Below are 69248 nucleotides of genomic sequence, written 5' to 3'. Positions count from 1 at the left end.
GTCTGCCAACCCTCTCCTCCAATCCCTACACTGGCTCCCAATCAGTGTCTGCCAACCCTCTACTAAAATCCCTACACTGGCTCCCAATCAGTGTCCACTAACCCTCTCCTCCAATCCTTACACTGGCTCCCAATCAGTGTCTGCCAGCCCTCTCCTCCAATCCTTACACTGGCTCCTAATCAGTGTCTGCCAACCCTCTCCTCCAATCCCTACACTGGCTCCCAATCAGTGTCTGCCAAACCCTCTACTAAAATCCCTACACTGGCTCCCAATCAGTGTCCACTAACCCTCTCCTCCAATCCTTACACTGGCTCCCAATCCGTGTCTGCCAACCCTCTCCTCCAATCCCTACACTGGCTCCCAATCAGTGTCTGCCAACCCTCTCCTCCAATCCCTACACTGGCTCCCAATCAGTGTCTGCCAACCCTCTCCTCCAATCCCTACACTGGTTCCCAATCAGTGTCTGCCAACTCTCTCCTCCAATCCTTACACTGGCTCCCAATCAGTGTCTGACAACCCTCTCCTCCAATCCTTACACTGGTTCCCAATCAGTGTCTGCCAACCCTCTCCTCTAATCCCTACACTGGTTCCCAATCAGTGTCTCCCAACCCTCTCCTCCAATCCTTACACTGGCTCCCAATCAGTGTCTGCCAACCCTCTCCTCCAATACCTACACTGGTTCCCAATCAGTGTCTGCCAACCCTCTCCTCTAATCCCTACACTGGCTCCCAATCAGTGTCTGCCAACCCTCTCCTCCAATCCTTACACTGGCTCCTGATCAGTGTCCGCCAACCCTCTCCTCCAATCGCTACACTGGCTCCCACTCAGTGACTGCCAACCCTCTCCTCCAATCCTTACACTGGCTCCCAATCAGTGTCTGCCAACCCTCTCCTCCAATCCCTACACTGGCTCCCAATCACTGTCTGACAACCCTCTCCTCCAATCCTTACACCGGCTCCCGATCAGTGTCCGCCACCCCTCTCCTCCAATCCCTACCCTGGCTTACGATCACACAGCAAATGAAATTCAAAATACTAACCACAACATACAAAGCCATTCACAACTCTGCTCCAAGCTACATCGCCAATCTTGTCTTCAAATATCACCCAAACCGTCCTCTCCACTCTTTTCAAGACCCCCTAACCTCTAGCTCTCTTGTCTCCTCCTCCCATGCTCATCTCCAGGATTTCTCTAGAGCCTCTCCCATCCTCTAGAACTTGCTACCTCCACCCGTCCAGTTATCTCTCTACTCTCGCTACCTTCAGGTGATCCCTGAAAACTCATCTCTTCAGGGAAGCCGATCACGTCTCAAACTGATTTCTTACCACTTCCATCAGCTCATTCCCCACAGCTGCAACCTTTTGTACCACCTGTCCCCACCCTATTAGATTGTAAGCTCTTCTGAGTAAGGCCCTCCTAATCCTCGTATTTTATTGTATTATAACTGTATTGTCTCCCTTTTTTATATTATAAAGTGCTGCGTAAACTGTTGGCGCTATGTAAATACTGTATTATAATAATAATAATGAACATAAGAGACTTTTACGGAAACATTTCAGACGTGTCTTCTCAACTTGACTTTTCTTGGTTACGCTTTGCATTGAAGACAAAAGAAAGAAAACGTCAAAAAAATGGTAGTATTGTAATTTCAGACTGTAAATATGTTCTTTGGACACTTTATTGTAACTGGAAATAAAGCTCTTGAATATTGATAACTTTCATTTTCTATCTGATGTGACTGATTTTTAAGCGAAGAAACATTTTTAAAGAAAGAGATATTCTCCGAGAACCGTCTGTGACAGCGCTATACACATTTCTGTACCTTGCTACTGTGTTAGAGGGAGTGAATGTCACACAGGGCTCTCATGGATGCAGGTTGAGGGGCTCCAGAAAGTCTCTTCTGATTAGAGAAAATGGCTTTTTTTTTTAAATCTGAGATTGGTAACTCTGGGATTGAGTTCTGGAGACCAGAGGCTTTGAAGAGTGTTTGCAGGATGAAGCCTTTAACCTTGTCTCCGTGATTCCCTGGAAATCAGCAGGTGTGTAAAGACTTTATAATCACGGGGATGCATACAATTGACCTTTGTATTTCCAAAATGTGTTGCCATTGTTTGCAGGCCCCTTGCGTTGTGCTCCATATATGGGGCACCTGCCCAAGCATTATCCTCTATTAGGACAAAATACTGCAATTGTATTCCACTTTGGTGGGTTGATAAATATCCCAACCAACCCCACATTACAGTACTGTCTATGCTGCTGGTATCCTAAAAACAGATTAAGAGGTTTGACTAGACGCTTTTTGACAGTGGCTCGGTCTGTTGTTGCCAGATGTTGGCACCGTCTGAACCCACATCTATAGCTGCCTGGGCTTGTGAATTTAACAATATTGAATATTTTGAAAGCATGCTTGCCGGAGAAGAGGATGAATCGGAATGTGGACTGCTTGGAATCACTTCCCGGTCCAGGGGCGGACTGACCATTCGGCCACTTGGGCACTGCCCGAGGGCCCCGGGCCAATAGGGTTGCCAGCCTTAGTAAAACCAGGGACAGCATGTCAAAATCTGTGTTTCTTTTACAGCTGACTCTGAAATGTCCCTTACCGACATCCTTTTGGTCTAAAAATCCCGAGATTATAGCTGCCCCACTTTTCCAGTACCTTCTCAGCCAACAGAAACATGTCTGTGTGTACTGTGTGTACATGTATGTGTATACTGTGTGTACATGTATGTGTATACTGTGTGATTGTATACTGTGTGTGTGTGTGTTTGTGTATACTGTGTGTGTGTGTGTGTGTGTGTATACTGTGTGTGTGTGTGTGTTTGTGTATACTGTGTGTGTGTTTGTGTATACTGTGTGTGTGTTTGTGTATACTGTGAGTGTGTGTGTGTGTTTGTGTATACTGTGTGTGTGTGTGTGTTTGTGTATACTGTGAGTGTGTGTGTGTGTGTTTGTGTATACTGTGTGTGTGTGTGTGTGTTTGTGTATACTGTGTGTGTGTGTTTGTGTATACTGTGTGTGTGTGTTTGTGTATACTGTGTGTGTGTGTTTGTGTATACTGTGTGTGTGTGTGTGTGTGTGTGTATACTGTGTGTGTGTGTGTGTTTGTGTATACTGTGTGTGTGTGTTTGTGTATACTGTGTGTGTGTGTTTGTGTATACTGTGTGTGTGTGTTTGTGTGTTTGTGTATACTGTGTGTGTGTGTTTGTGTATACTGTGTGTGTGTGTGTGTGTGTTTGTGTATATTGTGTGTGTGTGTGTCTGTGTGTTTGTGTATACTGTGTGGCCCCATAATCTCCTATTGCCTGGGGGCCCCATAATCTCCTATTGCCCGGGGGCCCCTTGAGTTGTCATTCTGCCCCTGTCCCGGTCTCTTCCAAATTTTACCTCCACGAAGGTGTACAACCACCTCTGGGATCCGGTCATGGGGGTTTGCCACCACACTTCATCTCTTTCCCCTCCCCCCAATCTCCCCTTCTTTATTTACTTTTTTTTCCTCCAACCTCCTCTTTTCTTTGTCTGCATGCTTTCTCAGAGTGCCCCTTTTCAGGTGTTCTTTTTTTCCTCAAGAAGATATGGCATAGGACATAGTAAAATGTTCTTCCAAAGGATATGCTCATTTATACATTTGACTTTTTTTCTTTTTTTTTTTCATTGATGTGATGACCTTATTGTCATTCATCTGGTTAATCTGTATGTCTTTACCCAGTATGTATTTTATTCTGTCCTGAAACAAGAGCTGTTGCTGTTTCTTTCTTCAATACCCATTCTAATAAGCCTTTAATGATGTCAATTTCCTGGGTATACACCATCTATAGATGCGGGTATATACAATATCTCACAAAAGTAAGTACACCCTTCACATTTATGTAAATCTTTTCTTCTATCTTTTCATGTGACAACACTGAAGAAATGACACTTGTCTACAACGTGAGTGTGCAGCTTGCATAGCAGTGTAAATTTGCAGTACCCTCAAAATAACTAAAATTACAGCCATTAATGTCTATGCCTCAGATGACGTCCAATGACGAAACGCCTAAGCAGGACTTGGTACACGTCAAAGGTAATTTCCGGTCACTTCCATTTCTCTGGTTATGGTCAGTGGAGCGCACGCCGCCTGGACCTAGGAACATGTCCATGAGCTTCGTATTGAATTGGGGCAATTGGAGCCTTTTATCTTTTACGCTCATGGAAAGTCATCCCTTTTTATACTTTTTATTTGTGTCAAATAAATCATTTTTTATCAGATTTTTTGATTTTTATCTGGATACTGCATTATATGCACCTAGTTTCGGAGCAGGAGAGCGTATTGGTTCCAGGGACATCAGGATTGGAGACTTTATTTACTACATGCCCTTCACCCCTGCAGGGGTAAGGGCTTCTGGTGGGTGCATATACCTAAGGGGGAGCACGAGAAGTCACCTTATTTGTTGCAGAAAAGTCGAGAAAAAGTTGCATCACTTGAAAACCAGCACAAGTCACTTTATTGGGAATATGGATATTTAATATTAAGAGACTTTTTCTTTTTTCATATATCTTTTTTCACCCATGGACTGAGTATTTATCACATTCATTTATATACATATTTGTGTTTTTTTTATTTGCTTTGCTTGCATACAAGCCCTTTTGTTACACAGCGTTTCACTTATGGGTTGAATGTTCACTATTATTATTTATTTGTCTATATACGTTCTGATTTTGTTTCTATTAGTCATTAGTGGTTCACATATGCATATTTATTTATATATATATATATATATATATATATATATGTATATGTATATAGTGACTCAACTTCATATATATTTTTTTATTGTCCCATATAGATCTCATACTGTCACACACCTTTTTTAAAAATCATCTTGGTTAGATGATGCATATACCAAATTTTATAATTTTTTTTAGAAGTGCCATTTCCCTTTTTGTAATTATTAATGTCTAAACCGCTTGCAACAAAAAATGAGTACACCCCTAAGTGAAAATGTCCAAGTTGGGCCCAAAGTGTCAATATTTTGTGTGGCCGCCATTATTTCCCAGCACTGCCTTCACCCTCTTGGGCATGGAGGTCACCAGAGCTTCACAGGTCGCCACTGGAGTCCTCTTCCCCTCCCCCATGATGACATCACGGAGCTGGTGGAAGTTGGAGACCTTGCGCTCCTCCACCTTCCATTTGAGGATGTCCCACAGATGATCAATAGGGTTTAGGTCTAGAGACATGCTTGGCCAGTCCATCACCTTTACCCTCAGCTTCTTTAGCAAGGCAGTGGTGGTGTTGGAGGCGTGTTTGGGGTGGTTATCATGTTGGAATACTGCCCTGCGGTCCAGTCTCTGAAGGGAGGGGATCATGCTCTGCTTCTGTATGTCACAGTACATGTTGGCATTCATGGTCCCCTCAATGATCTGTAGCTCCCCCAGTGCCGGCAGCACTCATGTAGCCCCAGACCATGACACTCCCACCACCATGCCTGACTGTAGACAAGACACACTTGTCTTTGTCCTCCTCACCTGGTTGCCCCCACACACGCTTGTCACCATCTGACACCAAATATGTTTATCTTGGTCTCATCGGACCACAGGACATGGTTCCAGTAATCCATGTCCTTAGTCTGATTGTCTTCAGCAAACTATTTGCAGGCTTTCTTGTGCATCATCTTTAGAAGAGGCTTTTTCTGGAATGACAGACATGTAGACCAATTTGATGCAGTGTGCGGCGTATGGTCTGAGCACTAACAGGCTGACCCCCCACCCCTACAACCTCTGCAGCAATGCTGGCAGCACTCATACGTCTATTTCCCAAAGACAACCTCTGGATATGACGTTGAGCACGTGACCTCAACTTCTTTAGTAAACCATGGTGAGGCTTGTTCTGAGGGGAACCTGTCCTGTTAAACCACTTTTGTGAGATACCGTATCTGTATATTTTAGATGACCTGCCTCTGTTTCTACAATGTGTCATGTATGTTGTTAATTTGTACTTAAATATGTCAAATTCTTAATAAAAGAAATTAAACATAATTAATGGGTTGGTGGTCATGTAGAGATCCATCTGGGCACATGAGGTCCTCTGCCCAGAGGTCAGGGTGTGGGCCAGTGCAGCAGAGAGCTGAGAGAGAGATGCAGAGTTGTGTAACACAGTTTTTAAAAACCAGACCGGCACCAAAAGTGTGAGGCCAGAGCAGCAGTATGGCAAGAGCAAGCCAGGAGGCTGAAGGAACCACTTGTTTTGCTGTGTAGTTTTGAAAGAGGAATGCTGAACACCCCTGAAAGGGCAACTTCTTCTTTGTGTTGGAAATGAACTGTTACTTTCTTTTTAAATAGGTGGGGCAACAAATCCCTGAAATGTTCATTCCTGGCTGATTTAAACTTGATGGAAAACACCACCCTTCAGTGAAACCCCCACCATATCACATAATATCACAATATATAAAGAATTTGTATAGAGAATACTTGTATATATCACACAGCTCACATAGACGGGGCCTGATGTATCAAGATTCTGCTCTTTATATTGGACACCAAGAGATCCAATAAGATAACGGCAAGTGTTTTTGTCACTTGCAATAAAATTCTAACTATAGGAAAAGGGGAAACGTTTGGCTGTTATGATCAATAGACATGCGCACACTGAAATGTTTTGTTTCAGAATTTCGTTTTCGGTAGAAAAATAAGTTACTCCCTAAAATTAGTTTTTATTTATTTTGTTTTGTTAAAAAATACATTTGTCCGAAAATCCGAAATAATGAAGGTGGAATCTGTCATTGAAGGCTCATGGTGTCTGTCGAATGTTCTAAGAAGATTTGACGGAGCAGCGAAACTGTACGCCGCCGCAATCGTACATTTCCGGTCGAATGTTCCGCCTACAAGCTATAGTAGAATTCTAATGTTGTATGACACTAGTAATAATTATATTTATTAATTATTATTACTAGTCAACCAACATTAGAATTCTACTATAGCCTATGGGAGGAGCATTTCACCATAAATGTCCGCTCACGGCGACTGCTTCGTCGAATCTTTATGTCAAATCTTTTCTCTCAATTTCAAATAATCTTGGACTAATAGAGTTAGGTTAGGCACATTCAACCTTTTTTGCTATTGTCTCTATAATGTGGAATCTTTTCTCTCTATGTTGAATCTTTTCTCTCTATGTCAAATCTTTTCTCTCAATGTCGAATCTTTTCTCTCTATGTAAAATCTTTTCTCTCTATGTTGAATCTTTTCTCTCTATGTCAAATCTTTTCTCTCTATGTCAAATCTTTTCTCTCTATGTTGAATCTTTTCTCTCTATGTTGAATCTTTTCTCTCTATGTCGAATCTTTTCTCTCTATGTAAAATCTTTTCTCTCTATGTCAAATCTTTTCTCTCTATGTCGAATCTTTTCTCTCTATGTCGAATCTTTTCTCTCTATGTCAAATCTGTTCTCTCTATGTCAAATCTGTTCTCTCTATGTCGAATCTTTTCTCTCTATGTTGAATCTTTTCTCTCTATGTCAAATCTTTTCTCTCTATGTCGAATCTTTTCTCTCTATGTAAAATCTTTTCTCTCTATGTAAAATCTTTTCTCTCTATGTTGAATCTTTTCTCTCTATGTTGAATCTTTTCTCTCTATGTAGAATCTTTTCTCTCTATGTCAAATCTTTTCTCTCTATGTTGAATCTTTTCTCTCTATGTCAAATCTTTTCTCTCTATGTTGAATCTTTTCTCTCTATGTAAAATCTTTTCTCTCTATGTCGAGTCTTTTCTCTCTATGTAAAATCTTTTCTCTCTATGTCAAATCTTTTCTCTCTATGTTGAATCTTTTCTCTCTATGTAGAATAATCTTGGACTAATAGAGTTAGGTTAGGCACATTTGACCACAGGTTCGATGGACACAGATCGCTATTGTCTGCTTCATGTCGAATATCCTATCTATATCCAACTGTTGCAAAGAAAAAAATGAAAATAAAGCATTTGTTTCTGTCAGATCTTTCGGGTTTCAGATTCTGTGTGCTCCTTATCGTTTGTTAAAACGATAATGAAAATACCCAAAATTCGGGAGAAAATGCATTCGGGCGAAAACGAATTTCAGTTGTTCAGTTGTTGCAAGAATTTCAGGTGTTAATTGAGGTAAGCTTTTCTGCTACAGTACTACAAACAGGAGGAAAACTGGGATTGCATGGTCCACACTTGCTTCCGTTAAGTTATTGGATCCTTACTGGACTTTACATACATGTTTAAAGGTACAAGTAAAAGAAAAATAACACGTAATCTTGCCTTAGAAAATGGTCAGACCCCTTCTATACTAATACCAACATCCATATCCTTCACAGTCCGAGGTATAGTAGTGAAATCTGCTCCTGGGTAGCCCTGTGATATCCCAATTCATTAATTTGTGTTAAAAGTAAAAAGAAAATAAAACACTTTAAAAAAATATTTATTCTATTCTAAATGTAGGTGTTAAAATATGCAATGATTTTTTTTCTTCTGGGTCCAGCTATGGGTCACTTCATCTACCCAAACCAAATCCAATATAGCCAGAGAGAGGACACATATTCCATCCATCCAGACTCCGGTTCCATGGAATGATGAATAATAAAGTGCCTGTTACTGTGAGACTTTAAGAAGGGTGCCCTTTATTTTAGGGACTGCCCTTATGTCACGTTCTTGGTGAAGAATTACAGGTGGGCTGGTATTAGTGATGATGTTTGGATCTAACATGGGTCCAAGGCAAACTCAAGCCATTCTTGGTCGGCAAACCTGGCAAACCAATAATTTTGCAGCCATAGCAATGAACTAAACTAAACACAACACGCGCCCTGGCCTTTGAACCTACGTAAGGGCCAATAATGGAGGCTTTGTAATGTGGAAGCCCTCTCACTAGTTGAGTTCCCAGCAGCTTTTTGGGAGTGTGTTGGAGTGGTTTAGAGAGAGCTGGCAGTCTGTGTGCAGAGGCGGACTGACAACTCATGGGGCCCTCGGGCAATAGGAAAAGATTATGGGGCCCCAGGCAATAAGAGATTATGGGGACCCCAGGCAATAGAAGATTATGGGGCCACACAGTACACACACACAGACACATACAGTATAGACACACAATATATACACACACAGAATACACATACACACACTGAAAAGGTATTGGAGAGGCGGGACAGCTATAATCTTGGGATTTTTAAAAAAAAAACATAGATTTTTACATACTGTCCCTGATTTTATTGAGGCTGGCAACCCTGATGAGGCCCCTTAGTGGCATGGGGCCCTCGGGCAGTGCCCGAGTGCCCGAATGGTCAGTCCGCCCCTGTCTGTGTGTAAGGGGATTTTGTGGCTATAAAGTGCTATGCTGTGCTAAAGTACTGTGGATTACAGTGTGGTGGGCTACATATTCTCCTGTACCTTTCCACCTATCTGTATTCACAGTTCAGGTATCCAATATTCCTTTAACCACTTCAGCCCCGGAAAGATTTACCCACTTCCTGAAAAGGCTCTTTTTTTTGCAATACGGCACTGCATAGCCTTCACTGACAATTGCGTGGTCGTGCGACGTTGTGCACAAAAAAATGTATTTTTTTCCCCACACATAGAGCCAGGCATGTACTGGCTATCGGGACTACCGGGAGTTTCCCGGTGGGCTGATGGCTCAGTGGGCCACTCTGATGTAAGGGGGCTGGTGATGGGACACTCTGATGTAAGGGGGCTGCTGACGGGACACTCTGACGTAAGGGGGCTGCTCATGGGACACTCTGACGTAAGGGGGCTGCTCATGTGACACTCTGACGTAAGGGGGCTGCTCATGGGACACTCTGACGTAAGGGGGCTGCTCATGGGACACTCTGACATAAGGGGGCTGCTCATGTGACACTCTGACGTAAGGGGGCTGCTCATGGGACACTCTGACGTAAGGGGGCTGCTCATGGGACACTCTGACGTAAGGGGGCTGCTCATGGGACACTCTGACGTAAGGGGGCTGCTCATGGGACACTCTGATGTAAGGGGGCTGCTCATGGGACACTCTGACGTAAGGGGGCTGCTAATGGGACACTCTGACGTAAGGGGCTGGTAATGGGACACTCTGATGTAAGGGGGCTGGTAATGGGACACTCTGACGTAAGGGGGCTGGTAATGGGACACTCTGATGTAAGGGGGCTGGTAATGGGACACTCTGATGTAAGGGGGCTGGTAATGGGACACTCTGATGTAAGGGAGTGCTCATGGGACACTCAAAATGTAAGTGGGCTGGTCTGGATGAAGTCCAGGGCCAAATTTCTGTCCCAGTCCAGCCCTGCATAGAGCTTTCTTTTGGTGGTATTTGATCACCTATGTGTTTTTTATTATTTGCACTATAAACAAAAAAGGTAAGACAATTTTGAAAAAAAAAATATTTTTTACTATATATTTGCTATACTAATTATCTCCAAACAAAAAATCAGTTTAGGCCAGTATGTGTTCTTGTAGATATTTTTGGTAAAAAAAAAAACAAAAAAAAAACCTTTCTGCGACAACAAAAAAAAAATCGAATTATCTATCAAAAGCACAGTATAATTAAAGGCTGAAAAAATCCATAAAATTAAACCAATAAAGGGGAAAAACAAATCATACAATCCCATATACCCAATCCTATACCCACAGTTGATCCAGAGGAAGGCAAAAAACCCCAGCAGAGCCATGATCCAATTTGCTCCAGCAGGGGAAAAAATTCCTTCCTGATCCCCCGAGAGGCAATCGGATTTTCCCTGGATCAACTTTACCTATAAATGTCACCCAGTTATATTCTGTACATTTAAGAAATAATCCAGGACTTTTTAAATACAATCTACTGATCTGGCCAAAACCACCTCTGCAGGGAGTCTATTCCACATTTTCACAGCTCTTACTATGAAGAAACGATGGAGAGCATATCCCCCCTTATGTATTTATACATGGAGATCATATCCCCCCCTTATATATTTATACATGGTGATCATATCCCCCCTTATGTATTTATACATGGAGATCATATCCCCCCTTATGTATTTATACATGGAGATCATATCCCCCCTTATGTATTTATACATGGAGATCATATTCCCCCCTTATGTATTTATACATGGAGATCATATCCCCCCTTATGTATTTATACATGGAGATCATATCCCCCCTTATGTATTTATATATGGAGATCATATCCCCCCCTTATGTATTTATACATGGAGATCATATCCCCCCTTATGTATTTATACATGGAGATCATATCCCCCCTTATGTATTTATATATGGAGATCATATCCCCCCCTTATGTATTTATACATGGAGATCACATCCCCCCTTATGTATTTATACATGGAGATCATATCCCCCCTTATGTATTTATACATGGAGATCATATTCCCCCCTTATGTATTTATACATGGAGATCATATCCCCCCTTATGTATTTATACATGGAGATCATATCCCCCCTTATGTATTTATACATGGAGATCATATCCCCCCCTTATATATTTATACAGGGAGATCATATCCCCCTTATGTATTTATAGATGGAGATAATACCCCCCCTTATATATTTATACAGGGAGATCATATCCATATATCATATTCGGTGCTTTAAGGCTGGTGAAGTTTGTCTCTTGAATGCATATGACATCACAGCGGTAGTCTATATCAGTTTTCCACAAAGCTCATCATTTGAAGAGGCTATTCGGGCCTCACAGAAAGACATCAATCTAAGTGACATGAGAAGAAAACAGGTGCTGGGCTAGTGGTCAAGTCAATGATACAGTGTACAGTATTCCATAGCAGAAAGAGATTTTGGTTCATACGGTAGGTTCAGCATCCTCAAAAAATAAACTATCAGGATGAATAAAAAAGAAAGATTGTAACTACAAACTAAGTTACAGCCAACCAAAAACGTTTGTTATGTCCTCAATACAGGGACCTCCCTGTCAATAAACGGGGAGGGTAAGCCGAGCAACGGGTGCATTCAAGGTGGACCCAGGTAGATATATGAGACACCAGACATGTATATTCCTGAAAAGTAGGCTCAGCATCATCTGACGCATCATAGTGAAACTCTAGGTCTATCCTCAGCCAATAGCATTGGGCCATTCCATGAAGCTCCTGGTTGGTGATGGTGCATCTGCAGTAGTTAGCCCATCATTGGGCAATAGGCCCAACTTTTTGAGTAGATTCATTCCCTTTTCCAGGGAGGATATAGAGCAAGAATCTTCATTCCATTCCACCATCAGTTTAGCCCAAATACCCCATTTGTATGTTATTTTATGATTTTGCAAGATCTTTGTGATAGGGATTAGGTTGTTTGCCACCATGGTTGGTTGGGACAGATCTGCATACAGGGATATCCCAGCGTAAAAGGATCTGTTATGCCGCGTACACACGACCAGACTTTTTGAGGGATTAAGTCTGACAGACTTTCGACGGAGTTCTGAAGGAGTTCCGGCGGAGTTCTGCCGGAGTTCTGACAGAGTTCTGACGGACTTTTCGAATGAGCGGACTTGGCCACACACAATCACACCAAACTCCGACGGATTCGAACGTGATGACGTACGACTGGACTCGAATAAGGAAGTTCATAGCCAGTAGCCAATAGCTGCCCTAGCGTCGGTTTTAGTCCGTCGGAATAGCATACACACGAGCGAATTTTTCGGTAGGAACTGGGTCCGGCAGAGTTCTGGCGGAAAAATTTGAAGCATGTTCCATTTCTAAAGTCTGTCAGACTTTTGCGAATCAAAAGTCCGTTGCAGCCCACACACACGATCGAATGGTCTGCCGGAATCATTCCGTCAGACTTTGGATGTTGAAAAGTCCGGTCGTGTGTACGGGGCTTTAGTGTAGGTTGTTGCCTAGAGAAACACATCAATTGATCCTTGATATGATGGAAGTGGATCCTTGTGATAATATCTCCGGGAACCTTTTTAGGAAAGTGGGCCAGTTTAGGAAGCCTATGATCTTTATCAATGATAACATCATTAGGCATGAGCAAGGGGAGCATATCCATCATAAGCTTTTGAAGGAAAGGAATGAGATCTCCTGAATAAACAGATTCACAGATCCCCCCCTTGAACCATATGTTGTTTCTGTGAGATCTATCCTCTCTGGTCTGCCACTTTAACCTTTAGAGATTTCCTCTTCTAGTTCGAAGTGTGCATCCACTAATTAATTGTGTGAGTGAAATCTCCCATCTTATTTCCTATGTAATCCACTCTGTTGCCTATGTCCTCCGGATCTCTTTGTGTGGGTGGCATGAAAGGTGCCATGTCTTGCTGTAGGGCTAAGAGACAAATGCATGTCGAGTACAGGCTGCTCTGAAGTAGGGAATACATCCAAATACTCTCCCTATTCTGAAGAATCCTCCATATGCTCCCTTCCCTGTCTTATGTCTTCAGCTTTCTCCACCTCCTCTGCCAGCTTCTTTCTCTGCTTTACAGGTCTTTAAGACACGGGATGAGATCTGCAATTACCTTTGTCCTGTAGATCGGAAAGGATTGTACCAGAAACCGTATATGAGTGTGCATGGCTCATTGAGCTGGCGCCATATTGGATCGCCATGCCTGTAACTGGGATGAAATATTCTGTCAGTCTTCTCGGTCTCTCTCTGCCCTTTTACTTGCCCATGATGACCATCAGGTTCTTCTTCCTTTGCGCTCTCTCTGAGGCTATTTTGTGCCTGTGTCCTGCTGTTGTAAATAGCTGTATCACCACCGTTGTTTCAGAGCTCGGTTCTCACAGCACCGTCCGCTCTGGCTGCTGGCTCTGCCCATCCCGTGAGCCAACAAGTTTGTGTCAGCTTGGCCTTCACACCCTGGTTTAATGGCATTGTGATCTCCACAGTACATACCACACTCACATATCTCTTCACTTTTGGCTCTCTCCTGCCATGATACATCTGTAAATAAGGCTCTGAAGTTCTCCGTTGGGGTTTTCATTGGGTGAGCACCATTCCTGTACATACTGTCCTCATCCTGTATTATGGAAGGGGTGTTATCAATATCCCGTATAGTATGGTGATTCCAACATTAAACCCAGCGATATACACAGTGAAAAATCCGGATGTCCTAGATGCTATCTGTAGACTTTTCATTCAAAGAAGGAACCGCTAAACTCGCCGATCTGTAAAGTAGAAAAACATAAAACATTATGAGCCCATTTAAAATAATGTGATGTACCTAATTAGCTTAGATATTACATGACATTTTTGGAAATTTTGGTGCAAAGTTACAAAATTTGCATCAAATGGTGTCAGGTCACCTTGAGGCGAGGTGACAGGTGCACACCGTAGGGATCAGGAGTGCACTGCAAGGTCGTGGACCCTACGGCTGACTGCTGCAGATGGGGGACAGGTCCCACCGGGGTTAGAGCGTAAGATTCCCTGGGGAGCGGAGTCTAAGAGCCAGCAGGTGTTCACCAGCGCCTCTGGTGGTGAGGATGGACTTGGCTGCAACTGGCTCCAGGTCGCGACCCCCAGGGTCCCCCAGCTCACACCCACAGTAGGCAACAGGAGGATAGGGATAGTGAGGGACAAAGCCAAGGTCGGTAACGGAAAACAGTAGCAGAGCACACGGCAGGTAACAGGAAGCTAACACACAAAGGAATACACAATGGTTGATCAGCACTGATGGCTTGCAGTGCACAGGTTAATATAGGGCTCCCTGATAGGGCCTGAGGTGGAGCCATGCTTAGAGGAGAGGTTATAAAAACCACCAGGTGGAAGTGGCTGGCCTCTTAGTCTGAAGACATGAGGGGAGGTAAGCAAACACAGGAAGATCACTGCATAACCATGACAAATGGCCATGATCCTAGTTAACCACTTGCCACCCAGCCTATTGTCAAATGACGACTGGGCCAGACCTTTGTATATGCGGGTGGACGGCATATGACATCCTCTCAGAATGTGCCTCCCACGGGCGGCGGTAGGGCGGAATCAGTCACTGGCTTTGTCCACCGGACACAGCCAAAAACTGGTCAGTGTATTGGCCCACTGCTGGTATCATGTAATCACTGTGATCAATCACAGCACATCGCATGAAAATTGTAAGCAATGGATGGCTTTGATTCAAGCCATTCACTGTGTATAATTGCGTTGCTAACTGTGATTGGTCACAGTGATCACATGGTACAGACAGGGCCAATCAGAATCCATCTGTAACATGTAATTAGCTGTGGCCAATCACAGGTAATCAATACAATACGCACTAAATGAATGAATTTTTTTCAAGAAAAATGGTTGCTTTTACAATCATACAATCATAATGTGTAAAATAAAAGTCCTGATCACTCTTCCAGAGTAGTATGATGTTACTATGGTAACACTGTATTGCTCTGGTCCCATTCTGGTGAAAAAATCGTAAAAAAGGAAAAATTTGATAAAAAAAAAAAGTTTAAATAAAATTATTATTATTTTTATTTCTTTTTTTACATACTGTCACGAGTCAGTGTCCCTGATCACCACCAGATCAGTTATATGATGACTCTGTAGTGCACTTATGCTAGCATAAAAAATAATAATAATAATAAATAAATAAATAATAATAATAATAATAATAATAATAATAATAATAATAAAAAAATAATTTCTTCATTTTCCAAAAAATTGTGACAAAAAAATTACAACTTCAAAAAACTTGTCATGCCTCTTACTATATACCTCAGACTGTATACTTTCCAAAAACAGGTCATTTGGGGGTATTTGTACTTGTCCTGACATTTTCAAAACTTAAGAAATGAGATCGGCCATCAGGACATCAGGAGCAATCAATTTTCAGATATACAGTATATACCATAGATGGTGGACTATATAACTTTCCTACAGACTAAATTTTAAACAGTAATTTGGGTTATTTTCACCAAAGAAATGTAGCAATATACAATTTGGCCTAAATTTATGAAAAAAAAAAAATATTTGCAAAATTGTTTAACAGAAACAAAGAAAAACTATTTTTTTTTCAACATTTTGAGGCCTTTTTTAGTTTATTTTGCAAAAGAATTAAAACCCAGTGTTGAATAAATACCACCAAAATAAATTTCTATTTGTATAAACAAAATGATAAAAATGTCATATAAGAACAATGTAGCATGACCGCGCAATTGTCATTCAAAGTGTGAGAGCGCTGAAAGCTGAAAATTGGCCTGGGCACTAAAAGTGGTGAAAGTGCCCGGTAGGCAACTGGTTAAATTATTTTATATCTGAATCGGTTGTCTCATCTATAATAATTGTAGAGAGAAACTTCTCCTGACCTGATACGGCACATGAGAATTATGGCTGCCATGGCAGTGAGAAGTCCAGAACATGAATATTGGGGGGATCAGGAGTCACCTCATCAGTGGTCCATGGTTAAAGAAGGTCAACTGATTTCATATGGAATGCAGTCATTCTCTACAAAAACACTCGTATTTGGGGAATTGCCAGTTTAAGATCGACTCCCAAAAAAGTGTAAGCCCTTGTACACACGGTCAGACATTCTGCCAACCAAATCCGTTGGATTTTGTCCGACGGATTTTGTCAGACGGATTGTGTTCGAAACTGTTGTATACACACGGTCGGACAAAGTTGTCGGAAAATCCGATGTGATGACGTTATTTCGTTACGACGGGACTACGTTCAGGCTAGTAGCCAATAGCTTTGGTGTAGGAATTTGATCTGAGCATGCGTGGCACTTTGTCCGATCGGAATTCTCTACACATGATTGGAGTATGTTCGATCGGACCAGTTGGTCGGGAAAATATTTCCAACAAGTTGGAAAATTGGGTCCGACGGATATTCCGACGGAATCAGTCCGATGCAGACCACACACAGTCGGATTATCCGACAACACGGTCCGATAGGACACATTCCGACGGATTCTCCGACCGTGTGTACAAGGGCTAAGCCCTTGTACACACGGTCGGACATTCCAACGGAAAATGTCCGATCGGACCGTGTTGTTGGATAATCCGACTGTGTGTGGTATGCATCGGACTGATTCCGTCGGAATATCCGACTGACAAAGTTTTAGAGCTGGGCTGTAAAACTTTCCAACAACATGATCCGATCGGACTTTGTCCAATCGTTTGTAGAGAATTCCGATCGGACAAAGTGCCACGCATGCTCAGATCAAATTCCTAGACCAAAGCTAGTCCTGTCGTAACGAAAATAACATCATCACGTTGCGAACGATCGGATTTTCCGACAACTTTGTCCTACTGTGTGTATGCAACACAAGTTTCGGACAAAATCCGTCGGACAAAATCCGACGGATTTTGTTGTCGGAATGTCCGACCCGTGTGTACAAGGGCTTATAGAAAAAAATAAAAATTCTACTTCCCAATCTTATATTATCACTGGAATTTAATAAATACTGTAAAGGTAACGGGACAACTTGTCTCAAATGCATTTTGTATGTAATTATCAGAGCTCTCACCTGAGAAACACCAGACTAAAAAATATGAACCAAGTAATCCAGGGCTGGGGGACGTTCCTCAAGAAGACATCAATCTTCTTTTAAACCCTGTGCTTAAAAAATAAATAAATAAATAAATAAATAATAATAGTTTATGAAAAAATAAATAATAATATATTTTTTTTTATAGAAAACCAAAGCCACGCTAATTTTTATTACATTGAATACAATTGTTTCAAATCATTTCCCGTGTCATCATTGTACAGTAGAAGTTATTACTACAAAATTACCATCTAGAGGACAGATGTCGGAGTTTGCATGGTCGGGTATGTGACAAAAATACAATCCATCTACAAGCTTATAAAACAAGATCAGAACTTACCCTCCGTAATTCTTTGTGTGGATGAAGTACACTCTACAGACGTCTATTCCTTAGACCGGGGTGTAGATGAAGGCCGATTCTCTCCAATCACAGAGCGTTATTTATCCTTCGTATTCTCAGGTCACGCCCCCCAAGAACTATTAAACTTAAACCAATGATTAGTCATGAGAGAAAAAGCAATCTGGGAAAACATTCATCTGTCGTGGAATAATAGCAACACGAATACAAATCTATTACTGAGGAACATCAATCTGCGCTAATATCACACAACCTGCCGGTAAGGAGGTGGAGAATTCCTTCATAGGGCATCCAATGAGCAGATATTTCAAAAGTTTTGTGAAGCGAAATCTGAATAAATAAATCAACTCCCTTACTGTGCAAACACACAAAAAAAAAATGTGTATATCATAAAGCTGAGTAATGTTTTATTAACAATAAAAATTTAAATAAAGAAAAAATATAACACCAGAAACTCTCAGTAAGAGCTCCTATTCAGTGCTGCCAAACTTCAACGGAGATTTAAAGTTATATAGTCATATAGATATATATATATATAAAACAAAATATGAAGATAACTGTCCTCAGATATTAAGGTGTCTTTTTATAAATGTCTTTAATTTAAACCCAAGAATTGTCTATGCATATCTTATCATTAAGGAAAAGGGGAAATTTGGGACTTTGTATGAGATGTGTGAAACAAATAAATAAATTACATAATCAAAAGAGGTTTAATCATAACAATGTGCATAAGAAAATCATATATTTTATCATATAAAAAAAATAAAAAACAATAATGGGTGCTGTTTGCTATGTAGAAAAAAAAAATATATATATATATACACACATATATACTATTTTTACATTTGTTGTCCTTGAAATAATACTATTAAAAAATATGGCAAGGTAAAAAAAAAGAAAAAATTCAAGAAACCTCTGTTCTTTTCTTTTTTTTTTCTTTTCATATACTGTATATCTCTATATATCTATATACACACACACATATATATATATATATATATATATATATATATATATATATATATAGATATATAGATATATAGATAGATAGATAGATAGATAGATATATAGATAGATATATATATATATATATATATATATATATATATATATATATATATATATATATATATATATATATATATATATGTATATATCTATATATATATATATATATATATATATATATATATATATATATATATATATATATAGATATATATATATAGATATACTATTTTTACATTTGTTGTCCTTGAAATAATACTATTAAAAAATATGGCAAGGTAAAAAAAAAGAAAAAAATTCAAGAAACCTCTGTTCTTTTCTTTTTTTTTTCTTTTCATATACTGTATATCTCTATATATCTATATATACATATATATATATATATATATATAAATAGATAGATAGATAGATAGATAAAATATATATATATATATATATATATATATATATATATATATAGATATAGATAGATATATATATATATATATATATATATATACATATAGATATAGATATATATAGATATAGATATGTATATAAATATATATAGTATATTAAAAGGAAAAAAAGAAAAGAACAAACATGGCTTCTGAGGTTTCCTTCATTTTTTTTTTTTTTACCTTGCCATATTTTTAATAGTATTATTTCAAGGACAACAAATCTAAAAATAGTAACACAACATTAAGAGAAAAAAGCCCAGAAGGAAAAACACACACATACTGTACCGTCGGTGGCGCCGATATTGTGCCAATCTCTCTGCTGTTAGCGGCGACATTGACACACAGGAAGCCCAGTCGCGGGAGTCAGTGCCCAGCTATGTCGCTCCACCCACTCGCCGCCCCTAATACATTCCTATGGATGCGTGGCATCTTGTGGGAGTAGTGAGCGCGAGAAGCACAGCTTGCAGCGCCGATTTCCAGTGCGATCCCATCGCGCTGGAAACACAATATCGGCGACACCTACTGTACAATGCATAATATAATATGATATCATATATTATATTATCATAATATAGGCGGCACAGTGGTGTAGTGGTTAGCACTCTCGCCTAGCAGTAAAAAGGGTCGCTGGCTCGAATCCCAACCATGACACTACCTGCCTGGAGTTTGCATGTTCTCCCTGTGCCTGCATGGGTTTACTCCGGTTTCCTCCCACAATCTAAAGACCTGCTGGAAGGCTAATTGGCTTTTGCCCTAAACTGGCCCCAGTATATGAATGGGGACCTTGGATTGTGGGCTCCTTGAGGGTAGGGACCAATGTAAGTGTGCAATGTACAGGGATAGGGACAATTGTGGATACTGACATTGGATGGACTGGTGTCTTTATTCAACCTTAGTAACTATGAAACTATGAATATACTAGAATAGAATAGAACATAGTGTGTGTGTGTTTCTTTTTGCTTTTTTTCAGCCAATGAGGATAGAAAAGGGGGTGGGTCCAGGATACAGCTCTGTATTTGAATGGACACAGGGAGCTGTGACTCGGCTCCGGTGCCCCCCCCCCCCCCCCCCACAGCAAGCAGCTGCTTGCTGTGGGGGCACTGAACAGGAGGGAGGGGCCAGGATCACAGAAGAGGGACCCGAGAAGAGGAGGATCGAGGACGCTGTGTGCAAAACCATTACATAGACGGTATTACATGGTTATTATTTTTAACTAAAAAAGAGACTTTACTAACACTTTAAAGTGGTTGTAAACCCTTTTGTTTGTCTTTTATCCATAGGTAAGCCTAGAATAAGGCTTAGGCATGCGCTGTGAAGAAATGGATCACCGTGCCGTTTCTTCCCCCAGCGTGCGCCGCCGTGACTGACGGCTCCCGCGCGCGGGAGTGACGTCACTCGACTCCGGCCAGTCACAGAGCCGGCGTCCGCGCCACCCCCAGAAGGAAGATGGGGCAAAGATGGATGCGGCATGCACAGGGGATTGAGCGGGCTTCGTTTGCGGGTAAGTGTCACAAAATGGGCTAGTATGCAATGAATACTAGCCCATTATGCTTTTACTTTGCAGGCCTTTTGGGGAGCGAAAGAGCAAGTAAACCCCATCGGGGGTTTACTTCCTCTTTAAACCCAAAGAGGAAACATTTATTATGTGGCAGCTTACTCATTTCTAGCTGTGATGGCTGCATTTGTTTTGCTTTTTAGGTGTTTTTTTCTCCTGTTTTCATCTTGTAATCCAGCCAGCAAGTCTGGTGTTTTTCAGAAGCACAAGCTCTCAGCGGAATGTATCAGTTTACAGAGATGAGAACAGCGACCCAACGCTGACACTCAAAACCAATGCATTTGGCAGACATGGAGACCTTTCGTAGCTAAATTCCAGAAACCTATTTATAGTGATTTCCTCCATTAATAGTGATGTAAATAAAACGTTCAATCAATGTTTATTTTTAAAGTATATAAATAGAATACAATTTCTGTAAAAATATAAAAACATCAATCAGCACTTTATTCTCACTTTAAGTACATTAATTATCCTCTTACCTCCGCCCATGTGAATGGGAAATGATGACTCTTTCTTTATTACACTTTTATAGAAATAAAACTTTTTTTGTGACTGTTTATCTTCTATAAAGATTATTCTTATGTCCCCAATGATCACATCAGACGATCAATAAAACTCTTTTTTGTATAAATTCTTCACATAAGGAGCCTAGAGCTTGGAAAGAAAAGTAAGGACACCCCCCCCCCCCCCCCCCCCACACACACACATCACAGACCAAACCATCACCACATTTCCATATCACTTCCTTCTAAAACATTTCATCTGATAATCATTTCTAAACATTTCATAATATGTACTGGGAGACGCCGCCATTTATTTCTTAATTATACATTTTACAAACACCCAGATGAAAGCCGAAGAATTGTCAAAAAGTATTTTAGATTTTGTTAGACGCTTGTTTGATTCGCTGCTTGTTCGATTTCTCACCGTACGCACGCACAATCAGCGATTTAGGAAAATACAGTCATATCATTGTTTTTTAATAAATATGTTTTATCATGTTATATATAATGTTTTTTTTTTTTTTTTCTGAAATGAATTGTGGAGAACGTTTTATAATGTTTTTATAGATGTTGTGCATTTATTCAAATGTACTGCATGGTGTGTAAATTAGAACATCTTATATTTGTAAAGGTTGGTGTAATGCAATCATTATTTTATGTAGCAATTATGTGTTCTTAAATGCATGTATAATGTTTTTTTTTTTTTATATACAGTATATATATATATATTTGCTTCAAAATAATTGAATTAAAGTTCATAATTTAATTGTATTTATATGCTGTAGAATTAAATAGTTAAAGACTTACATTGATCTGTTAGTAAATAATGCTTATATTACTTACATTCTTCTTCCTCTTCTTCGGCTTTCTCTTCTTATTATTATTTATCAAAATTATCATCATGCATTATCATTACCATTATCACCACATTCTTTTATTCTAATTCAATTAACAATCTTAATTTAATTAAAAATTGTAAAATATAAATAATACCAGAATTACCATGCATTTCTCTAATTAGGTCTGTAGTTTCTTAAATATTATATATACATTTCTAAGCATACGGACACGCAATTAGCGATTGGGAAATATCATTTTTTTTTTATAAATATATTTTATCATGCTACATATTTTTTATTTTTTTTTCTGAAATGAATTGTGGAGAAAGTTTTATAATGTTTGTGTATGTTTTTGTAGCTGATTTATAGATGTTTTGTAGTAGTTGTGCATCTATTCAAATATACTGCGTGGTGTGTAAAGTAGAAGATCTTCTAATTGTATTGTCCTTCAATGCATGTATAATTATATATAAATAAAAAATAATAAAAAAATAAATAAATATATATACACACACACACACACACACACACACACACACACAGAGATATATATATATATATATATATATATATATATATATATATATATATATATAAATAGTATATATATATATAAATAGTATATCTATCTATCTATCTATCTATCTATCTATCTATCTATCTATCTATCTATCTATCTATATAGATAGATAGATAGATAGATATACTATTTTACATTTGTTTTCCTTGAAAATAATACTATTAAAAAATATGGCAAGGTAATAAAAAAAATAATTAAGTAAACCTCTGTTCTTTTCATATACTGTATATCTCTATATATCTCTATATATATATATATATATATATATATATATATATATATATATATATATATATATATATATATATATATATATATATATATATATATATACATATATATACATATATATACATATATATACATATATATATATATATATATATATATATATATATATATATATATATATATATATATATATATATATATATATAATTTAATTATAATTCATATTTTAATTGTATTTTTATACTGTAGAATTAAATAGTTTAATACTTACATTGATCTGTTAGTAAATAATGCTTATATTACTTACATTCTTCTTCCTCTTCATCTGCTTTCTCTTTTTATTATTATTTATCAAAATTACCATCATGCATTATCATCACCATTATCACCATTTCTTTTTTTATTTTTTATTATTATTCTAATTCAAATAACAATTTTAATTTAATTAAAATTTAAAAAGCATTTTAACTTTTTTTTGGGAAAAATAATACCAGAATTACCAAGCATTTCTAAAATGATGTAGTTTCTTAAATCTAATATATATAAATGGCAAATAAACCCAAAGAGTGCTGAGATTTTTTTTTTTTGTTGAATGCATTTATGTTTATGTATCCAGCCATTTCTAAAATTTGGATTTATATTTTCTTGAATTTTCTATATATTGTGCATCATAGTTGTTGTCAAAGAATGCTGAGCTGTTTCTTTTTGAATGCATTTATGTTTAGTACTTGGTAAGAAATTGCACATATTTGTAATAAAATATAATACTTATAAAATGATAATGTATAGAATACTTCCATTCTTCTTCTTCATCATCTACTTTTTCTTAATATCATTATTTATCAAAATAATCATCAATCTAAATGCCTAAATGTTTTTGTAAATTAACGGAATATGTGATTCGGGGGCCTCTATTGCCTTACCAATGTTGTGAGTTTGTCGGGCCTCTTGCCCAAGCTTTGAAAAATGTAATAAAAGTTTATATTTGAAAAAAATAAATAAATAATCATCATCCATTATCATTACCATTATTACCACATTTGTATTCTAATTCAATAAACTGTTTTATATTAAAAATCAAAAGCATTTGTACTTTTTGGTAAAAATCATACCAGAATTCCCATGCATTATGTAACCAGCCATTTCTAAAATTTGGATTTGTATTTTCTTGAATCTTCTATAGTCTGTACATTGTAAATCACCGATAAACCATACAGTGTCGCCAAAGAATGCTGAGATGTTTCTTTTTGAATGCATTTATGTTTAGTACTTGGTAAGAAATTGCCCATATTTGTAATAAAATATAATACTTAGATAATGTATATATTACTTACATTCTTCTTCTTCTGCTGCTTTTTCTTAATATCATTATTTATCAAAATAATGAGCATCCATTATCTTTATCATCAGAATTATTACCACATTTGTATTCTAATTTAATAAACAGTTTTAATTTAAATAAAAATTAAAAGCATGTCAATTTTTTTTTTTGTAAAAATTATACCAGAATTACCATGCATTATGTAACCAGCCATTTCTAAAATTTGGATTTTCTTGAATTTTCTATAGATTGTGAATTGTAAATCATCAATAAACCATACAGTGTTGCCAAAGAATGCTGAGATGTTTCTTTTTGAATGCATTTATGTTTAGTACTTGGTAAGAAATTGCCCCTATTTGTAATAAAATCGAATACTTATAGAAAGATAAGATATTACCATCAATATATAGAGCACCCGATGTTAAATTGGCGATGTCCATGCCGCTGCCCACTATTGTGGGGTTTGTTTGGGAACAATTCTGTAGATGATATAAAAGGGTAGACGTGTAAAGCCGACACACGCAATTTTTATGTATTTGTCAGCGTGTCAAAACCCAACTTACCGGACTGCACGTCCCCAGTGTTGTATTACACAAGATTATCCGACAGTCTATAGAATATTTGCAGTAATTTCCAACAAACTTGGTCATATTAAGAGAGAAACGTCCTTGCAGGGAGACTCCATTCTCTTCCACATGTAGTGCAGAGTCACTGAGAACAGGGCAGCTGTTGAAAGACAAAAATGACAATTCCAACAGTGAACTAAAATACAGCTATGTGCACCTACTAAAGGATCTGTAATTCTGGTTTTTAATTCTATTCCTGTGATGGCAAAGCCAAATCAGGACCGTCCTAGTAGACCACACCACAGTTAAAGCACAACATAAGTCGGAAAAGGGAGATAGTTCCATCTGAATGTTTAAACCCTCTCCTTTCTCCAAGCAGCATTTTTATTTTTTTCTTTGGCCCCACCTCTATGCCTCTGCCTAGGCCAGAATGTCCTGTCTCTGGTTCTGATGCCACCTGAGATACATAGATCCCTACTCACAGAAGGCTGCAGGAGCAGGCACATAGAGTGGCTGGGGGGGTGCAAGACCATCAATGGCTGCCTTCCTGCTCCTGGAAGAGGCAGCCAGATGAAGAGGACCAAGATGGCGGTGCAGGGCCTGGTATATGTCAGACAAAACAGAAAACTGCAGGTGGGACAATGCTGAATTTCCTGTGTAGGTGAGTATGTGCTTTGAAGAGCATGCAGCATTACAGGTAAGAGGTGAAAAAAGACAGGGGAGGGAAGTTGAGTACTACTTTAAATTTGGTTTTGGACGAACTCTAGCCTGTTGATTGCCTGATTCCTGCCCCTCTCTTCAATAGTCTCAGTACTGCTGTGCAAGGCATTAAGGGATGCTTATACCAAGGAAAGAAACCTGGTTTGAAAGGCCATAGAAAGGTAGAAAGATGTTACTTCAGAATTTATAGTTGGAGTGTTGGAGAAAAGAACTCTTACTAGCCACTGATGACGTTGTATCTCGCAGTATATGTATCAGACGTGGTGGTCAGAAGGCAGCTCTTCATAAGCAGCACGGCTGTAGAAGGAGTCTCGTTTTTCACACTTATCCCAATGTACAAAGGCACACTTGTATTTCTCCAGCCTCCGGGGTCCTCATAGAGAATGGTGTAATTAGAATTTTGGAAGATGCCCATTCTGACCGCGTATGATGAAGATCCTCCGAGAGTTAGATTACTCTCACTGCAAAACAGTATCATAGCATTAGACACTTCTGTTACCTTGATGGTAATGATAACAGGACCATGACGTTCTGTAGATTTCAGAAAGTTGGTTAGGTAATGTTCAGTAACATCACCATACACTGTGTGTAAAATGTTGCCCTTGCTAACCCTTAGGTAGGTCATTTTTCTAGAAAGACATACATACCCTTTATTGCAAGGCCACTTCAAGAGCTCCATTGTGTTAGGTTCCCCCCTCAAACCTACCACATATAACTAGGCTCCCCCTAGCCACCCATGTAAAGGGCACTTCACCACTGACCATCTGTATGAGAAATTCCCTCTCCACCCTGACCACCAGTGTAAGTCAACATTTTCCTACTGAGCGCTAATGTATTGGGACACCTCTCAACTTATCACCAATGTAAGCGGGCACTCTTTAACTAATCACATAGGCGTGTGCGCAAGGGTGAGCCAGGTGTCCCCCTGCTACTTGACTGCAGAGAAAGGAAATGGGGAATCTTTGTTCCTAGTCTTTTTCATTGTCTCAAAAGTGAGACAAAACCACTGATATTTCACCAAAGCCCCCCAATGGGGCTCCTAAAAAAAATAGTAAAAAACTAAAATAAAAAATGATTGTCAAAAAATACTAAAATGTAAAAAATAATTATTAAAAAATATATTTAAAAAATAAGCTACTGACACCAATTGTTCACTGCTCTACCGTCACTGTCCATTGCCCTACTGCTATATATATATATATTATACACATACACACACGCACGACTGATTGGTGACTGATCACCAATATAAAAAGGGACTTCTCCACTGACGGCCCACATAAGGGGACCCTTCTCCACTGATCACCAATTTAAGGGAGCCCTTCTTCCGATGATCACCAATGTAAGGGGTCGTTCTTCTACTGACCACTAATGTAAGGGGGGAATTATCTACTGATCACTAGACATGTGCATTCGTCCGAATGCATTTTCGTCCGAATTTAAGGTATTTTTGTTTTCGTTTTGACAAAGATAATGAAAGTGCAGAATCTGAAAAACGAAAGATCTGACATAAATAAATGCTTTATTTTCATTTTTGTTGTTACAACAGTTCGATATAGAATAGGAGATTCAACGTGACTCTGACAATAACAATCTGTGTCTATTGAACCTGTGGTCGAATGTGCCTAACCTTACCTCTATTAGTCCAAGATTATATAGAGAAAAGATTCGACATAGAGAGAAAAGATTCGACAGAGAGAAAAGATTCGACAGAGAGAAAATATTCGACAGAGAGAAAATATTCGACATAGAGAGAAAAGATTCGACAGAGAGAGAAAAGATTCCACAGAGAGAAAAGATTCGACAGAGAGAAAATATTCGACAGAGAGAAAATATTCGACATAGAGAGAAAAGATTCGACAGAGAGAGAAAAGATTCGACAGAGAGAGAAAAGATTCGACATAGAGAGAAAAGATTCGACATAGAGAGAAAAGATTCGACAGAGAGAGAAAAGATTCAACAGAGAGAAAATATTCGACATAGAGAGAAAATATTCGACAGAGAGAGAAAAGATTCAACAGAGAGAAAATATTTGACATAGAGAGAAAAGATTCGACAGAGAGAAAATATTTGACATAGAGAGAAAAGATTCAACAGAGAGAAAAGATTTGACATAGAGACAAAAGATTCGACAGAGAGAGAAAATATTCGACATAGAGAGAAAAGATTCGACAGAGAGAGAAAAGATTCAACAGAGAGAGAAAAGATTCAACAGAGAGAAAAGATTCGGCATAGAGAGAAAAGATTCGACAGAGAGAGAAAAGATTCAACAGAGAGAAAAGATTCAACAGAGAGAAAAGATTCGACATAGAGAGAAAATATTCGACATAGAGAGAAAAGATTCGACAGAGAGAGAAAAGATTCAACAGAGAGAAAATATTTGACATAGAGAGAAAAGATTCAACAGAGAGAAAATATTCGACATAGAGAGAAAATATTCGACAGAGAGAGAAAAGATTCAACAGAGAGAAAAGATTCAACAGAGAGAAAAGATTCAACAGAGAGAAAAGATTCGACATAGAGAGAAAAGATTCGACAGAGAGAGAAAAGACTCTGGAATTGGGTGGGGGATGTAAAATAAAAATAATGATGATGATGAATGTCATTGGCTGATTGTAACCAAAGAGGAGGAGCAGTAAAATAGCTAAAACTAAGTACACTCCTACAGTCAACTTACTTTCACTTATGATTGCTAGCAGAGAGACACAGACGCTGAATCATTTCAGAAGACTTATCTGGTCTATTTGAATTGTCATTTGTCAGAGAACCCAAATTATTATTAAGCATAAGCACAGCAGCAGAACAATAGTGAAGCAAGCTACAGTTCAACTTAGCTTTTTTTCTAATAATCTGCTGCTATTGTGTTAGTGTGAGAACCTTATAGTGATACTAGTGTTGCTGCTCGTGTTGTTGTGATAGCCTCAGAGGCTGCCTGTGTTGTGGGGGGGATTTATTATTATAGAATCTTGTTACCTGTCTGATCAGTGATCGCTATCACCAGTCCACCAGTTTCTGTTTGAACGAGTATATAATATATATACAGAAACACTTGTAGATGGCCCAGGAAAGTCCTCCAATGCCTCCATGTCACTCTCACAATGGTTTGCCGCCCTATTCGTTATTATCAGTCACTCACTATCTGACACCTGACACTGTGAGACTTAGACCATTCATTCAACATGAATGACAGAGATTCGACAAAGCAACGAAAAACACACACGTTTATAATAATATTCGACAGAGCATCGAAACTGTACAACGCTGCAATCATACATTTCCAAAGTCAAATGCTCCGCCTATAGGCTATATAGAGTTTAGCGGCTCCGTCAAATCTTCTTTATACATTCGACAGGCACCATAAGCCTTCAAAGACAGAATCGACCGTAATTCATGTGGATTTTCGGACGAAAGCAATTTTTTAACGAAAAACAAAATAAATAAAAACGAATTCTGGGAGTAACTAAATAAATACATTTTTCGGACGAAAACGAAATTCCGAAAACAAAATATTTCACTCTGCACATGTCTTCTGATCACCAATGTAAGGGGGGCTCTTCTGTATTGACTACCAATTATCTTACTAACCACCAATGTTAGGTCAATGTCCTTCAATGTAAGGAGGTTCTTTTCCACTAAGTACCAATGTAAGGGGGTCCATTGCTACTGATGATCCATGTAAGGAGACACTTTTTCACTGAGTATCAATATACAATAAGAGGAGACTTTTCCACTGAACAACAAAAGTAAGGTAGCACTTCTCAACCGTTTAGTAATATACAGAGGAGCATCTATACTGACCACCTATGTAAGGGGCTCTTCCACATTGATCACCAAATAAAAGGGGGAGCTTTCTCCATTCACAACCGTTATAAGGGGGGGCGCTTCTCCATTGACCAGCAATGTAAGGGGATACTTCTCAACTCATCATCAACATAAGGGGGCACACCTCCACTGACCAACACTGTAAAGGGGCCCTTCTCCAATGATCAAGAAAATGGGGGGGGGATATTTCTTGTAGGAAAAGTGTAATTTATTTTCTTTCTAATCTACCTGACTAGCTATTCACAAAAATGCCCTCTCAAGAGATAGCAGCCAAACAATTTTAGTTAGACATACTTTACCTTACTCTCATCGTAGAGGACCACAGGACATTCTCCAAGCTTCTTGGGTAGGTACATGAGATATTTGTGGAAAATGTGCGTGAGGTGGCGTTGAGTGATAAATATACCACATTTGTGTATGTTATATAGCTGCTATTTATCTGTAATTAAATATACAATAAATAATAAATTTCCCTCACAGATTTAATGAAGTAGCAAACAGTTTCTAAAACATCATCCATAGTCTTCCATCTTTATATACATTCATATCATTTAAAGCAAAACTGTACTGAGAAAGACATGAAGAATGATTTCTGATGATGGCAGTGGCCTGGCTTTAGGTTAATGGGTACAAGCTCCATTCCATATATAAGTGTCCAATTTAATATTTAAATTACAATTGGCAATGAGTTTCAAAGGTTGTGGGCACCCCCTTCTTTTCAGATTAAAAGGGTAAAAAATGTGGGATCTAGACCAGGCGTTAATAGGAGAACACAACATTTGAAGCTGGTAATTCTACAGTTTGGTTGCCAAACTAAAGCAGACCAAATTATTATTTATTGTCTGGTCCAGAGCTTAGATGTTTTTATCTTCCATAGCCCTGATTAGGAGATCAGCTTTGGCAGTGCTTGAGGTTTCATTTCTGAAGTAAGATGGCATCTTGGCTCCTTCATGTTAAAAAAAGAGTCCATAGTAGAAGCTTAAATCCCATCTATAGGCTCCTAGACCATGGGTCCCCCCTCCTGCCCCATCAGCTGTATTTTTTTTAACTACTTTTCTTTTAAAGATGTCTTCTGATCACTCATGTTATGGAAGGTGTTATCTTTTTTATTGGGCTTTCTCTGATGATTGATGGTCCTCAATACTGAAAGAGAGCGGTGCTGATGTGATGATGTCATCGCTACTTTGCATCATTACAAAAATCTGTAGGGCTCCCTGGTCACAACGCCTCAGGTGGGTGGGTCCAGGACTCCCTAAACTCATAGAATATGCTCAGACTTCTAAATTGAATGACATGCCAAGACTGAGGAAATCTAGTAGTGGCAGTTGGCCTTAATCTAGAAGCAGAACATCTAATTAAATTTAAAGAGTAAGTCCATATTAATATTTTTCATGGTGACCCAATTAAATACTTAGCACACCACTCCAATCCCCGATGGTTATGCTTCAGTGATCCAATGAAAAGGGTTTCCGGAGTCTGTAGTGCTAATTCCAGCCCGCTATGTTATGATTAGAGGCCAAGATGCTCTACTCCTAACCACTCATGTAATTAGTAAGGATAGAAAGTGGCCACAGCCTAGGCTCCTCCTAGGCGGCACCTCCTGACATGTTTCATTCTGTCCATGGGGCTTCGTCATAGAGGTCTACCACTACGACTAAGCCCCATGGGTGGGGTGAAATGAGCCAGTGAGCATGGCCTGGAGGACACTTTCTATCCTTACTAATTACATGGGCAGAATCTTCATCTCTAATTATATATAGATAAATAGATAGATAGATAGATAGATAGATAGATAGATAGATAGATAGATAGATAGATAGATAGATAGATAGAAAAGTGAAGCTTTCCATTCTTTGTCATGTATTAATGCTCTGTGTCCCCACTAGAAAGATTTTTCCTCACTTTCTGCCCTGAAGACCTCCGGAGGTTTCATTGTTAGCTACATACCCACCAGCTAAGTTTCCTGCTTTTCTCTCTTGAAGTGTTTTCTTCAAAGCCCACTAAGAGGTCAGAGAACATCCTATACCTGGTACCATAATGCTACAATAATAATTTTTTAAATGTTGTATCTCTCTTATCTCTTCTTTTTACTCACCACCAGCGCTGTTCCGCAGTAACCAGTCCTGGGCAGTGTGGTGACAGTAATGTACCTTTTATCGCTTATTTCAATGACCCCGGTGCATTTACTGTCCGCCAGATGTAATGATGAAGTATCGAATCCCAAAAACTCAATGTAACATTTACTGTAAGAAACTGTAATTTGATTCATTCCACATTTGATATTGATATCTGGGGAAAATAAACATAAATTAGTGTATACATACAAAAAGGGGATAGAATATATATATTTTTTTAATTGTCTGCCTTAATACCCTCTGTGGTGACTTGATGAAGGTGACTGGGTTACCTGTCTATGAATACTGGGGTATGTTCCTGACACTGATTGGAACTGAAAAAACCTGTTGGGCTCAGCAATATTATACCATGACCTGGATATAAGAGAATCTTCTGAGAGAATGATCAGGAGATTATCATCAGACCTTCCTATGTTATCTGTCATTTGTTTTTTTGCTTGACTCCCCCATCCATATACACTGTCCATTATTGCTTGTCACCTCAATCTGGACTTTTACAAGAACACACACCAAGGAAAATCCATTTTGGCAATCGGTTCCTTCACCATAATCAGTCAGCTGGTTACCTTTGTACAGATTTGTTAATGAATAAATAACTGTATATTATATGCTACATAGACAGAGATTGATGAATAATTGTAACATATATTCAAGAAAAGAGAAGAAAAGAAAGGGGGTGTTGTTGGGGGGGGGGGATGTTGGGAAGTGGGAAGGAGGGTAGAAAGACAAAGGCAGGGGTTTGGGCTCTCCACCACCCTTGGAGACAAAATATGAAAGAATATTCTAGATAATAAGGGAGGTTCCTAATTAGGGATGCAACACCCTCTACCTAAAGGTAGGTAGTGATGGACGAACTTCCGACGGGACGTTTCGCGAACGCGAAACGCGAACGGACACAAACGTTCGCGAAAACGACCGTTCGCCGCGGGCTCCATTGACTTCAATGGGAGGCGAATTTCGCAAACCTTTAGGTCGAATTTGCGGCCACGGGGTAATTATTAGGGGGTAGCACGTAGTCCCACCACCTGGACAATAGCATAATACATGTATGAGGTGAATTTGGGATCGATAACTACAAGCATTTTTTTTTTATTTGGGAAATTGTTCTGACAATTCAGGACTATGGAGCTAATGAAGGCAATGGAGGAGAGGGAAGGTCAGGGACCAGGGTAGGCAAACAAGAGGGTGCAGGAGATACAGAGCACTGACAGCAGCACCGTAATACAGAGCACTGACATCAGCACCGTGACATACAGCGCTGACAGCAGCTCCGTGACATACAGCGCTGACAGCAGCTCCGTGACATACAGCGCTGACAGCAGCTCCGTGACATACAGCGCTGACAGCAGCTCCGTGACATACAGCGCTGACAGCAGCTCCGTGACATACAGCGCTGACAGCAGCACCGTGACATACAGCGCTGACAGCAGCTCCGTGACATACAGCGCTGACAGCAGCTCCGTGACATACAGCGCTGACAGCAGCTCCGTGACATACAGCACTGACAGCAGCTCCGTGACATACAGCGCTGACAGCAGCTCCGTGACATACAGCGCTGACAGCAGCACCGTGACATACAGCGCTGACAGCAGCTCCGTGACATACAGCGCTGACAGCAGCTCCGTGACATACAGCGCTGACAGCAGCTCCGTGACATACAGCGCTGACAGCAGCTCCGTGACATACAGCGCTGACAGCAGCTCCGTGACATACAGCGCTGACAGCAGCTCCGTGACATACAGCGCTGACAGCAGCTCCGTGACATACAGCGCTGACAGCAGCTCCGTGACATACAGCGCTGACAGCAGCTCCGTGACATACAGCGCTGACAGCAGCTCCGTGACATACAGCGCTGACAGCAGCTCCGTGACATACAGCGCTGACAGCAGCACCGTAAGCAGCCCCAGGAGGAAGTCAGCACAGCACAGGGATGGTGTGATCCCCTCATAATAAGAACCCCCAGGAGGAAGTCAGCACAGCACAGGGATGGTGGGAGCCCCTCATAATAAGAACACCCAGGAGGAAGTCAGCACAGCACAGGGATGGTGGGAACCCCTCATAATAAGCAGCCCCAGTAGAAATATGACACCGCTCAACCTCTTCAAAGAGGAGGGTAGGGGCATATAGTACGGTGTGCTTTTTTGGGTCAGGGAAGTGAGCCAAATGAATTAAGAAGGTCTGTGTGCTTGATTCCAAAAATTGTTTATAGACATATACATGGTCTACTGATCACATGTGTTGAATTCCTCCGAGATCCATGCCTCATTCATTTTTAGAAATGTGAGGTAGTTAACACTGTGGTGAGCTAGGCGAGTACGCTTATCGGTCACAATCCCCCCTGCTGCGCTGAACGTCCTTTCGGACAGGACACTGGATGAGGGGCAAGCCAACAGTTCGATTGCAAATTGGGCAAGCTCTGGCCAGAGGTCAAGCCTGCCCACCCAGTAGTCTAGGGGTTCATCACTCCTCAGAGCGTCCACATCGGCCGTTAACCCAATGTAGTCGGACACCTGACGGTCTAGGCGTTCCCTGATGCTGGATCCGGATGACACCTGTCGATGGGTCGGCTGAAAGAATGACCTCATATCCGAAGTCACCAACACATCTTCAAACCGGCCTCTTCTTGCAGGCGCTGTTGGATTGGTACCCGCAAATCCTTCTCTGGGAGTGGGAATTGCTCCTCTGCCAGCGCACGCAAAAGCAGAATGCAGCATTTCTCGAAGCAAGGCCTGGAAGTGCTGCATTCTGACAGCCCTCTGCGACGGCGGTAACATTTCCGCCATTTTGTGTTTGTACCGGGGGTCTAAGTACGTTGCCACCCAGTACTGGTCCTTGACCCTCATGCTTTTTATACGGGGGTCCCTATTAAAACACTGGAGCATGAAGGCCCCCATTTGCACTAAAGTGGAAGCGGTGTGGTGGCCTGGCTCCTGCTCATCATCCAGGATAATGTCGTCCTCTTCATTCTCCTCTCCCCATCCTCGCACAACAGGGATCCCAGAAAGGTTTAAAGCATGCTCTTCTTGCTCCTGCTCATCCGCCCCGGCACCATCCTCCTCTGACTCCTCATCAGACTCCTGTTGTTGACTTGTCTCAGATAGAGTAGCCCCCCCTGGGAATTCATCCAGCATTGCGACTTCCTCATCTTCCCGCTCCTGCTCCTCCACAGCCTGATCAATGACACGACGCAATGCACGCTCCAGAAAGAAGGCATAAGGTACCATGTCACTGATGGCGCCATGGCTGCGACTGACCAGTTTGGTGATCTCCTCAAATGGCCGCAGAAGTCTGCATGTGTCGCGCATGAGCAGCCACTGGCGCGGTGAAAAAAAACCCAGCTCCCCAGAACCGTTTCTTTCGCAGAGTTCATACAGGTAGACGTTAACTGCACGTTTCTGCTGGAGCAGCCTATCAAGCATATAGAAGGTTGAGTTCCATCGCGTCGGGCAATCGCAAATAAGACGTCTGACCGGCAGATGGTGTCGCCGCTGAATGTCAGCAAGGCGAGCCATGGCCGTGTAAGATCTTCTGAAATGGGCCGAGATTTTCCTTGCCTGCCGCAAGATGTCCTGGACCCCAGGGTATTTGACAAGGAATCGCTGCACGACCAAGTTTAAGACGTGTGCCATGCACGGCACGTGCGTGATTTTGCCCTGTTTCAATGCGCTAAGCAGATTGGCACCGTTGTCACACACCACTTTACCAACTGTCAAATTGAGCGGTGTTAGCCACTCATCTGCCTGTGAACGCAAAGCTGAAAGGAGTGCCGGGCCAGTGTGGCTCTTTGCTTCCAGGCACAACAGACGCAGCACGGCATGGCAACGTCTCACCTGGCATGTGGAATAGGTTCTGGGGAGCTTGGGCGGTGCAGTGGAAGAGACGCTAGCAGCGGAAAAGGAGGAGGCAGCTGAGGAGGAGAGGGAGGAGGATGGAGTAGGAGGAGGAGAAGAAGAGTCAGGCCTGCATGCAATCCGTGGCGGTAAAACCAAATCTACACGGGTGCCACGGGTTACATGCTTGACGGCCGTCAGAAGGTTCACCCAGTGGGCAGTAAAACTGATATACCTTCCCTGCCCGTGTTTGCTAGACCACGTGTCTGTGGTCAGATGTATCTTGGCACCGACACTGTGTGCCAGAGATACATTCACTTGCCGCTGAACATGGCCATATAGCTCTGGGATGCCCTTCTCTGAGAAATACTTCCTTCCTGGGACCTTCCATTGTGGTGTTCCAATGGCCACAAATTTGCGAAAGGCCTCCGAGTCCACCAGTTTATATGGCAGTAGTTGGCGGGCTATGAGTTCTGACAAGCCAGCCGCCAACCGTTGGGCAAGAGGGTTATCCGGCGTCATCATTTTTTTACGCTCAAACATTAGGCCCACGGAAGCCTGCCTTTTTGCAGAAAAATGTGAGCTTGGCGTGATGGAAGGTGGAGTGGAGGACAATTGTGAGGAGAGAGGAGAAGGAGAAGTAGAAGACGAGGCTGGACGGTGAGAGCCTGCAGTGTGGCTTTGTGTGTTCCGTTGCTCCCACTGGGCTCGGTGATGGCTGCTCATGTGCCTTCTTAAGGCGGTCGTCCCTAGGTGAGTATTGGGCTTACCGCGACTAACGCGTTGACTGCAAAGATTGCAGATGGCAACGCTATTGTCAGCAGCGGACACGTTAAAAAAAGCCCACACTGCGGAGCCATGTGCCGGTGTCCTGGGAGCGCCAGATGTGACCGTACATGGTCGATGACTCGCTCCTGATACATTTGCAGTCTGCTTTGTCCCTGCTGTGCAATGTAAGTCATTGCTGCTTCTCCTCCCTATCTGCTGGTCCATATCTCCCTCTGAACTCCCCTCCTCTTCCTCTCTTGTGGGCACCCACGTGACATCACTAGACACGTCATCATCAACGTCACCTTCCCCACCGCTATAAGTAGAGTAGGCAGCAACACCGGGGACCAACCTCCTCCTTGGGCTGATCTGGGTACTGGCGTCAGACTGCTGAGTAGCGCTTGTTGCTACCTCCTCTTCCTGATCCAATACCAAGAGTGGCTGCGCATCAGAAATGTCCTCTTGATATGGATCGGAAAATAATTCCAGTGACTCAAGCGGAAGGTATGTGGTGGTGGTGGTGGTGGTCGTGTTGTTGGTGGTAGTGTCTTTGGGGGTGCACATAGCAGAGAGTGAAGAAGAGGGTGCAGATCGAGAGGATGAGGAGGGTGCAGAAGAGTAAGGCTGAGCGAGCCACTCAACCAAGTCTGGTGCATCCTTTAAAGTAATTGAACGCACCTTCTGCAACTTCCCACTTTGGCTCAAGCCTGTTGCTCCTGCCCTACCCCTACCACCCCTGCGGAAGGGCCTGCCTCTTCCTCTGCATGTCATTTTTTAAATGACCCTGTGACAAAACTCTTAGTCCCTATACCGCTGAAGGACTGCTGCAGTATAGGTGAGCGGTCAGCAGTGGTGCACGTCAACCCTATCTATTGTGGACCTATAGCGGTCCTTACAGAACAGCAGACTGTACCGCACTCAAGCCTATGTACCGTAGCACCCTATACCAAGTTACCAGTCCTTATAAGAACTTTTGTGGACCAAGCAGGTTGTGTATTAGTGTTTAGCAGACTGTACGTCAGTCCCTATACCGCTGAAGGACTGCTGCAGTATAGGGCAGCGGTCAGCAGTGGTGCACGTCAACCCTATCTATTGTGGACCGATAGCGGTCCTTACAGAACAGCAGACTGTACCGCACTCAAGCCTATGTACCGTAGCACCCTATACCAAGTTACCAGTCCTTATAAGAACTTTTGTGGACCAAGCAGGTTGTGTATTAGTGTTTAGCAGACTGTACGTCAGTCCCTATACCGCTGAAGGACTGCTGCAGTATAGGGCAGCGGTCAGCAGTGGTGCACGTCAACCCTATCTATTGTGGACCGATAGCGGTCCTTACAGAACAGCAGACTGTACCGCACTCAAGCCTATGTACCGTAGCACCCTATACCAAGTTACCAGTCCTTATAAGAACTTTTGTGGAACAAGCAGGTTGTGTGTTAGTGATTAGCAGACTGTACGTCAGTCCCTATACCGCTGAAGGACTGCTGCAGTATAGGTGAGCGGTCAGCAGTGGTGCACGTCAACCCTATCTATTGTGGACCGATAGCGGTCCTTACAGAACAGCAGACTGTACCGCACTCAAGCCTATGTACCGTAGCACCCTATACCAAGTTACCAGTCCTTATAAGAACTTTTGTGGAACAAGCAGGTTGTGTGTTAGTGATTAGCAGACTGTACGTCAGTCCCTATACCGCTGAAGGACTGCTGCAGTATAGGTGAGCGGTCAGCAGTGGTGCACGTCAACCCTATCTATTGTGGACCGATAGCGGTCCTTACAGAACAGCAGACTGTACCGCACTCAAGCCTATGTACCGTAGCACCCTATACCAAGTTACCAGTCCTTATAAGAACTTTTGTGGACCAAGCAGGTTGTGTATTAGTGTTTAGCAGACTGTACGTCAGTCCCTATACCGCTGAAGGACTGCTGCAGTATAGGGCAGCGGTCAGCAGTGGTGCACGTCAACCCTATCTATTGTGGACCGATAGCGGTCCTTACAGAACAGCAGACTGTACCGCACTCAAGCCTATGTACCGTAGCACCCTATACCAAGTTACCAGTCCTTATAAGAACTTTTGTGGAACAAGCAGGTTGTGTGTTAGTGATTAGCAGACTGTACGTCAGTCCCTATACCGCTGAAGGACTGCTGCAGTATAGGGCAGCGGTCAGCAGTGGTGCACGTCAACCCTATCTATTGTGGACCGATAGCGGTCCTTACAGAACAGCAGACTGTACCGCACTCAAGCCTATGTACCGTAGCACCCTATACCAAGTTACCAGTCCTTATAAGAACTTTTGTGGAACAAGCAGGTTGTGTGTTAGTGATTAGCAGACTGTACGTCAGTCCCTATACCGCTGAAGGACTGCTGCAGTATAGGTGAGCGGTCAGCAGTGGTGCACGTCAACCCTATCTATTGTGGACCGATAGCGGTCCTTACAGAACAGCAGACTGTACCGCACTCAAGCCTATGTACCGTAGCACCCTATACCAAGTTACCAGTCCTTATAAGAACTTTTGTGGACCAAGCAGGTTGTGTATTAGTGTTTAGCAGACTGTACGTCAGTCCCTATACCGCTGAAGGACTGCTGCAGTATAGGGCAGCGGTCAGCAGTGGTGCACGTCAACCCTATCTATTGTGGACCGATAGCGGTCCTTACAGAACAGCAGACTGTACCGCACTCAAGCCTATGTACCGTAGCACCCTATACCAAGTTACCAGTCCTTATAAGAACTTTTGTGGACCAAGCAGGTTGTGTATTAGTGTTTAGCAGACTGTACGTCAGTCCCTATACCGCTGAAGGACTGCTGCAGTATAGGGCAGCGGTCAGCAGTGGTGCACGTCAACCCTATCTATTGTGGACCGATAGCGGTCCTTACAGAACAGCAGACTGTACCGCACTCAAGCCTATGTACCGTAGCACCCTATACCAAGTTACCAGTCCTTATAAGAACTTTTGTGGACCAAGCAGGTTGTGTATTAGTGTTTAGCAGACTGTACGTCAGTCCCTATACCGCTGAAGGACTGCTGCAGTATAGGGCAGCGGTCAGCAGTGGTGCACGTCAACCCTATCTATTGTGGACCGATAGCGGTCCTTACAGAACAGCAGACTGTACCGCACTCAAGCCTATGTACCGTAGCACCCTATACCAAGTTACCAGTCCTTATAAGAACTTTTGTGGAACAAGCAGGTTGTGTGTTAGTGATTAGCAGACTGTACGTCAGTCCCTATACCGCTGAAGGACTGCTGCAGTATAGGTGAGCGGTCAGCAGTGGTGCACGTCAACCCTATCTATTGTGGACCGATAGCGGTCCTTACAGAACAGCAGACTGTACCGCACTCAAGCCTATGTACCGTAGCACCCTATACCAAGTTACCAGTCCTTATAAGAACTTTTGTGGACCAAGCAGGTTGTGTATTAGTGTTTAGCAGACTGTACGTCAGTCCCTATACCGCTGAAGGACTGCTGCAGTATAGGGCAGCGGTCAGCAGTGGTGCACGTCAACCCTATCTATTGTGGACCGATAGCGGTCCTTACAGAACAGCAGACTGTACCGCACTCAAGCCTATGTACCGTAGCACCCTATACCAAGTTACCAGTCCTTATAAGAACTTTTGTGGACCAAGCAGGTTGTGTATTAGTGTTTAGCAGACTGTACGTCAGTCCCTATACCGCTGAAGGACTGCTGCAGTATAGGGCAGCGGTCAGCAGTGGTGCACGTCAACCCTATCTATTGTGGACCGATAGCGGTCCTTACAGAACAGCAGACTGTACCGCACTCAAGCCTATGTACCGTAGCACCCTATACCAAGTTACCAGTCCTTATAAGAACTTTTGTGGAACAAGCAGGTTGTGTGTTAGTGATTAGCAGACTGTACGTCAGTCCCTATACCGCTGAAGGACTGCTGCAGTATAGGTGAGCGGTCAGCAGTGGTGCACGTCAACCCTATCTATTGTGGACCGATAGCGGTCCTTACAGAACAGCAGACTGTACCGCACTCAAGCCTATGTACCGTAGCACCCTATACCAAGTTACCAGTCCTTATAAGAACTTTTGTGGAACAAGCAGGTTGTGTGTTAGTGATTAGCAGACTGTACGTCAGTCCCTATACCGCTGAAGGACTGCTGCAGTATAGGTGAGCGGTCAGCAGTGGTGCACGTCAACCCTATCTATTGTGGACCGATAGCGGTCCTTACAGAACAGCAGACTGTACCGCACTCAAGCCTATGTACCGTAGCACCCTATACCAAGTTACCAGTCCTTATAAGAACTTTTGTGGACCAAGCAGGTTGTGTATTAGTGTTTAGCAGACTGTACGTCAGTCCCTATACCGCTGAAGGACTGCTGCAGTATAGGGCAGCGGTCAGCAGTGGTGCACGTCAACCCTATCTATTGTGGACCGATAGCGGTCCTTACAGAACAGCAGACTGTACCGCACTCAAGCCTATGTACCGTAGCACCCTATACCAAGTTACCAGTCCTTATAAGAACTTTTGTGGAACAAGCAGGTTGTGTGTTAGTGATTAGCAGACTGTACGTCAGTCCCTATACCGCTGAAGGACTGCTGCAGTATAGGGCAGCGGTCAGCAGTGGTGCACGTCAACCCTATCTATTGTGGACCGATAGCGGTCCTTACAGAACAGCAGACTGTACCGCACTCAAGCCTATGTACCGTAGCACCCTATACCAAGTTACCAGTCCTTATAAGAACTTTTGTGGAACAAGCAGGTTGTGTGTTAGTGATTAGCAGACTGTACGTCAGTCCCTATACCGCTGAAGGACTGCTGCAGTATAGGTGAGCGGTCAGCAGTGGTGCACGTCAACCCTATCTATTGTGGACCGATAGCGGTCCTTACAGAACAGCAGACTGTACCGCACTCAAGCCTATGTACCGTAGCACCCTATACCAAGTTACCAGTCCTTATAAGAACTTTTGTGGACCAAGCAGGTTGTGTATTAGTGTTTAGCAGACTGTACGTCAGTCCCTATACCGCTGAAGGACTGCTGCAGTATAGGGCAGCGGTCAGCAGTGGTGCACGTCAACCCTATCTATTGTGGACCGATAGCGGTCCTTACAGAACAGCAGACTGTACCGCACTCAAGCCTATGTACCGTAGCACCCTATACCAAGTTACCAGTCCTTATAAGAACTTTTGTGGACCAAGCAGGTTGTGTATTAGTGTTTAGCAGACTGTACGTCAGTCCCTATACCGCTGAAGGACTGCTGCAGTATAGGGCAGCGGTCAGCAGTGGTGCACGTCAACCCTATCTATTGTGGACCGATAGCGGTCCTTACAGAACAGCAGACTGTACCGCACTCAAGCCTATGTACCGTAGCACCCTATACCAAGTTACCAGTCCTTATAAGAACTTTTGTGGACCAAGCAGGTTGTGTATTAGTGTTTAGCAGACTGTACGTCAGTCCCTATACCGCTGAAGGACTGCTGCAGTATAGGGCAGCGGTCAGCAGTGGTGCACGTCAACCCTATCTATTGTGGACCGATAGCGGTCCTTACAGAACAGCAGACTGTACCGCACTCAAGCCTATGTACCGTAGCACCCTATACCAAGTTACCAGTCCTTATAAGAACTTTTGTGGAACAAGCAGGTTGTGTGTTAGTGATTAGCAGACTGTACGTCAGTCCCTATACCGCTGAAGGACTGCTGCAGTATAGGGCAGCGGTCAGCAGTGGTGCACGTCAACCCTATCTATTGTGGACCGATAGCGGTCCTTACAGAACAGCAGACTGTACCGCACTCAAGCCTATGTACCGTAGCACCCTATACCAAGTTACCAGTCCTTATAAGAACTTTTGTGGACCAAGCAGGTTGTGTGTTAGTGTTTAGCAGACTGTACGTCAGTCCCTATACCGCTGAAGGACTGCTGCAGTATAGGGCAGCGGTCAGCAGTGGTGCACGTCAACCCTATCTATTGTGGACCGATAGCGGTCCTTACAGAACAGCAGACTGTACCGCACTCAAGCCTATGTACCGTAGCACCCTATACCAAGTTACCAGTCCTTATAAGAACTTTTGTGGAACAAGCAGGTTGTGTGTTAGTGATTAGCAGACTGTACGTCAGTCCCTATACCGCTGAAGGACTGCTGCAGTATAGGTGAGCGGTCAGCAGTGGTGCACGTCAACCCTATCTATTGTGGACCGATAGCGGTCCTTACAGAACAGCAGACTGTACCGCACTCAAGCCTATGTACCGTAGCACCCTATACCAAGTTACCAGTCCTTATAAGAACTTTTGTGGACCAAGCAGGTTGTGTATTAGTGTTTAGCAGACTGTACGTCAGTCCCTATACCGCTGAAGGACTGCTGCAGTATAGGGCAGCGGTCAGCAGTGGTGCACGTCAACCCTATCTATTGTGGACCGATAGCGGTCCTTACAGAACAGCAGACTGTACCGCACTCAAGCCTATGTACCGTAGCACCCTATACCAAGTTACCAGTCCTTATAAGAACTTTTGTGGACCAAGCAGGTTGTGTATTAGTGTTTAGCAGACTGTACGTCAGTCCCTATACCGCTGAAGGACTGCTGCAGTATAGGGCAGCGGTCAGCAGTGGTGCACGTCAACCCTATCTATTGTGGACCGATAGCGGTCCTTACAGAACAGCAGACTGTACCGCACTCAAGCCTATGTACCGTAGCACCCTATACCAAGTTACCAGTCCTTATAAGAACTTTTGTGGAACAAGCAGGTTGTGTGTTAGTGATTAGCAGACTGTACGTCAGTCCCTATACCGCTGAAGGACTGCTGCAGTATAGGGCAGCGGTCAGCAGTGGTGCACGTCAACCCTATCTATTGTGGACCGATAGCGGTCCTTACAGAACAGCAGACTGTACCGCACTCAAGCCTATGTACCGTAGCACCCTATACCAAGTTACCAGTCCTTATAAGAACTTTTGTGGAACAAGTGAGTTGTGAATGTTTAGCAGACTGCAGCAGAAGGGCAGCAGTCAAGTATAATATCCTTTCTATATTTGGAAGAAAGAATATTATACATGTACAAGCCTATTACTGTACCACTGATACCAGTCCTGAAAAGAACCTTTGTGGAACTAATAATAACAGCAAGTCTTTAAAATTACCCTCACTGCCTGACAACACTGCTTCCTTCCTGTCCCTATACAAATTGGCAAAAAAAGAGAACGATTAGTGGTTACTGGAACAGCTCTTTTGTGGACCTTGATAGTAACAGCTAATGATGATGATGATGATGATGATGATGAAAGACTAATCTGGCTGTCCCTGTAGCATACACCGTCCTTTCCCTTTCTCTAAACTAACAAAAGACACTCAGGCTGCTGCAAGAATCAGCAGCACAGCAAACCTATCAACACCTAACACCTATACCAGTCCTGAAAAGAACTTTTGTGTACCAAATAGCTAGTGGTTTATCTCTCCCTACTCCACACAGGAACCTGTCCCTATCGTAACAGAAGAAAGAATGTAAAATGGCCACCGGATCGGGTGTATTTATAGGTTAGGGGGAATGTACAAGTGTCCATGTGCTGTCATGGCTCAATTGGCTGTCCTGTATCACATGATAAACGTGTCACCAAAGGTTAAAGTTCTTGTATACATTAAACACGTAAGTCCGCCGCGGCGAACGACGGAAAAAGGCGTTCGAACGTGCGGACCGCGAATGTCGGAAATTCGCCGCGAAACGACCGCCGGGCGAACCGTTCGGCCATCACTAAAGGTAGGTGCTAGAGTAGGATTTTTCTAAGCACAGGGCTCAGATGCAGATACATTTAGCCAGGCCTGTGCTTTAGGCTGGGCCTGGTTGTGATTTGAAACTCAGTGTAGTGGGGGGTGGGGTCACCTGGACTCTGGCTCTGAGATTCCTCCTTTGCTTTCAGATGGATGGTTCTGGAAGAGAGGATGGACTTGAGACCTGAGTGGCAGGCAGCTCATGTGAGGAGCCCTGACCAATCATCTTTCAGTATTGGCAGGGGGCAGGCCTCTCTTATAAGCTGGGGTCACATGCTTCCAGGGGGAGTCTGAAAAGTAGAAACAGACAATGGAGTACTGAGCTGCTGTTCCGGGCGTCCCAACGTGGGGATGTGCCAAGCGTGGAGGAGGGATGGAGGAACCACTAGGAAGGATTTTAAGATAAAGATCTTCATCCTCAAGGAACTATCAAGCTGCTCTGACCGGGGAACACAGGACTTGCATGCTGGAGGAGATCTGGAAGGGAGAAGTAGCCATTAAGTGGAGGAGAGTAGAGCAGCGTTCTGTGACCGGGGACACAGAACTATTATCCTCCCAAAGAAAGGTCAGTGCAGAATGCTGTGGCCGGGGAACACATCGCTGATAATCTTGGACTGGCTGAAAGCAGTGGTCCCCTCACTGTCATGTGTCAGGTCATCGTGTGGAGATACCAAGTCATCTCCAGCCTGGTTAGCACAATGGTAGTGCCTTCCAAAGACTGTGTGGCTGTGGGATTCGCATGGACAATCCCATCATGGTCAACAAGGATGAGTTATTCAGAGTGATTCTTCTTTGTTTAAATGGAAGGAAGAAATGAGAAGATTTGCAGTAAGGATTTGTCCAGGGAAACCAGTAGCCTGCAGAAGAGTTATTCAAATAGAAGAGATTGAGGTGCAAGCCGTGTATTCAGTCTTTCTTTGCAAGGCCACGGCCACCGAATAACTACATCTAACGTGTAATATGTTAAATACTATGGGCATCTCATAACACCCTCTTTCCCAAGTTCAAGTACCATCCCACTATAAAGCAAAAAAGATGTGGAATTGAGTGTCCTTTGAGTCTATTGATCGTGGGGTGGATGGTAGCAGGGTGATTGGCGGATTGCTAAGTAACCAAATCAGCAGCCCTTATGAGGGTACCGCTACAGGGAGAATCCTCCATCAAACAAGTATATATTCCACAGATTCCTAAAAATGAAGCCAGAAGATTTGTGTACATTTTTCAAGGGTGTCACTGGCTGATGGGTTCTTCCATCTCTGCAACTTTTTGTTTGCATCGGAACCAGTCAGTAAGGTTTGGGGCACCGGTGGAGCTCCACAGGGTTGGATCTCCATGCAGACTTGGATCGGTGACATGTTGACTATTAGCTATTAGTTTGTTAATCGCCACAAAGAAAATTTGGGATAATATGGAAGCACATCTACTAAGATTCCACTTTGTGAACATATCACCTTATCACCTTACCTTTAGGCATGGCATAATTCATAGCAGCGATGTTATAGAATGATGAACTGCAATAACATCCTAATACTCCATTAACAATGCCGCTCTTTTCATCAGGAAAACATTGATTGGGATCTAGGTAAAAACAAAATGTCAAACTGCTAAATATTTTGTCTTTGTGAATCTAAAATATCAGTATTCTCACTTTATTAGTATTCACAGTAGTCATTATGATTATCATACAACTCATTGTGTTTGTAGTAAAGAAAACAAAAAACCTCAATTCAATAAAACTGGAGCCAAATAGAATCCATTTTATTTAAACAATGTTTATTGGTGCATACATCACCATGTACCAACATATTAAAATGATATGACAGAATTGAATAGGATAGAAGTGGTCTCCTGGTGCTGTGTCCGACGCGTTTCAGGACCTGTGAATGGTCCTTTCTCCAGGAGATACCAACTCATTTCCAAACTCACGTCATGCGATTCTCCCATTTTTGTCTCTGGCCATTGATTCTTAATGTGTGTTGTGTTTTATTATAGAGTGTTGCCATTTGTTAATCTCCTTATGGAATGTCCCTGAAGAAAGGGCTCTTCACAGGTCCTGAAACACGGCAAAGGAGAACACGTCTATCCTATTCACTTCTGTCATGTCACTTTAATATGTTGGTACATGGTGATGTATGCACCAATTCTGAAATATTGTTTAAATAAAATGTATTAATTACATTTTCTAAATTTGTTGCCTCAGAAGTCCCCTTGTGTATATGGGGGGGGGGGGGGTTCCCTTTCTATATGGCTCCTAATAATTGGGGATGTTGGCAACATTCTAGGCCTATTTGGGTGGGTTAATATTAATCCACTAAAACTGGAGAGTGCAAAATTGGGTACAGCCTTGTATAGAAACCAATCAACTTCCAGGTTTTATTGTCAAAGCTTAATTGGACAAGCTGAAGATAGATGCTGATTGGCTACCATACACAGCTGCACCAGATTCAGAGAGCTCCAGTTTTAGCACATCCCCCCTCTTGTGCAGCTTGGCATTACCAAGTATCACAAGAGGTGCAACAGACTATTTAGTCCTCCCAGGCAGGCTGGGTATTGTATCGGGTACTATTCATACTTTATATTCTTATTTATTTTTATGTTGTACATATTAGGGTTAATATTTATGACTGTATGGTTTTGAGCTGACATGTTTTGATATTTCATTTGATTCAGATCTGTCTATTGGCTTTTTATCTGTTTTTATTATTTTGTTATTAACCACATCCCTACCCACCCATAGTAATATGACGCCCGCAGATGGGATCTCCCATCCTGGGCGGGCGTCATATGATGTCCTCCCATTCCCGGCTGCTTGGGGGTGCGTGCACGCTTCCGGTGACACGTTTGCGTGCCCGCGGCGTCACTCGGGACTCGGTGCACGTGTCTGGATGTCCACCAGGCACCCGCGATTGCCCGGGAACACAGCAGGACCGTGGATCTGTGTATGTAAACACAGAGATCCACGTCCTGTCAGAGGAGAGGAGACCGATGGTGGGTTCCCAGTACAGAGTAACACTGATCAGTCTCCTCCCCTTGTAAGTCCCCTCCCCCCAAAGTTAGAATCACTCCCAGGAAACATAATCAACCCCTACAGCTCCCCCTGGTGTTATCCCCTTCCCTGCCAGTCACATTTACACAGTAATCAGTGCAATTTTATAGCACCGATCGCTGTGTAAATGTAAATGGTCCCAAAAATGTGTCAAAAGTGTCCAAAATGTGCGTCACAATGTCGCAGTCATGAAAAAAAATCGCAGATCGGCGCCATTACTAGTAAAAAAAAATGCCATAAACCTATCCCCTATTTTGTAAACGCGATAACTTTTGCGCAAACCAATCAATATACGCTTATTGCGATTATTATTTTTATCAAAAATATGTACAATACATATCGACCTAAACTGAGGGAAAAATTTGTTTTTGTTTTTTAAAAATGAGATATTTATTATAGCACTTAGTAAAAAATATTTAGTTTTTTTCAAAATTTTTGCTCTTCTTTTGTTTATAGCACAAAATCTAAAAACCGCAGAGGTGATCAAATACCACCACAAGAAAGCTCTATTTGTGGCAAAAAAATGACGTCAATTTTGTTTGGGTGCAGCACCGCATGACCGCGCAATTGTCAGTTAAAACGACTCAGTGCCGAATCGCAAAAAAGGGCTGGTAAGAAAGGGGTTAAAATCATCCGGGGCTGAAGTGGTTAATATGCATTACATGCAATTTTTACACATTCTTTGTGCCCACTTTACTCTTCTCTTTTTGCCGCCTCAGAAACAATTTTTTCCCATCAGAGGTGAGAGAATTCATTTGAATGTTGCCGCTGTGATGAAGGGCTGTGACCCGGAAATGTGTAAGTGGTGACGCTCAGGTATATAGGGACAAGAAAGCAGTGGCGGCTGGTGCTCAAATTTTTTGGGGGGCAAACAAACTGAAAAATACTAAACCCCCCCCCCCATCAATTGAAGCCTCACTGTGCCCATCATATGCAGCCACTTGTGCCCATCAAACACAGCCATTGTACCTATTCAATGCAGCCATTGTGCCTATAAAACACATCCATTGTGCCCATCAAACGCAACCACTTGTGCCCATAAATCGCAGCTACTTGTGCTCATCATATGCAGCAACATGTGCCCATCATATGCAGCCACCTGTGCCCATCAAATTCAGCCACTTGTGCCCATCAAATGGTGCCAGTTTTGCCCATCATATGCAGCCACTTGTGCCCATCATATGCAGCCACCTGTGCCCATCATATACAGCCACTTGCCCATCAAATGCAGCCATTGTGCCCATCAAACACAGCCACTGGTACGCTTCAAACGCAGCTACTGGTGCGCATCAAACGCAGCCACTTGTGCCCATCAAACCCAGCCATTGTGCCTATCATATGCAGCCACTTGCCCATCGAACGCAGCCACCTCTGCCCATCAAAAGCAGCCATTGTGCCCATCAAACGCTGCCACTTGCCCATCAAATGTAGCCACCTGTGCCCATCAAATGCAGCTACTTTTGCCCATCAAACGTAGCTAATTGTTCCCATCAAATGCAGCCATTGTGCCCATTATATGCAGCCACTTGCTCATCAAATGCAGCCACCTGTGAACACCAACCGCCCCTCCCATCCACAAATCGTGGCTCCGGCACCCCCACCCCCGGCCCGTGGATCTCTCATAGGCACGAGAGGCAGAACACGGAAGTGTGTGTGTAAACACAACAAAACCCTGTTCTGCTCTGTGAGGGGAGACAGATGGTGTGTTCATCATAGCTAGGAACCACAATCCGTCATTTCCTCTAGGTCAGTCCCCTCCCCCCACAGTTAGAAACACACACAGGGAACACAGTTAACCCATTTATTGCCCCCTAGTGTTAACCCCTTCCCTGCTAGTGACATTTTTACAGTAATAAGTGCATTTTTATAGCTCTGATCGCTGTATAATTGCCAATGATCCCAAAAATGTGTCAAAAGTGTCCAACGTGTCCCCATAATGTCTCAGTCCTGATAAAAATCGCAGATTGCCACCATTACTAGTAAAAATAATAATAAAAATGCTATAAATCTATCCCCTATTTTGTAGATGCTATAACTTTTGTGCAAACCAATTAATATATGTTTATTGTGATTTTTTTACCAAAATTATGTAGAAGAATACATATTGGCCTAAACTGAGAAAAAAATTGCTTTAAAAAAAAAGGGGATATTTATTATAGCAAAAAGTACAAAATATTGTGTTTTTTCAAAATTGGCTCACTTTCTTGTTTATATCACAAACAATAAAAAATAAAATGCCACCAAAGGAAAGCTCTATTTGTGGGAAAAAAAGGGCCTCAATTTTGTATGGGTGCAGTGATGCACGACCGCGCAATTATCAGTTAAAGCGAAGCAGTGCCGAAACGCAAAAAATGGCCTGGTCATTCATCAGTCAACTCTTCCCAGGGCTGAAGTGGTTAATTGGTAGTGCAAATACAAATGCAAAACACTGACGTGAAATGTAATTGCAGAGGAGGACATAAATACCCTCCCAGCAGCCAGCATCAGGAGGTGACTGATTACTGGCAGTTGTGAGGCACCTGCTGGTGGACAACCAAACTGAAACCTTCTGCTGTGGGAAGCACAGTGCCACCAGCAGGTGATCCAGGTCCTGACAATGGGTGCTATAAATATATCATCTGCCCAGGGTATCAAATACTCTAGGTAGTCCAAATTTACTTTTACTAATATATCAAGAGTTGTAGATTTAATAACTTTTAGCGGTGGGGGGGGGGGGGGGGGGGGGGCGTTTCTATGGCTTAAAATTAATTCAAGGGCTCCTCTGAGGTAAATAGATTGAGAAATGCCGCCCTAAACCTTCCAGAAATAAAAGCCTGACAGAACTCTTCCCGGGATCCATCCAAAAAGAAGTAAAATTCTGGGCATTAAGTGCAGTGATTTGTCTACATTTCGTTACACAAAAGTCAACAAAAACACCAAAAACTCAGTCTGATAATTCAGTTCATCTTGATTTGCTGCCTCCAGATATTCTGCAACCTGGAGGACTTTAAACCTTAATAGATATAATGACTGTTTTCTTTTAACGAGGGAAAAGGAAATGAATCACTTACCTGTACAATAAATCAGTGGGCAAACTGATCCTGGAGTTCTGATTAATTTGTACACATAGTACCCCAGAGGACAAGCCTTAACCTGGATGGTTGATGTCCAGTAGCAGCAGGTTCCACCCCAGTGAGTACAAGCCATGCGATTCACGATGCCGTCTGTAATAACCGGATGTGCTCCATTCATCCACACTGGAGTGTACGTATTACATCTATATACGGGTACACAGTATTCTGGTATACGAACACCTCCACTACCATTAAACTGATACCATCCGTTCATGGAAAGATCACAGTTCGGGGTTGGAGATTGTGTGTAGTTTGCACTTCTCCAGGGCTCATCGAGCACAGTGCGGGTCACGCAAGGATCATAGCAGGAATAGGAGCCATATAAACTGGAACATTCAAATCCTAAGTAGCAAAAAAAATAAAAAATAAAAAAACAACCAATACCATCCATCCTAATACCTGCTCCTGCCTCTGACTTCACAAATGCTGCTTCCCCGTCTATCTGATTACTGGCTTCCAATTATCAACATTCAAACTTCTAACTACAACCTGCGATGTCGGCTCCAATCTGACTCCTCGATACTTTCTCCTGCTAATTTCCACATAGCAGTGTATAGTGCGGTCCAACATGTCTGCATTTCTGTAATCTGCTCTCCATGAAACCCTGAAGAGCTCAGCTCTGAGAGCTTCCAGTTACGGAGTTGTCATTCCCCGGCTGCTGGGACCAGGGAAACAGCAAGCTGCTAGCAGGCTTCAGCACTTCTTGAAGCTTGGGAAAAGCCTGCTGAAGCCTGCTAACAGCTTACTTAAAATGGCACTCAACACTCCCATTAGGATAAAATATTGTTATCATTTTATAGAGGTTTCTTTTGGTGGTATTTAAAGAGGCTGTAAACCTCCCTTCACATGTTATACCTATGATAAGCCTAGAATAAGGCTTACCTATAAGTACTGTAAATATCTAAACGTCTGCCATTTAGGAGATATTTACAGTATACAGCGCCGATGATGTCATCGATGCAAGTGATCTGGAGGGAGAAGATTTTTAATTTTTTTTCTTATAATTCTTTATTTCTTTGCAAGAATACAAAACAACATCATTAATCAATGAAGTACAACATAATGCATTCCTGCCCTTTTTATGAACAAAACAAAAACAAGACAGTATCAGTACAATATCCAATACAGTATATAGTATCTATTCCTCATAGTGGTCCAACAAAAACAAAAACAAACAAACAAACAAACAAACAAAAAAAAAAAAAAAAGGGGGAATAAAGGGGGGATAAAGGGGGGAGGGGGGGAGAGATCAATCCCACCCACCGGCGGGTTTAGTTTACATTACTCAACCAGCTCACCTAATCTTCAATTTCTTCTCCAATCAACCTCTTCCCCTCCTCTGACTGTAAAAAAAATCTCCCATGGAGCCCAGATTTGCGCTATGGCTTCCCTTTCCTCAGAGGGCATAGGGATCAAATTTTCCATGATCCCAATTTTCCTTACTTTGTTTAACCATTGTGAAATTCGCGGTGCTCCCTTTTCTTTCCAACGAATGGTTATGCAGCTTTTAGCTGCATTCACCAGATGGCATAACATTGAATTCTTATATCTCTCTAATGGAATATGTGTACATTGTAATAGGAAGAAGGCCGGATCTTCCTCGAGATGATACTCAGTAAACAATTGAGAGATTTTCTGAACTTCTTCCCAGAACTGTCTGATCATTGGACAATACCAAAAAATATGGGCAATAGTGCCTCTCTCCTTACCACATCTCCAACATTTATCTGATGTCTCTGGAAAAAAGGTATGCATTCGTGATGGAGTATAATACCAACGCATTAGTACTTTGTAATTTAGTTCCTGTATCTTAACACACCTAGATGATTTCAAAGTCAAGTGTATTATTTTCTGACGTTGAGTCGGGGTAAAAGTTTGTCCGAGATCTCTTTCCCATTTATCCAAACTCACTATGCCATTATCCTCCAAAGGAGAAATTAGCAATGCATATATTTTGGAGATAATATGGGAAAGGGGCTCCTTATTTTCACAGTACTTTTCAAACTTAGTAAGTGGACGATCAAAATCCTTAGCCGGTCCTAAGGTGTCCAAAAAATGTTTAACTTGTAGCGCCTGCCAGAGGGGTAATTCATATTGTCCTCCTGGTTGCATTAGCGTTTCTATTGATGGCCATTTTTTAGATCTCAAAAAGTGTAATGCCTGGAAACAACCCTTCTCTCTTAAATTTCTAAATATACCTAGTTCCATGCCAGGCGGGAATAGTGGGTTCCCTAGAATAGGAAATAAAGGAGATTTAACTGTTGAGATTCTGGGATTCCGCACTACTTTTATTCCCATCTGGAGCGTAGGTCCTACTAAGGGATGAGCTCTTAATATAAGAGGTATAGCTGTGCCGCACCACAAGGCTCTATCTAAGGGGATGGGACTTACTTGTTGTTCCATAGCAACCCATCTTTTACTGTCTCTATGGCAGCACCAATCCACAATTCTACCCAGCTGGGTGGCTTGATAGTATTTATATAAGTCCGGTGCTGCGATTCCACCCGCTTCTTTAGGCATAGTTAGTAATTTCCTGTTAATCCTAGGGTGCTTACTTGCCCATATGAACTTTGTAAAAATTGTCCGAATTTTGCTAAAGAAAGCCAGTGGAATCCGGATTGGTAGTGCCTGAAACAGATAAAGAAACTTAGGGACGATATTCATTTTCAAAATGTTACTTCTTCCAAACCAGGAATGTGAGGATTTATTCCACTCATTCAACCTTGTAATAATTTCCCTTAATAAGGGTGGAAAGTTCAATGCGTATGCATCTATTAGGTTAGGTGGGATCTGTATCCCTAGATAATTCAGCGCTGTGGCTGTCCATTTAAACTTGAAGTTATCCTCTAAATTTTTTTGAATGGGATTCCCCAGTGATATCCCCATCGCCTCTGACTTACCATAATTTATTTTAAAATTAGATAGAACACCATAGTGCTCAATTTCCCCCAATAAATTGGGTAATGATATTTGTGGATTAGAAAGTGAAAATAATAAATCATCTGCATATGCTGAGAGTTTATATTCCTGATCCGCTATAGAGATACCTTTAATATCGGGGTTCCATCTTATTCTATTTAACAGAGGTTCTAATGATAGTGCAAATAAAAGAGGCGACAGGGGGCATCCCTGACGTGTCCCATTAGATATTTGAAAATTTTCAGAGTTTATCCCATTAACCTTTACCAGTGCCTGTGGCTTTGAGTATATTCCTGCTATCCAGTCCAACATTCGATCCCCAAGGCCCATCTGCTTTAAAACTCCTAACATAAAGGACCAACTGACCCTATCAAAGGCCTTTTCTGCGTCTGTATTAACAAAGATACTCGGCAGCTTCCTCTGATTTACATATTGAATTAGATTCAGGACCTTAATTGTGCTATCCCTAGCTTCACGTGTGGGGACGAACCCCACTTGGTCCATATGAACCAGCTGCGTCATAAACGGTTCTAGGCGAGCTGCGAGTATCTTTGTAAATATTTTGTAATCCGTATTTAATAATGATATTGGACGGTAGCTACTGCATATTGATTGATCCTTTCCTTCTTTTGGAATAAGTACGATATGTGCCCTTAATGCTTCTACAGGTGGAGGCCTGATTTTCCCTTGTATGTTAAATGTTTTAACCATATGAGGGACAAGTTGCAAATGAAAACTTTTAAAATATTGCAGAGAAAATCCATCTGGACCAGGAGCCCTTCCTTGCCTCAACATCTTTATTGCCGAGGTTACTTCTTCTGTTGTTATTGGTAATTCAAGTTTTCTTCGTGCTGAGGATGACAATTTCGCTAAGTGTGAGGATTCAAGATATTCCTCTAGTGATGAAGAGGAAGAGGAATGGAGGGGAACTGGAAGATTATACAATGAAGTATAATATTGTCTGAATTCCTCTGCAATATCTTTTGGTACTAGGGATTTAGAATTTCCTTTTGTCCTGATATAGGGTATATATGAACGGAGTCGTTGTTTTTTTAATTTCCTTGCTAGCACTTTGCCACATTTATCACCTGATTCATATATTACTCCCCTTTCTTGTTGTAAAATAGCCCTTACCTTATATCGGAGGAGATCTGATAACTGTCTTCTTAAATGTGCTAGTTCTGTCCCCATATCCTTCTCCATTGTCTTCTTATGTTGTATCTCTATCTTCCTTATCATTTCCAATAATCTGCCTGTTTCCATTTCTCGAGCTCTTTTTATTCGGGACCCATGTTTTATTAGGATTCCTCTAATTACTACTTTATGGGCTTCCCACACTATCCCCATTTCAGTCTCTCCATTATCATTAATTTTGAAATACGAATCGATTTCTTTAATTATCTCTTCTTGGATTTCAGGACGTTGTAAAAGGCTTTCATTCATTTTCCAGTTCCAGTCCGTTTTATATAGAGCATCCTTCAAGAGGATATTAATCGTTACTGGCGCATGGTCAGACCATGTTATATTTCCTATACGTATGTCCTGTACTAATGATAATGTTCGCTGAGATAGAAAAAAGAAATCGATGCGTGAATACCGTTGATGGGGGTTTGAAAAGAATGTATAATCCCTCTCCTCAGCATGGAAGGCCCTCCATACATCAACCAGTTGAAGTTCATTTAATTTACGAAGAATATTTTTCCTAATTTTTTCAGAAACGGATGATGTCCTATTAGAGGTATCCAATTTTGGGTCTAGAGGGACGTTAAAGTCCCCCCCAATAATAAGAGTTCCCTCCTTGAATTCCATTAATTTTGATAGAGCTTTATTCAAAAATCCATCTTGGTATGTGTTTGGGGCATAAACTGTAGCAAGAGTTACTTTAACCTGTCCTATAAGTCCCTTAAGGAACAAATATCTCCCCCCTGGCTCTTGACATTTATCCAGTAGGAACCACGGTATTCGATTGGATATTAAAATCGCCACGCCCTTGGTTTTAGCCTCTTGATTTATGGCATGATAGACATTTGGAAAGTTTCTATTTTGAAGGTAAGGAAATTTTCCCTCCTTCAGATGTGTTTCCTGTACCATGCCAATATCAGTTTTAGAGCGTTTTAAATCATTTAATAACATTTTACGTTTCTCGGGGATGTTAAGTCCCTTGGTATTAAGTGATGTTATGCGTAATCCCTCCATCTTGTCCATGGGAACATAAAAAAAAAAAAAAAAAAAAAAAAAAAAAAAAAACCCTTTGCTGTTAAAAGGGGAGAAAAAAAAAAAAAAAATAAAAAAAAAAAAAAAAGGGGGTACGGGGGACCCCCTACGAGGAGTAGATATCAAAATTTCCCCCACACCTACCTATGGGTTCTTAGCTTCCCGTAGGTGTAAGGTATGGGCGGGTAGCTAACAAATACGGGGCGCGTATAACGCTATTCCCCCTCCAAAAAAAGAAAACAAAATCCCTTAATATTCACATCTATTCCAGCAACTGCAATAATTTTGTCCTAACTTTTCTTCCTCGGTTCCCTCTCCTATTCATTATTATACATTACACAGTATATATAACTCTTCCATACCCTCTCCATGTATTTTAATTGAATTCCGTCTATAGGCCCCAAAAAAAAAGGGGGTATATTTTAAACATGTGCTTTATAATAAATATTATAATTACAGTCTTTATTCCACTCCCTTTCCACCCTCCCTCCTTTAACCCAAAAATAAGTGTATATTTTAAATGTGTACTTATATAGTGAGTATTATAATTACAATCTTTATTTCCCCCCCCCTTTCCACCCACCCTCAACCCTGAAATAAATGTATATTTTAAACGTGTACTTTATAGTGAATATTATAATTACATTCTCTATTTCACCCCCTTTCCACCCACCCTCCACAATCCCCATCTTATCCCTCCCCTCATTTAGCTACCATTTTACCCCCCGGAGCAATAACAAACCAGGTTCATGTGAACCCTAAAACCGTGATAATAATTATAATTTTTACAACAACCCCTCATCCATCTTTCTACCCTTGTGTATCCCCACCCCCCCTACCTCATTACCTCTCCATCTTATAACAATTCAACTCTATGTGAGCCCCAAATCCATAACATCCAGTCTCCTTATTTTAATTATGTGATATAATAACACCAAAATATATTTTATTAACTATTATTTGTGAGAAGAAAAAAAAAAAAAAAAAAAATAAAAAAAAGGGGGGGGGAAGAAAAAAAAATTGGGGTGGCGGAAAATAACATATAAATCCTATACATGTTAATTTGTATCATCTTATTTATATACTATGTAAAGTATACTAAATTAAACTATCCAGGGACCATATTGAACCCTGGCCCATTAAAATTAGGGGGGGGATCCTCCAATATATATATGTGACCCTTATTCTCTTATAACCTTTTAATCTAGGGTATGGAGCCTGCATCAGCTATTTGCTGTACAGTACCCTCTTTACTACCCATCAAAACTTTTTCACCGCTAGTTTTTAAGACCCCTTCTTTTAATCGTTTTTTCTTTATAGGTTGAAGCCAATCTTGCACTTCACAGTGATCGGTTTTCAAAAAGGCAAATAATGCCGGTAGGTCCTGTGGGGACGAGATCACAAAAGATACTGATCCCCTTTTAACCGTTAGAGAAATTGGGTATCCCCAACGATAGGTACATCCTGCAGATTTTCTCCAAAATTGGCCGCAGTTGAGCTCTTCGCTGTAGAGTAGCTTTTGATAAGTCCGGTAGAATGCTAATCTTCGCTCCTTCATACACTATCTGACCTGCATCCCATGCTTTCCGACTAATCAACTCCCTGTGGGCATATCTGTGTAAACACCCAATTACATCCCTCGGTCTGGACAAATCTGTCGCACGTGGTCCTGGGGCTCTGTGAAGTCTGTCAAATTCGATTTCTCCAGAAGCTATATTGACCCCAAGGTTATGACATATAGTATTTACGGCACTGTATAAATGTTCAGCCTCAATACTTTCCGGAATGCCTCTAAATCTGAGATTATTTCTTCTGCTTCGGTCCTCTGCTGCTTCAAATTTTAATTGAACACTTGATGTTTGAGCTATCTGCTCTCTTTCTAAATTAGAAACCCTCTCCTCTATACTACTAAGGGCTGATGTTTCCACATTGACCTTTGCTGTTAAGGCTTGTACCTCAGACCGTATTGATTGCATCTCCTTTCTGTGTCCCTCCTCAAGCCGGGACACCAGGGCCTCCATTTCTTGGCGTGTTGGGAGAGCCTGCATAATTGTTTTCAGGGTTTCTATTTCTTGATGGGTTGGGAGGGCTTGCATTACTGATCTTAAATCCATATCACCTATGGGTTCTTCCAATATTTCCCGGGGTCCCACCTCTAGCCCAGATACAGGCCCAGATACAGGCCCGGCCTGCACCTGACCTATATCCATCGCTGCGTTTGGCGATAATGGGAGGCTCATCCGTGGTGCTGCCATTGGGATCTCAATACCTGCTGTCTCCCTGGTCTCTAATGTAGATGCCCGGGCTGTAGCTGCTCTTGTGTGTGGGAAAAAACTTTTAATCTCCTGTTGGACTGACTCCTTTTGCGTAGATTTTTCCTCTCTCCTTTTCCTAGTGCAGTGCATCCCACTAAAGAGGTAACTTCCAGGTTTTTAGAAATCAATAAAATGAAAAAGGAAAGAGGGCCCCTCTCACTTTCCAATTGTTTCTTAACAGAAGCACACCGTAAATTTCACTCAATCTTAATTCAGTTTAATAAAGTAATGTAGATTCAACAGTTCCCCAGCAGTTTAGCAGTTTATCATTACCATAAGCACAAAAGCACAAAAGGCACACCTCACCGTATACTTTCCTGCAAAGGAATTACAAGTGCTAACTGTCCACTTAATTTCTCAAAGATCTCAAGATTCAGGGATCTCCCTTTTTTTTTTAAGTCTTTTCCATTAGTAGTAGATAAATAGGAAGGGAGGGATGGGAGGAGGGGATGGATGGATGGACGGATGGGTCTAGGCAGAGAGATGACCTGATGATTGCATAATAGCTGCACAGCAAGTCCTATTACTCCCAAGGCTAGTTTCTTACGTTTAATTAGCACTTACGTCCACCTTTATCTCCACTCTCTCTCATAATTATCTCCTCCGTTCCCGTCTCCCTTGTCTCCTTTACTCGCTCCTCCACCTTGCCACCAGACCAGTTGTTTTTTTTCCAATGAATCACGACACAAATAGCAACACAGCAAGACCACAGCAGGACACAGCAGACTCCTCGGATGCCCAGTGGTACTGTCTCATCAAGGACCCAGCTAGTAGCGAAAGTGTTGCAGGGAGTATTACAGCAGCCCGGTGAAATCAGCAGCACTGTTCGGCAGACACAGCGGGAGTCAGCGGGACTCAGGAGAGTCACATCGAGTCTCGGCGGTGCGGCGGTATAGCGGTATAGCGGTATAGCGGTGCGGCAGTATAGCGGGAGCAGTGGGTCACGGATCACGGATCAGCTGCCATCGATCTCACGAGCAGGAGGGGGAGAGCTAGCGTACACGTCACGCCGCCATCCGCTTAGCCACGCCCCCCGGAAAATCAGCTCAGCCACACAGCACTTTCTGAGGGCACTTGCCTTTTTTTTGGGGGGCAAACAAACTGAAAAATACTAAACCCCCCCCCCCATCAATTGAAGCCTCACTGTGCCCATCATATGCAGCCACTTGTGCCCATCAAACACAGCCATTGTACCTATTCAATGCAGCCATTGTGCCTATAAAACACATCCATTGTGCCCATCAAACGCAACCACTTGTGCCCATAAATCGCAGCTACTTGTGCTCATCATATGCAGCAACATGTGCCCATCATATGCAGCCACCTGTGCCCATCAATTTTTTATCAATGGTTTACTTCCTCTTTTACTACCACCGGATTTTTGTATTCTTTGCTAAATGAACAACAACAAAAAAAAATTTGCATTCTAATAATCTTTCTTCATACATTTGGGTCAAAATTTATTCTGCTACATTTTTTTTTTTTTTTTTGGTGAAAATAATCCAAATGAGTGTATATTATTTAATCTGCAGGAAAGTTATAGAGTCCATAACCTATGGGATATACAGGAGCATTTTATAAATTAGAAGATCATCAAAATGTTAATTTATTTCAGTAATTCAATTCAAAAAGTGAAACTCATATATTTTATATAGATACATTGCACACAGAGTTATACATTCCAAGAACTTCTTTCTTTTAATTTTGAAGGTTATGGCTTACAAAATTCAGTATCTAAGAAAAGTAGAATATTACATAAGATCAATTACAAATAAAGGATTTTTAATACAGAAATGTTATCTTACTGAAAAGTCTGTCTTCAGGTTTATATACTAGATTTACTCCAAGAGTAAGGGGAAGGTTGTATGTAGTTGTGTTCTTAGAGGACGTGGTCCACCCAGTTCTAGGATAATTGATTTTGTAAAGTTAACTTTATAGAAGGAGATTCTACTGAACTCACTGAGGGTGCCATGGGCATGTTGTAGTGATGCAGCTGGTGATCTTAAGAATAGGATAATATCATCTGCAAATATGTTTATATCATGGGATCGTCCTTGTATAGAAAACCTTTGAGATGTTAGGGTGGGTTCTAATTCTCTCTGCTAGTGGTTCTATAAGAAGATTAGAGATAAAGAGGGAGAGGGGACATCCCTGCCTTGTACCATTGGAAATGGTGAAGTTGTTTGATAACAGAATAGAAGTATAGACTTGTGCACAGGGGGAGGAGTACGGGGCTAATATGGCAGATAGGATGGGACCGGTGAAGCCAAACTTTTGTAGGGTATGTTTCATTTAGCCCCAATGTATCCTGTCGAATGCCTTCTCCGCATCCAAAGAAAGGAGCAGAGACGGCACTCTGCAGGATTTAGCATAGTGCATAACATTGATGACTCTCACTCTTGTGCCATCAGAAGCCAGTCTGCCTGTGGTGAAGCCAGATTGGTCAGTTTTTATAAGGGAAGGGAGGATAGGGAGTAGTCTATTTGTTTTTGAAGGATTTTTGAATATAATTTAACATCGGTATTGAGTAAAGAAATTGGTCTAAAGTTGGATGGGGAAGTGGGTTCTTTGCTCGGTTTTGGATCAGTCACCACATAGGCTTTAAGCATCTCGGAGGTAAATGAGGCAGTGGACATTGCAGATAAATAGACTGCTTGTAGGGTTGGAGCTAAGTTAGATTGGAATGTTTTTGACTAGTCTGGCCATGTAGAGTATAGTATACTTGGTCAGGGCTCCTTTTGCATGAATTACGGCATCAATGCGGCGTGGCATGGAGGAGATCAGCCTGTGGCACTGCTGAGGTGTTATGGAAGCCGAGGTTGCTTTGATAGAAGTCTTTAGCTCCTCTGCATTGTTGGGTCTGGTGTCTCTCTTCTTCCTCTTGACAATACCCCACAGATTCTCTATGGGATTTAGGTCAGGTGAGTTTTCTCACATCTCAAGCACAGTGATACCATGATCATGTGACCTGGCATTGATAGCTTTGGCATTGTGGGAGGTGCCAAGTCCTGCTGGAAAATTAAATCAGCATCTCCATAAATATGGTCAGCAGAGGGAAGCATGAAGAGCTCTAGAATTTCCTGCTAGAGGGCTGTGCTGACTTTGGACTTGATAAAACACAGGAGGACCAACACCAGCAGATGACACAGCTTCCCAAACCATCACTGACTGAGGGGCAGGCATGGGGCAAAAAAAACAAAAAAACAATAAAGGGTTTACAGCACTATATTTAATGCTGTGTTAAACACTGCACTACACTAACACACTACACTGACACTACACTATACTCACACTGTACTGACACACAACACTAACACTCTACACTCAGAGTGACAATAACATACTAACTTCCTAGTAGCAAAGTGAGCCCTGTTCTAGCTATCTCCACTCCAACAACGTACTCCATTGAGAAGGAATCTTTTATAGTGTGGGGTGGGACTATGAGCGCTGAGCCATTATTGGGCAAAGTCATCATGACTTTGTCCAATCATGGCTTTGACAGTGGTCAGGTGCTTTGCTTCAGCCAATCAGTGCCCTAGAATGCACTGTGTGGCTCCCTGCAAATCTGGGTGTCCGCCAATGGCAAAAGGTCCAAAGGGCCTGGTATTGATTTGATTGTTTTTTTTTTAACATGTTTGTATTGCCCACCATTTAAATGTAAGTTTTCTTTCCTTTTAGGTGTCAGTTTTGCTGCAGCAGGTTCTATACATGGTACAGTGATATGTGTCACTGTACAGGCACACTATAGTCAAGGTTATGACTAAGGCCTTATAGGCTGAAACGCGTCAACTGACTTAATCTGCATTTGTTCACTGTGGCTATTCAATAAAATGAAGACATTTTAAGAGCAACAGGCGGAGTGCGGATCATTTTTCTACATTACTGCATCGCTTTAACTGACAATTGCGCGGTCTTGCGACGTTGTACCCAAATAAAATTGATGTCCTTTTTTCCCAACAAATAGAGCTTTCTTTTAGTGCCATTTGTTTGTGCCCAATAAAAAATTTGAGCACCAGCCGCCAATGGCTTGTAGATGCTTTAACTTTCACACAAACCAATCAATATTCACTTTTTGGATTTTTTTTTTAAACAACGGCACATAACAGAATACATTTTAGGCAAAAGTTATGAAGAAATTTAAATTTGTAAATTTTTTGTTGCGTATGGTTTATAACAGAAAGTAAAAAAAATATTGTTTTTTTCACAATTTTTAAGTGTTTTCTCATTTATATAATAGAAAATAAAAACTCACAAATATCTTCACAAGAAAGCTCCATTTGTGTGAATAAATGATATATGTTTTGTTTGTTTACAATGTTTCAAGAGCGCACAATTACCAGGTAAAGTAGCGAGTTGCTAAATAGGAAAAAATGGCCTGGTCATGAAGGGCTGAAGTGGTTAATAAAATAAATGGATGTTATTTCCAAACATCAGTTTAACCTTCTAACATTTATCTTAACTGCAACTAAACAAATCTTAGAAGTCTCCAACCCTAAACTTTCAAGAAGTTAAGAGTCGGGTTTACCACTTGCTCAAATGACGGAGGGGTAATGTGGGCTCATTCTGGATGGACGTCATATGACGGCTCACCCGAACGGGCACTCCATGTTGCTAGGACACGGCGTGACCAAATCTCTGTAAATAGCCGCTGACGTGGCTCTTTAACCATGTGATAGGCTGTGTCCAATCACAGCTGGTCAAATGTAAATACAGGAAGTGACGGTAATAGGCTCACATCACCTCACACTGACAGAGTGTGTGGCAAGGAGAGCCAATCAGCGGCATCTCCTCGAGGGGGGCAGCAAGAGATGTAATCAGGGCACTGATTACAATAAAGCACCAGCAGTGCCAGCAAACAGTGCCCAACAGTGCCACCAAAAAGTGCCCATTAGTGATGCCAGTCAGTGCTGGCTTTCAGTGCCCATCAGTGCCACCCATCAATGCCCATCAGTGCCCAAAAGTGCCACCCACCAGTGCCACCTATCTGTGCATCCTATCAGTGCCCACCAGTGCCACCCATCAGTGCCACCTATCAGTACTCATCAGTGCCATATATTAGTGTCACCTCTCAGTGCCCATAAATGTGGCATATCAGTGCCTCCTCATCAGTGTCACCTAATCAGTGCCCATATGTGCCACCTCATCAGTGCCCATCAATGCCGCCTATCAGTACTCATCAGTGCCATATATCAGTGCCACCTTCTCAGTGCCCATAAATGCAGTATATCAGTAACTCCTCATTAGTGCCACCTAATCAGTGTCCATAAGTGCAGCCTATCAGTGGCCATCAGTGAAGAAGAAAAAATACCTATTTACTAAAAGAAACTAAGAAAAACATTTTTTTTCAAAATTGTCAGTCTTTTTTTTTAATTAAAAACCCAGTGGTCATTAAATACCACCAAAAGAAATCTGTTTATGTGAAAAAAAATTATAACAATTTCATAAAAGTACAGTGCAGCATGACCGTGCAATTGTTATTCAAAATGTGAGAGTGCTGAAAGCTGAAAAATGGCCTGGGCAGGAAGGGGGTGAAAGTGTCTGGTATTGGGGTGGATAAGGAAATGTTGTTCTATGATGATGAGATGATGGCAAAACTATTGGACAGAATAACCAATTTTGACAAAATCTGGACTTCCAGGGTCAATGATCTCCATCTGGACTTCCAGGGTCAATGATCTCCATCTTAAATAGACCTGATCTGGCGGCCATTTTACATTCTTTCTTTTGTCAGTGTAGGGACAGGACGTTGTGTGGAGCAGGGACAGTCAGTGTAATCACTAGCTATTACTATTAGGTCCACAAAAGTCCTTTTAAGGACTGGTATAGGTGTACAGTATATAGGGTTGTAATACACTTAGAATATACTTTCTTTCAAGTATATTATGGGGCACTGCTGTGCTGCTGAGTGCTGACCGATTCTGCAGCTGTCTTTTATCAGTGTAGGGAGGGACAGTTTGGTGTTTGGAGCAGGGACAGTCTGCAAATCTCTAGCTACTAGGTCCACAAAGGTCCTTTTAAGGACTGGTATAGGTGTACATTATATAGGGTTGTACACATATAATATACTTTCTTTCAAATATAGAAAGCATATTATACTTGACTGCTGTGCTACTGAGCTGATTGCTGCCCGATTCTGCAGCTGTCTTTTATCAGCGTAGGGACTGAAGGACAGTTTGGTGTTTTGAGCAGGGACAGTCTGCAAATCACTAGCTACTAGGTCCACAAAGGTCCTTTTATAGGTGTACAGTATATAGGATTGTACACGTACAAAATACTTTCTTTCAAATATAGAAAGCATATTATAGTGCACTGCATGCAGTGCTGCTGACCGATTCTGCAGCTGTCGTTTCTCAGTGTAGGGCGGGACAGTTGACAGCTGGTGTCAGTGCTCTCTATCTCGGTACTGGTGTCAGTGCACTCTATCTCGGTGCTGGTGTCAGTGCACTCTATCTCGGTGCTGGTGTCAGTGCTCTCTATCACAGTGCTGGTGTCAGTGCACTCTATCACGATGCTGGTGTCAGTGCTCTCGATCACGGTGCTGGTGTCAGTGCTCTCTATCACAGTGCTGGTGTCAGTGCACTCTATCACGATGCTGGTGTCAGTGCTCTCTATCACGGTGCTGGTGTCAGTGCTCTCTATCTCGGTGATGGTGTCAGTGCTCAGTCTCTATCACAGTGCTGGTGTCAGTGTTCTATCTCAGTGCTGGTGTCAGTGAGGGAGATAGCAACAGAGAAGCCAATCAGCAGGCAGTGCCAGCACCATGGCTGAGTATCAGCACTGGACTGGTACCTCCGGACCACCACAGTGGAGCCCTGCATAGGTGGGGGTAAGGGCCGGGCAGAGGGAGGGGCTCAAGCACAGGTTGGCACACTGAGATACTGCCACATGACTGTGCTGCCCTGACTGTGGCACTGATCATCTCCTGCACCCCCTTCATAGCCTGCCCTGACCTTGCCTCTCCTCCATGGCCTTAATGCGCTCCTGAATTGTCAAAATTTCACAGATAAAAAAAGAATGCTTGTCGTGGTCGATCCCAGATTCACTTCATACTTTTGTTATGTCAGTGTCCATGTGGTGGGACTATGTGTGCACAGCTAGTAAGTATTTTGTGGCTGAAAATATGACCTGTAGGTTTTTAAGGTTCGCCTGCCATTAAAGTCAATGGGGTCTGCCGCGAACTTTGCGGTTCGTGAACTTTTGGCCGCGTTCACGGTTCGTGTTCGCGAAACGTCCCGTCGGAAGTTCTTCCATCACTATTAATAAATGACATCACACTCCATTAAAAAAACGAGATGGTAAAGTCACCTATCTGACACATTCCTTAATTTTCCTATAACATAAGATAGTAATAATTAAACACTTACCAAAGGTTGTAGAGCTGCTGGTGGTCTCTGGAAAAGGAAAGATGGGGTCAGTCATTTCATTATATTGTATTCTGTTTCTTTATATTATATTTTATTTTATATTCTCCAGTATTGTTTGATAGGGATCGTTCACACGGAAATTGATAACAGGCGATTGTGTTGCCTTTTGCTTCCCAGCTGCCTTTTAACACCACTCATATCTGATAAAACAGGGAGTGGATGGAGGAGTCCAAACAGCACTATTAGTGTTGCCTCATGTCATGGCGACCAGAAATAACACTTCCTGCTGAGTTCATCAGGCGTTAACATTTTGCAACCCCCTCCATTCCGTTCTATGTCATTTACATCATATTTAAGCTGCAGTTGCAAAGTGTCAAAGAGTAATCACTTCCCATTTTAGCCTTGTAAAAGATAAAAAAAGAAAAAGAAAATCTTGAGCATCAACTGCCATGACCTGAATGCTCATTAATGTGTCAGGTGCATTAATGCCTGTAAATCAGTGCTTTAAATTGCAATGCCTGTGTGAAAGATCCCTGAAGCCCCGTACACACTATCAGATTGTCTGCTGAGTTTTTCCTTCAGATTTACCAAAACCATATAATATGAGGTCAAACCTTAGGAGTTTCAATGTGTATGCAATCAGGCAGGCCCTTCTACTACATGGTTTTGGTAAATCCGAAGGAAAAACTCAGCAGACAATCTGATAGTGTGTACGGGGCTTAATATCTTCTGGGACATTTCTACTGCTTAATGTCGTATTATAAAACATGTAACCAGGGCTCGGACTAGGGGTGGGCAGGAGGGGTGGCAGCGCTGGGCACCAGTGGTATCATTTGAGGTGGGGGGGAACCACGTAGCTACAAACTGACAGAAGTATTACTACCACTGTCAGCATTGAGCTGGAGAGGAGGAGAGAGCTGGGAGGAGGTTGGGACTGTATTCTCTCTGGGGATATTTGGTCTGGAGGGGGAATCTGGGGGGGGGGTAAGATATGTTCTAGGAAGGGAATTTTGTGGGGGGGGGGGAGGATTAGTTCTGGAACTGCATGTAACACTAAAATTAAATGTTATGTTATCATGTTATGATGTGATCTTCCTGAAGCGAAAGTTGACAAAAAGCACAAAACACTTCCCGGGTCTGGGAGAGTTTCTGGTGATCTCCACAAAAAAAAAAAGAACAAATCAGAGACATGAAATGTGTACAGTGGAGATCCCACTTGTTGTAAAAGATTGTTATTTTACAGATACAGAACATGGACTTCTTTCCACGGATTACAAAAATTGAGCTGGGAGGGGGGTGGGGTGGAAAAGATTTGTGCTGGGAGGAGAGGAGTTTCAGGCAGGGGGGCAGATTTGTCCTGGGAGGAGGGGAGTTATGCTAGGGGGGGTTGCATGCAGATTAGTGCTCATTTCTTTTGAAGGGTAACACATAATGCTCATACAGTACATCTTGGATAGGGAGGTGCAGGTTGACATGTTCCCCCTGAGCTCCGGGTGACCTTCTCCCGGCACTGCATATGTCCATATTACCAATAGCAGGTCCCAGAAACAATAATGCATATTTCATTTTTTCCTCCTGCCTAAAACATACAGACACTGACTGACACTGATACTGAATTACTAAATGTTTTTCATCCTACCTAAAACACACTGACCCTGACCTTTGAAGCTGGCGTTGGACCCTGACTTTTGACTCTGACCATGACCTGACACTGACCTAGATTGGAGGGATGGATGGGCACTGAATCTTATAGACAAATTGGGCCATCTGGAGAGCTACCGTATCCATTTTTGACCTAGACCTTTTGAAGCCAGCCTGAAAAAACCAGAGATGGTGGTCCTCCTCTATCCCTGGTTACACTAATTGAGGATCTTCTCTCCCAATGAGGATATTTTCTCATCCAATACTTTTCTAAGAGCCTGTCTACATATATGCAGATCATGGACATGAGGGATATCGGTGTCCAGCATGCTATTGGGTTGATTTATTAAAACTGGAAAGTGAAAATTCTGGTAAAGCTCTTCATGGCAGCCAATCAGCTTCTAACTTCAGCTTGTTCAATTAAGCTTTGACAAAAAAATAAAAAAATAAAGCCTGGAAGCTGATTGGTCTCTACGTAGCGCTGCACCAGATTTTGCACACTCCAGTTGTAGTAAATCCACCTCCATGTGTCTTTTTGCAGGTCAGGGTGCATCTCTATGAGTACAAAGGATATCTGTATACACCATTACTCTCTGAAATAAAAGTGAAACATACAAACTCTCTGAAAGGTGGTGACCTGCATAGGGGGATGAATATAAAACCCATCATGCTTTAATAGTACTATTGTTGCCCTGAGTGCAGAAATTCAAGGGTTTAAGAGGAAGTCATTGGAAATGGAAAGGTTTTCCCCATGGGGGTTTTATTGCCAGCAAAAATTGATTAAAAAAAGTTTTAAAAATGTAGATTTTATTAGGTAAAATTACAAAAAGAGGACATCAGTGTATTAAAACATGAACTCTGAACATGAAGCTAAAACATGTACATGATAATACAGCCATGTGGGTACACATAGAAAAACATGGCATGATATAAAGGCTATGGTCATACTATGAACCCCAACCCCTACGCGTTTCAACCTTATCAATAGAGGTCTTCTTCTGGGGGGAAAAAAGAGAGAAGAACTCTAAAAAGAGATGCATTGTAACAGTGAGATCATTTAGAGAAACAATACTCATGCCGCGTACACACTTTCCGGCAGACTAGGTCCGACAGAATCAGTCAATCGGGTCGCAAAATGTTATTCTCTGCTCTAATAACTAATAACAATTTTGGGGCCACATATCTCGGGGTCACTTATAGCTATAAACCCCAAATTTGGTATGCAAACACAATAGTACTAGCACTACAACATATCCAAATTTGAAGTGTCTAGCACCAAGTGACCCCGAGATACATGGCCCTAAAGTTGGGTCACAAAATATTTTCGAATGCGGTTGAAATAATTTCGAATGCAGTTGAAATAATTTCGAATTCATTCGTTATATTTCTTTCGTATTCGTTGTAATTTGTTATTTTTTTATTCGGACATTCGGATGCATCCGAATGTCCGAAAGATGCAAAATTCGGCCGAATTTCGATTCGTTACCAAACGAATTGCACAAGCCTATTTGATAGACATACTTAAGAATGGGAGACAAGACAGAGTACATTGTGTGCTCCTGTATAGAAGTTTCCAAGAAAATAGTCTTATGCCCCATACACACAGATTTTCCGACGGAAAATGTGCGATTGCATCATGTTTTGACTTTTTACGTCAAATTTTCTGATGCACAAAGTTTGAGAGCTGGATCTAAAATTTTCCAACAACAAAATCCCATCGCATAAATTTCCGATCGTGTGAAGACAAGTCGGACGGACAAAGTGCCACGCATGCTCAGAATAAACTAAGAGATGAAAGCTATTGGCTACTACTGACCCGTTTATAGTCCCGACGTACGTGTTTGACGTTGCCTCGTTCAGAACGATCGGATTTTCAGACAACTTAGTGCGACCGTGTGTATGCAACACAAGTTTTCACAAAATCCCTTGGAAAAAAATCTGACAGATTTTGTGGTCGGAATGTCCGACCGCATGTAAGGGGAATAAGTTAAGATATTCTTGAATCTACTCACGTGTCATTCCACGGGAGGCATACAGGAGGACCAGGAGGACCAGGAGAGACGTTCGGTCTCTCATCCTGGAATCCTCGTTGCCTATCACTCCTTTTCTGAACGCAGATTTCTCCCAACGCCGTCTGTTCACAAAATGACTTTCAGCTTCACTAAAGAGGTGAAAATTCCTACATCGCCTTTTTTATCATTTGATGGTATTTTTTGTTTTTGCTTCCTCGTTCTTTGTATGTACAGGAAAAACAAAATCATCTCATGTGGATCATCCTGTATTCTCACTCAGAAATACTTGAACGTGGGAAAGTTACATAGGATCTGCAATTTTTCTTTATCTTTTTTTTAACCACTAGACCTCCCGAAGTTTTTAACCTCTTCATGGCCAGGCCACTTTTTGCTATTCAGCACTAGGGATGACCCAAACACCCCCCCCCCCGGTTCTGTTCGCTCCAGAACCTGCGAACAGGCTGAATTTGTGTGAACTTTAGAACCCCGTTAAAGTCTATGGGACTCGAATGTTCAAAATCTAAAGTGCTAATTTTAAAGGCTAATATGAAAGTTATTGTCCTAAAAAGGGTTTGGGGACCCGGGTCCTGCCCCAGGGGACATGTATCAATGCAAAATATTTTTTTTTTAAATGGCTGTTTTTTCGGGAGCAGTGATTTTAATGATACTAAAAGTGAAAAAAAGTGAAAAATTCCTTTAAATATGGTGCCTGGGGGGTGTCTATAGTATGCCTGTGAAGTGCCACGTGTTTCCCGTGTTTAGAACAGTCCGAGAGCAAAATGACATTTCTAACGGAAAAAAAGTCAATGTAATGTCTGGTCCCGGCAATACGGATT

General features: G+C 41.8%; 1 protein-coding gene and 1 long non-coding RNA gene across 3 annotated transcripts; both read right to left on the bottom strand.

Moving 5' to 3' along the window:
- Nucleotides 1-12415: 12415 nt before the first annotated feature.
- On the bottom strand, nt 12416-18547 carry LOC144000348 (uncharacterized). 2 transcript variants are annotated; one of them, XR_013278219.1, is made up of 3 exons: nt 17729-18547; nt 17368-17459; nt 12416-14080 (listed from the first exon to the last, which is right to left on the bottom strand). It is a non-coding gene; the product is annotated as an uncharacterized LOC144000348 (long non-coding RNA). The 2 variants fall into 2 exon arrangements; XR_013278220.1 differs by having other exon boundaries at nt 17368-17454.
- A 5736-nt stretch (nt 18548-24283) lies between these two features.
- LOC144000344 (uromodulin-like) lies at nt 24284-68630 on the bottom strand. The gene is made up of 9 exons (XM_077494135.1): nt 68413-68630; nt 64760-64786; nt 49885-50289; nt 45253-45366; nt 31427-31620; nt 29631-29770; nt 25728-25970; nt 24787-24949; nt 24284-24702 (listed from the first exon to the last, which is right to left on the bottom strand). Exons 1-9 carry the CDS (start codon nt 68474-68476, stop codon nt 24490-24492), a joined length of 1563 nt encoding a protein of 520 aa, XP_077350261.1. The 5' UTR covers nt 68477-68630; the 3' UTR covers nt 24284-24489.
- Nucleotides 68631-69248: the final 618 nt, after the last annotated feature.

This window comes from Lithobates pipiens, unplaced genomic scaffold (genome assembly GCF_037356315.1).
Source record: "Lithobates pipiens isolate NorthernLeopardFrog02 unplaced genomic scaffold, aLitPip1_a1.2 Scaffold_22, whole genome shotgun sequence".
NCBI classification, from domain to species: Eukaryota; Metazoa; Chordata; class Amphibia; order Anura; family Ranidae; genus Lithobates; species Lithobates pipiens.
Note: the sequence above shows the minus strand (reverse complement) of the source record. Positions and strands in the feature narration are given on the sequence as shown.

Excerpts from the sequence above, each read along its gene's own strand:
- LOC144000344 (XM_077494135.1), bottom strand. The coding sequence starts at position 68,476 with ATGAGAGACCGAACGTCTCTCCTGGTCCTCCTGGTCCTCCTGTATGCC. Across the intron at positions 31,621-45,252 it reads GAATTATGCCATGCCTAAAG|ATATCAATATCAAATGTGGA; the intron begins GTAAGGTGATAA and ends TATTTTCCCCAG. Across the intron at positions 25,971-29,630 it reads TCCTCTACGATGAGAGTAAG|TGAGAGTAATCTAACTCTCG; the intron begins GTAAAGTATGTC and ends ACTGTTTTGCAG.